The following is a 72,089-nucleotide window of genomic DNA, read 5'->3' on the forward strand; positions in this document are numbered from 1 at the left end:
TGTGGTCAGAAAGAATCTGAACAATAGGTCATACTACCTCATCGATGTTCGAGAGCACAAAGACTCATGCAAATCAGAGGAGGAGACTCGCCGGCCGTGGAATATAGCTCATCTTCGGCCTTACTATACCTAAGCCACAGGCTCCTACTATGTATATATTTTTGACAATGTGCATATTATGATCAATAAATAAACCGTCATCCTTGCTAAAGCGGGGCCTTTTCCATTTCGTCCTATATGTCTTCTTGGTTACATGGGGGCTCATGCTTGAGTTTTCCGTTAAACCGGCTTATAAAGCCACAACATAGCTTGGGAGCTTCACACCCTAGGGACCAAATAGAGTCTGTTGCCACGCACAGCTCAAACATAGGTACCCATTGAGCACAGCTCACAATGTTACTTGGGGGCTCTTTGTGCACAGCAACAAAGAGTTTGAAAGGACCCTTGTACTAGGCTATCAAGCCAGGCTTGGAAGCCAAGTGTATTCACCTAAAACCTCGGGTTAACCTGCCTTCATCAAGTAAGCCACTCCATCCAGGTAATCCTGGTATGACCCGCCAAACTTTTGACAAGTCAATCTTATACAGACCCTGAACTTGTCAAAGTTAAAACGATGATTGGTTAATTGGAGGCCCATCTTAAAAGGCTTTGTCAAATGGTTTAACTCAGCGGCCTGGCAGCCCATGAAAAGCCTCGAATTTGGGCCTGGCATCCCTTAAAAAGCCTCGACTACAAGTTTTTATTTGATTTTGTTTTTTGCAAGTTTTCTTTCCTTTGATAAGGTTTTAAGATAAACCGGCGTCTATTGACCCGGCCTGACTATAAGTCATTACATCAACCCGGTGTTTCTTAACCCGGCGCAGCTTTCAACTATCAGTTGTTAGCACAAAATAAATTATGAACCGATGTTTCTTAGCCCGGTCTGGCATTGACTATAAGTCGCCAGGATGATCATCCGGTGTTTACCATAACCCGGCATGGCTTATTATATACCAGCACAGCATGGTGGGAGTTATCAACACTCCAGATTTGGGTTATTACCCTTACTACAAAAACGATTGGTAAATCAACAATGTGACTTAAGTCACAGGTATGATGTATTTTCATATTTCATTATCTTTACAGCCTTTGTTATAAACTCTGGCTTCATATTGGGCATCATAACCCGTCCGGCGGTAAACCGCTAGGACAAGTTTTCAGTTTATTACATGCAGAAAACAGGATTGCATAACACTGATAAAGATCATAAGCAGACATTGCATATTATGACAAAGTGGCAGTCTCAGGAAAGTGATTATGCACGACGGCATAGCAGACCAAGTGTTTCAAGCTGTGCATGATGGCATAGCAGAGCAAGTATTTTAAGCTAGCCTATTACAAGGCATTTTAACTGCCCAAAAGGATAATTGTTTTTCCTACAGAGGATGGTGCACACATGATAAACCGGCTTCCGGATTATGATTCCTCTTCAGCTTGATGTGAAGATTGCAGATCGTCCTACGCCGGTTCAACCTCCGCCTCCCAACCCACTGGCTGGAAGTCAATGGTGGCCCAGTCAATTCCACACAAATCACGGAAGACAGCTTCATCACTTATAAGATCTGATGGTTCAAGGTCAGGAGCATAAGTATGCTTACGAGTTGGTGGGATTAGATTTTGGGCTTCATAAAACGACGCAGCAATCCGTCTGTTGTCTGCATCATAGATGGACCGGTGATAAAACAGATCTGTCTCTTCGGCCAGTTTGCTAGCAAGTGGGCGCATTTCCTTTGTCAAAGCTTTAAGGGCATCCTCGTCAAAATCAGACCATCTTCTTTTTGAATCGGATAACCATTTCCAATATCCTCTGGATCAAGGTCAGCTATCCAAGCCTTAGCCCGAGTTAGTGCAGATAAAGCGACAGCCCTTGCAGTAGATCTCTTCATTTCTTCTAGCTGGGCCGGTGTCATGGAGAGCTTGGCCAATGTATCTTTGATTAAGGTTGATGCCGGTTTGTTGTATGAAGTAGTGCAGATAACTCGTTGAGCGCCAATATATAGCTGCTCAATTAAGGTATAAGCAGCCTTCAACTTCTTGTGCATATCTGAGCCAAGATGGGCGACGCGGCTACCTACAATGGTTACAATATTGTTGTTAAACCAGCAGTTTCAAGGCTGATGAAGTATGATTCATTACAAAGCTACTTACCAAAGATAGAAGAAGTCATATCATTGATTTGCCGCTTTAAACCAGTCAGCTCTTCTGCCACCGGTTTAAGGGCCGCTTCAGCATCCTCAGCCCGTTTTAACAGAGTGGCCTTCTCAGTCTCCCAGTCTGCCCGCTCGCCTTTGAAGCCATCCTTCAATTGCTCCATGGCGGTTAAAGCGCCTTTCAACTCATCTTTGGCCTTGGAAGTTTCTACTTGCTGGGACTTGATATTTTCTTGAAGATCGGCGATTTGGGAATCCTTGTTGCTCAAGTCAGCCTGCAAAAGACAGATAATGAAGTTGTTAATACTTTCTCAAAGTCCCAAGCACATAACAAGTTATACACTTGGCACTTGGGGGCTAATGCGGATTGCTTTTTCTTAGAAGTTCTTTCAAGTCCCAAGGCTCAATACAAGTATTAATCTTGGCACTTGGGGGCTAATGCTTAATTGATCAGATAAACCGGATGTGAAGGAATTAAACAAGGGTAAGCTTTACAATAGGAAGTACCGGTTCATCTTCAAGAGATAAACCGGCCCTTGGGGGCTACTAGAGTTAAGGATTGGAGCAGATTCTAAGGGAAAAGGGCTTATCCAAAGGAATAAATATTTACCTCATATCGCTCTTTCATCAGGTTTACCAAACCGACTGCATAGTCACGACTTATGTATAGCCGCTTCAAATATCCAGAATGGATGTCTTGAGCATTGAGATGAGCATAACTTGACAAATCAGATTTCCACTTGCCCTTCTCTATAGCGGCAAATTCTTCTTTTGCACCGTGCTTTGATAAAGCAACAGGATTGGCAGGAGTGGTATGGCCAAAGCCAGTAATTACAACATCATCTGTTGTGCCTTCAGCTGTTTTATTTGGGCTCAGTGGTTTATCAGAGGCCTTTGCTGGGCTTGGTGGATTGGCAGCGGGGCTTGGTGGATCAGCGTGTGGGCTTGGTGGATTTGCCTCTGGTGGATCAGCAAAGGTATCCTGGCCCTGAGGTGCCGGGTCATCTAGATCAATATCAGCAATTTGATCAACAGCCTCTGGGGCCCTCTCTGGTTCAGTGGCCGGATTATCATCAGTTGGTGTAGTCAGCTTAGCTTTTTTGCTAAGTCTGGCTTTGGCACTGCAAGTAAAACATAGGTTAGTATAATAAACCGGTGCAAGAAAGCAAAACTAAGTTTATTATGCTTACCCAGGGACGGTCTTGAGAGGAGGCATCTGGGTAGTCGATGAATCGCCGAAGGAGGAATTGGAAGTACCCTGATAATTTGAATCAGATGGATTAAGAGGGTATCGGAAGTAACCTGCCTTGGGATAAGATGTATTAGAAGTACAAGAGACCTCTGGACGGCGTTTTCGAACCGGGGTGTCCAGTAAACTAGAGGAGGTAACTTGTTGGCAACTGTGACAAGTTGTGTGATGAGCTTCATGTTGCTGTGTCTTCAAAGAAAAGTGCGGATCCAAATAAGTGAGAGGATGTGAACATTTTACTTTCCGGACTGCACGACAGAGTTTTTGTACTGGCACATGATCTGAATCGGAAGAAAGAGAAATTACCTCTACATGATCAGCGCGGCTGTCTTCCGCATCATCCTGATAATGATCATTGTCAATAAGGTGCATGAAAAATGAACCAAGGGAATCAAGTTCTACCACTGATTCCGAGTCATCAACATCTTCGGCCGGATTAGGGGACTCGGCGGTTCTTTTCTTTGCTAGCTTCTTTGAAGCCTTACTCTTAACACGAGGCGCTTGTCGGATTTCGGGTTCCGGTAGACCCTCTAGATTTGAACACTGGGGTGCGCGCGGAGATTTCGCCCACTACCTACCTGCACCTCACCGCCTTGCTAGGATCTAAGCTATGAGAGGAACAACACAAGAGACACAGGGTTTATACTGGTTCAGGCCACCATTGTGGTGTAATACCCTACTCCAGTGTGTGGTGTGGTGGATTGCCTCTTGGGATGATGATGAACAATACAAGGAAGAACAGCCTCGCGAGGGTCTGTTCTTGGCTGGTGCGACGAACTACTAGGGGGAGTTCAGTCGCTCTTTCCTACTGGTTTCAAGATGATCATCCTCTTCCCTACCTTGTGGGTGGCTAGTCCTATTTATAGGCAAAGGCCCTGGGCCTCTTCCCAAATATTGAGCGGGAAGGGCGCCAACAATTGGCCATTTTGAAGGGGAACATCTAGTACACTTATCTTGACTAAAATTGGTCCTCGCATGTCAAAGGCTCTGGTGATGACGCCGGCTTGGGCTCCACAATGAACTCCTTCCTGCCGTTGCGTCGGTCTTGGTCTTGTTGCACCGAAACGGACGCCTTTGTTTGATGCTCTCGCCTGCGCTTGCTCCCTTTGCACCAAAGAGGAAAGGAGGATACTGCGCGGGCTGGCGCCTGCCTGGCGCCCTTGGTCGTCAAGGCTTGCGTCATGGGCACCTCGTGAGGTACCCCGCCTTGATCTCTCCGCCTCCTCGCGAGCTAGCCTGACGAGGCCGTGCCTGAGGAAGCTCCCTGTCGTCCACCCCACGAGGCTTGGCCCCTCGCGAGGGTCTTGAGCTCGTGCTGATGAAGATGGGTCATGCTGGGCCGCCCCTTGAGCCACGCCGCAGGCCGCAGGCAGGCAAGTCCGGGGACCCCCATTCCCAGAACACCGACAGTAGCCCCCGGGCCCAAGGCGTGCCCGGACTTGGCTGAGCAGAGAAGCGAAGAGGCAAGTGCGAAGCGCCACAGGCCCTAACAGCCTGCGGCCTTGGGCGCCACGTGGCGGTTGATTGGACGTGGGCGGCTCCGCTCCCCCACGACGCCTCGGCAACTGCATGAACTGACAAGTCCCTGCATACAAAGCGGGTCATGATTACCTGTGATCATGGAGGCTGGCGGTTGGCCTCCTCTGGCTATAAGTATGAGGCGGCGCTTGCCCTTCTGGTCCATCCCCTCTTGCTTCTCCTTCTTCTTCATGGCTCCGCCAAAGAGGTTCTCGTCCGCGGAGAAAGGAAAGTCCCGCCAGGTGGGGCCTGACCCTCCCCTGCCCAAGCGCGGTCGAGGCCGTCCCCGCAAACACCCTGCGACTCCCACAGTGGCTCCCCGCGGCCGTGGAGGTGATCTCCCGCATGGTGAAGGGTGGCAGGCCGCCGCTGGGGGGCGCGCTATGGCTGCGCAACCCCCTAGGCCGCGCTCCCACTCGGCAGAGGTTCTGCCGGAGTTCATTGTGTGGTCGGCGGAACCGGCGAGCACCCGGCTCCAACTTCCTCGCTCCCTCCTAGGTGAGCTTCCGGCTGACGCCCCGGGCGGCCTCTGGCTTCAGGCGGACGGTTGCTGCAGCCGAGCCTCATGGGCTTCGCTAGAGGTCTCTGCAGCTGGGAGCCTGGCCCTGACCCGCGGCTGGAAAACGTTTGCCCGCATGCGTGGTCTGAGCCGGCGGTGCACCCTGCACTTCAAATTCGACGGCGATGCCACCCTCTATGTGAGGGTGTTCGAGGAAGATGGTCGCCGCGCTGGGTGCTGCCCTGAGAATGATGACCGCGGCTGTGGGTCCAGTCCCAGCGACGATGAAGACGACAGCGCGCGCGTGGCCGGCAGCGCTTGGGGTTCATCGAGCTTCAACGGCTCTTCTTCGGGCAGCGGCTCCTCCAGCGGTGGCCGCGATCAGCCTCCGCGCCGCCGCGCCTGCCTGGAGGGAGGTAGCGGGTCTGCCCGCCGTCGCTCCTCGGTGAAGCGTGAGATGGAGTCCTCCTGAGCTCTGGAGGCAGTTCGAGTCTCCCCCGTGAGTTGGTGTCGGGCAAGTCGCGCCTGTTTCGTTCTTTTTCCCTTTTCCTGCACAAAGAGACAGTAGTGTAGGGCCCCGCGGGGCGTGCTTGGACTATTGATGTTAGTTATTGTACTGCTTCCGATATTTCGGTATTGCGCTTTTGTGCCGCACGCCTGCGCATAGAAATTACTTAGCTCGGGGGGGGGGGGGGGCTGTCGTGACCTTTGCTTCCAAGGCCGAGGCCCCGTCGAACGCTTCGAGTCCTGCGAGGGTTAGTCTGAAGAGGTATCTCCCGGCCTCAGCTATGGAGGCGACCGACCCAGGTCCCGTGTTTGTGTCGCGGTGCCCGTGGGGCATGGACTGGAGGGGTGCTCCTGTAGTGGACCCGGGTAGGGAAGCCTCGAACGATAAGGGCGGAAAACACTCATGAGGGTGCCCGCGTTGCTCCTCGCGAGACTTGCGTGAGAGAAATCGGGGCAGGAGAGGGAAAAAGGCAAAGAGTCACAAGCCAAAGACGACAACAACTTCAATAAAACCTCGAATGGGGATGAACAAGCCAACTGCAGAAAGCAAATGAGAAAAGCCGCGTCCGGCACCTAATCTACTCTTTGACGTCTTCTCACCAGCGCGGAGCTAAGTGCTGCCACTGGGCGTGGGAGGGAGCCCCAGGGCCTGAGGCCGGCGCTCCTGAGACTCTGGGGCGTGTACAGCCCCAACTCATTATTACGTGAGAGTGTCATGGGCGGCGAGCTTTACAGGCATTGGCCTTCTTCACAGGCTCCGGGCCTTTCTCGGGAAGATAAACTTCATAGGTGTTTGCCTTATTCACAGGCACCGGGCCTTTTCCAAAATGCGACAGCTTCACAGGCGTTCACCCTCTTCACAAGCTCTAGGCCTTTTCCAAAATGGAACAGCTTCACAGGTGTTCGCCCTCTTCACAGGCTCTGGGCCTTTTCCAAAACGCAACAGCTTCACAGGCGTTTGCCCTCTTCACAGGCTCTGGGCCTTTTCCAAAATGCAACAGCTTCACAGGTGTTCGCCCTCTTCATAGGCTCTGGGCCTTTTCCAAAACGCAACAGCTTCACAAGCGTTCGCCCTCTTCACAGGCTCTGGGCCTTTTCAAGGGTAAAACCTCCGGAGGTGCTGGATGTTCCATGCATTCTGGACGGGTACCCCCTCCTGAGTCACCAAGCGCGCGGAGCCGGGCCTGGAAACATGAACAACCTTGAACGGGCCCTCCCACATGGGAGAGAGCTTATGCAGTCCCTCCCTAGAGAGAACCCGCCTGAGCATGAGGTCTCCTACCTCGAGAGTCCTGGGGAGGATGTTGCGGCAGTGGTATCGCCACAGCGCTTGTTGGTATCTTGCCACTCGGAGCGTAGCTTCCCGATGACGCTCCTCCCCCAGCACGAGGTCCGTCCCCCGCATGGCGTCCTGCTGCGCCTCGTCGAACGCCAGGACCCGTGCGGAACGACATCTGACCTCGTGAGGGAGGACCGCTTCAGCTCCATAGACCAGGAAGAACGGGGTCTCGCCAGTTGGCTTGGTCGCGGTCATGCGGATGGACCACAACACTGACTGATGCTCGTCGTACCAACCTCGGCCGCAGGCCTCCAACTTCTTCTTGAATGTCCTGGTCTTGAGGCCTCTCGGGAACTCCGCGTTGGCCCGCTCTGCCTGACCGTTGCTCTGGGGGTGCGCCACTGAAGTGTAGCATATCTGCGTTCCAAGGTTAGCACAGTATGTTTTGAAGAGGTTACTGGTGAACTACGAACCGTTGTCGGTGATGATGTGGTTCAGCACCCCGAACCGGCTCACGATGCCCTTGATGAACTTGACCGCAGAACCTGCGGGGATGGTGCGGACGGCTTCCACTTTAGCCCACTTAGTGAACTTGTCCACGGCGACATAGAGGTAGTGATAGCCCCCTGGCGCCCGAGGAAATGGGCCCAGGATATCCAGCCCCCAGACTGTGAATGGCCATGAGAGGGGTATAGTTTGCAGACCTCCCGCCGGCTGATGGATCTGCTTGGCATGGAATTGGCAGGCCTCGCAAGCCTTCACCAGTTCGACGGCATCATTGAGCACAGTGGGCCAATAGAATCCACTGCAGAACACCTTGCCAACGAGGGTCCGCGATGATGAATGATGCCCACAGTCTCCACCGTGTATATCCGCCAGCAGTTCCTTCCCTTGCTCCCTGGAGATGCAGCGCAGGGACACATCATTCGGTCGCCTCCGGTAGAGCTCTCCATCCCTGATGCAGTATGTTGTGGCCTGTCGTGCCATGCGCTCCGCTTCCTCCTCCTTCTCTAGCAAGGTCCCTTGCGTCAAATAGCTCTGGAGCTCCGTGATCCAGCACCCTCCTGAGGCTCCATCGTCAAGAGCAGACGCGCCCCTGAGGCCGGGCCGAAGACCGGGGCTCCCGAGGCTGGCGGCTGGGGGAGCTCCTCCCGAGGCTGCATCATGCTTGACAGCGATGGCGTGGCCGAGGGCTTGAAGAGCCGCTCCTCGAACACGCCAGGCTCCTGAGGTAGCCGCCTGGATGCTCGTTTGGCGATGTCGTTGGCCTCCTGATTGGTTCCACGGGGCACATGCTGCAACTCTAGCCCCCAGAGCTGCTTCTCCATCCTGCGGACCTTCGCAAGGTAGGCTTCCATGTGCTCGTCCCTCGGCTCGTATACTTTGTTGGAGAAGTTGATGAGGAGTTGTGAATCGCCCTTGATGGTAAGGCGCTTCACTCCTAGGGCGGCCGCGGCCTTCAGGCCTGCTATTAGGCCTTCATATTCTGCTATGTTGTTGGAGACCTTTTCTCCGTGCTGGAAACAGAGCTGCACGGCGTAGTAGAGCTTGTCTTGAGTAGGAGATATAAGCACCGCACCAGCCCCCGCGTCGTGCCTGGAGAACTCCCCATCAAAGTACATGACCCAACCGTCCGTCGCCTCACTTCCCGGGGAGAGGGATCGATCCTCATCAGCCTTGAGGCCCGGCACCTCCATCCACTCTGCCATGAAATCTGCCAAGGCGCCCCCCTTGGTGACTCTGGTTGTGCTGAATTCGAGCTGAAACGCTTGCAGTTCAATGTTCCACTCGGCGACTCTTCTAGCTGAGTTAGGGCTCCTGAGCACCCTTTCCAAAGGGTACGCTGAGACAACATTGATGGGGTGGCCCTGAAAATAATGCCGCAGCTTGCGCAAGGCCACCAATAGCGCGGGGAGTTTCTGAGGCATGGGGTACCACGCCCTTGCGTCCTGAAACACTGTGCTGACGAAGTACATAGGATGTTCAACAAGGTTGGGAATGCTGGTGTCAAAGGCGCCCTCCGGAGACCGTGGCGCCTCTTGAGACAGGGGAGCCTCCAGCGGCTGGTCGCTAGGGGGAGGGGTCTCCGCTGTCCCGAGTGCGCTCCCCTGCGGCGGCTGATCCTTCTTGGCTGTGGTAGTGGTCCCTATGGGTCTTCCTTGTTCACGCTTCGCCTCGACCCGGGCAGATGCCGTGTTTTTGGTCCGACGCTCCTCCCTAACCGCCACCAGGGCTGCGCTGGCGGAGTAGGGAGTGGCTGCAAGGTAGAGCACCAGGGGTTCCTGAGGGCGCGGGGCCACCATTACCGGAGGGCTGGTTAGGTACCTCTTGAGATCTTGGAACGCCTTGTGGGCCTCTTCAGTCCATTCAAAGGGTCCCTTTTTCTTCATCAGCTGGAAGAAAGGCAGCACTCGCTCCCCCAACTTGGAGATGAAGCGTCCTAGTGCTGTCACACGCCCAGTGAGCTTCTGCATTTCTCTGAGGGTCTTTGGTGGGCTCATGTCCTCGACCGCCTTGACCTTTTCTGGGTTAGCTTCGATGCCTTGGTGGGACACAAGGAAGCCCAAGAGCTTGCCTGGGGGGACCCCAAACACACACTTCTCTGGGTTGAGCCGCAGGCTCACAGTGTTGAGGCTTGCGAAGGTTTCCTCCAGGTCTTGTATCAGGGTCTCGGCCTCACAAGACTTCACCACAATATCATCGACGTAAGCCTCAACGTTCTTCCCGAGCTGCGGGCCCAAGGTGATGTGCATCAGCCGCTGAAAGGTTGCCCCTGCATTGTGCAGCCCGAACGGCATGCATGTGTAGCAGTACACCCCATACGGGGTTAGAAAAGCCGTTTTTCCACATCTTCTACCACCATCTTGATCTGGTGATACCTAGAGAAGGCATCCAAGAAACAGAACAGGTCACACTCGGCGGTGGAGTCGACGATCTGATCGATGCGGGGGAGCGGAAACGGACCTTGCGGGCAGGCTTTGTTGAGGTTGGTGAAATCGACACACATACGTTCCTTCCCCCCTTTCTTTGGCACGACGACTGGGTTGGCCAACCAATCCGGGTACCGGACCTCGCGAATGACCCCTGCAGCTTCCAACTTGCGGGTCTCTTGGACGATGAAAGCCTGCTTTTCTGTGGACTGCCGCCTTGCTTTCTGCTTCACGGGGTGGACATTGGGGCACACATTGAGGTGGTGCTCGATTACGCCTCTAGGGATCCCCGCCAGCTGATCGGGCTCCCATGCGAATACCTTCTTGTTCGCGCGCAGGAACTTGACCAGGGCCTCCTCCTGCTCGGGCTCGAGGTTGGCGCCTATGGTGAAGGTGGTGTCAGTGGATCCGTCCTCGTCAACCAGCATCTGCTTGGTTTCTGCCTTGTCTTGGGTGAACAACTGCTTCTTCTTGGCCGGCGCAGCCCCCTTGGGCTCAGGGGCGTCCGAGTCGGCAGGCTGCGCCGCCGCCGCCGCCTTGAAGGTGAGCTTGAGCACTTGCAACGCATCCCCGGTGTCTCCGCACACGGTGAGGACGCCGCTGCTCCCAGGCATTTTCATGAGGTTGTACGCCGGGTGAGTCGCGGCCATGAATCGGGCCAGCGCTGGGTAGACGAGGATGGCCTTGTATGGGAGGACGATGGGGGCGATGTCGAAGTTGATTAGCTCCCTGCGTAAGTTGTCATAGGTGCCAAAGGTTACCGGGAGACGGATCTGCCCCAGGGAGCTGGAGGACCTGCCCCCGACGCCCAAGAAGGATCGGCTGGGCCGAAGCCGCTTCGGTGGTATGTGGAGGAGGCTGAAGGCTTCAATCGAGAGCATGCTAAGGCCCGAGCCGCCATCGATGAGCCTCTTGGTGACAGTCACCTGGCACATGGTGGGGGTGCATAGCATCGGGAGCGCGCCCGAGCAGGCTGAGTTGGAGGGGTGGTCCTCCGAGCTGAAGGCCAGATCAGCCTTGGGCGCCGACTGACCTGAAGGAGCCCCCTGCCGCGTGGAGGCAGTGCCGACCTGGCGGACGAATGGCTTGACGTGGCGGCCCAAAGGTGGCGCCTTTGAGCCGCCCAGGAGGGCCGCAATGACCGGGGGCGCCGGTGCAGCGTGCTGGGCGAGGAAGAGGTTGCGCAGCTCTTCCCAAGGGGCCACAGAAGCCGCTGGTAACTTGTTCAGCCACCGCACCTGTCTCAAGGCTGGGGCCAAGGCTCGGAGCCTCCTGGCCCCCGCGCTAGCGCTAACGACCGGAGCGGGCGGCGCGCCGCTCATCGCAGGGCGAGTCACGGTGTCAGCGGAGAGCGGGTCGGCGGAAGGAAAAGCTCCGGCGCACCCCTACCTGGCGCGCCAAATGTCGGATTTCGGGTTCCGGCAGACCTTCTAGATTCGAACAGTGGGGTGCGCGTGGAGATTTCGCCCACTACCTACCTACACCTCACCGCCTCGCTAGGATCTAAGCTATGAGAGGAACAACACAAGAGACACAGGGTTTATACTGGTTCAGGCCACCATTGTGGTGTAATACCCTACTCCAGTGTGTGGTGTGGTGGATTGCCTCTTGGGCTGATGATGAACAATACAAGGAAGAACAGCCTCGCGAGGGTCTGTTCTTGGCTAGTGCGACGAACTGCTAGGGGGAGTTCAGTCGCTCTTTCCTACTGGTTTCAAGATGATCATCCTCTTCCCTACCTTGTGGGTGGCTAGTCCTATTTATAGGCAAAGGCCCTGGGCCTCTTCCCAAATATTGAGCGGGAAGGGCGCCAACAATTGGCCATTTTGAAGGGGAACATCTAGTACACTTATCCTGACTAAAGTTGGTCCTCGCCTGTCAAAGGCTCTGGTGGTGACGCCGGCTTGGGCTCCACAATGACCTCCTTCCTGTCGTTGTGTCGGTCTTGGTCTTGTTGCACCGAAACGGACGCCTTTGCTTGATGCTCTCGCCTAAGCTTGCTCCCTTTGCACCAAAGAGGAAAGGAGGACACTGCGCGGGCTGGCACCCACCTGGTGCCCTTGGTCGTCATGGCTTGCGTCATGGGCACCTCGTGAGGTACCCCGCCTTGATCTCTCCGCCTCCTCGCGAGCCAGCCTGACGAGGCCGTGCCTGAGGAAGCTCCCTATCATCCACCCCGAGACGCTTGGCCCCTCGCGAGGGTCTTGAGCTCGTGCTGATGAAGATGGGCCGTGCTGGGACGCCCCTTGAGCCACGCCGTAGGCCGTAGGCAGGCAAGTCTGGGGACCCCCGTTCCCAGAACACCGACAGCGCTCTCACCGGTTTGTCTTGTGGTTTTGCCGGCTTGTCTTGAGATTTCCTCTTCCATAACAGATCATTGCTCTGAAAAGATAAGTAGAAGGTCATCAGAAAGTGTTAATAGGGGGTGAATTAAAAACAGAAAGATACAATTCTTACAGATGGCGGTTTATTGGAGGCATAAAAGGGACGCAGCCAGTCTTGCTGCACTCAGATATCATTTCATCCAACATCTTTTTGACAGCTTCAGTAATCTCTTCATCAGCTAGCCGAATATCAATATGAGGTTGAGGGTCTTTCAATTCTCCTGTGTACTCGCTCATTAAACCGGGGCACCGGCTTAAGGGCAAGATACTCCACGAAACCCAGCAACAGACAAGGTCAATACCGGTTAAATCGTTTACCATAAAAGCCCGAATCTTAGAAATTTGTGGTGCATATTTCGATCGTTCCCTGGCAGTAAGCCGTTGAGGAAATGGATGTTCACTACTGAGCTGGTGAGCACAATAACCCGGCAGAGGATTTTCATCATCAGGAGTGGTATTCCGGCAGTAAAACCACGTTTCATTCCAGTCCTTGGGGTGGCTGTGATGTTTGGCATGAGGAAAAATGACTTCTTTCCTTTTTTGAATTGACACCCCGCCAAGTTCAGTGTTGGGGCCGTCGGTAAATTCAGTATGGCGGTTCAAGTGGAAGAAGTCTCTGAAAAATTCAATGGTCGGTTCTTCTTGCAGATAAACCTCACAAAACACTTGGAAATTGCAAATGTTGGACACAAAGTTCGGTCCAATATCTTGAGGGCGGAGTTGGAAGCTGGCAAGTACATCCTAGAAATTTTTTGATCCAGGAGGGCTAAACCCTCGGTCCAGATGATGTACAAACACAACTACTTCTCCATCTTGAGGTTCAGGAGGATTTTCAGCACCCGGGACTCTCCAACGGATGGTTTCTTGCTTTGCTAAAGCGCCAGTCACAACATACCCAGTAAGCTTCTCTTCCGTAACCTGGGAGGGAACCCAATTGCAAGAAAAGAACTGTTTGGCATTTTTGATGACAAGCTGTAAAATAAGTTCAAACGCCGGATTATGGTTCAAGATTGATATGCATAAACCGGCGCCAGACCGGGGGAAGGAATCAACCATAGAAGATGTACATGTTAAACCGGATACTGATGCTCAGGTAAAATTGGCGGTTTAAGAGAGGGATAACGGTACCTAGTGGATTATCAACTTTGAATGGTTAAACCGCCTACAGTGCTATGGAAGAAACAGATCTGAAAATTACTAAGTGTTGTAGAAACAAGTTTCACAGGCTAAAGTTATAATTATGGATCTAGCGCAGTTCAGGAAAAAGAAAAATCTCAAAGCCCTAAAATGACGACAGTAGAATAGAAAAGGTCCAGATGGGATCTGTTTATGGACGAAGGGATGCTATGGTGAGGAAAAATAAATTATAGTTTCGACCGCGCGGGGAAGATGTCAAGTTCAAGAAACGATAGGGCAGTAAGGGAAAGCAATGAACACCGACGAATAATGATGAACACCGACGAAGGCATGAAACCCTAATGCAGATCTAGGGTTGAAGAATGAGGGCTTGCCGGCTTCACAGGAGTGGCAGAAAAGTGTCATGGTTCTCTGGTACGTTCAGGTCGATGCAGCAGCCAAGGGTGATGCAGCGCTTTAAGGTCGAGGGCGGCGACGGAGATTTAGGGCTCGGGCGTCGCAAGGAGGAAGAAGAGGTGAAGAAACACGAAAGGGGAAGGAAAAAGGACCTCTGGTCCTATTTATAAGGCGAATGGATAAGTAGGTAGGCGCGGGAATCGAGGAGCCCAAAACAGAGAATGGAATACAGTTGTCATCTCTGTTTTCAGAGATTAATTAATAAAAGAAGTATTTACAGGTTTTTATACAGAGATGATGTCATGACGATTCGCTGCAATCTTAGAAGATGACGTCATGGCGGTTTATCAAGTTCATATGGAGGAGATGTCGTGGCAGTTTACTAGGATCATATGAGGATGTTCAAGGGGTTTTTTCTAAGTGTTGAAGATTGACATGAACAGGTTCAAATCAATCTGGGCCCTAATGTTGGGGATATAACTACTAAGTATAAACCGCCCAGGAGGGGCCGGTTTATGCTCATCCATATTGAAGCACATGAAGACAAGGAGCATGGCGCTCTACCATTGAAGCTTAGATGCCCAGAGTCCAAAGGCGGTTTAGAGACCATAAACGTAAACCATCATGAGATGTGTAAACGTGTGTTGTAAGTTAGGGAAGGTAGAAACAGAGCCAGACACGTGTATGAGCCGGCATCGGTGTTCTGTAAACCACCAGGCGTCAACCTGTGTATATAAAGGGACGACCCGGCGGCGGTTCAGGGACAAGAAACAATAACTCGAGAGACAGGTAAAGCGGATTCGCTCCTAGCTCATTGAGATCCCATCAATTCCACCACAACTGGATCGTAGGCTTTTACCTTCACTGCAAGGGGCCGAACCAGTATAAACTCCCCGTGTCCTTTGTCCGGTTTAACCCCTTTTTGCTAATCTCGTTGCGATGGCTCCACGACTAAGTCCTCTCACTAGGACATCTGACGTGTTAATTCCACGACAGCAGCTGAGTTGTCAATTCAACCACACCTGGATAACTTAGTATCTGCAGCAAAGTATTTAGTAGCAAAGTAGTATGGAAGTAACAATAACAGTAGCAAAAGTAATAGTAGCAGATTTGTAGTAACTGCAACAGCAGCAATGGTAAAGTAAATAAGCAAAGCACAATATGTGAAAAGCTCATAGGCATTGGATCAGTGATGGATAATTATGTTGGATGTGATTCCTCATGTAATAGTTATAACATAGGGTGACACAGAACTAGCTCCAGTTCATCAATGTAATGTAGGCATGTATTCTGAATGTAGTCATACGTGCTTATGGAAAAGAACTTGCATGACATCTTTTGTCCTACCCTCCCATGGCAGCGGGGTCCTAATGGAAACTAAAGGACATTAAGGCATCCTTTTAATAGAGTACCGGACATGAACTCCTCAAACTATGTTCATCACCGAGAAGTATCCCGATTATTGTCACTTCGGGGTTGTCAGATCATAACACATAATAGGTGACTATAGACTTGCAAGATAGGATCAAGAACTCAACTATATTCATGAAAACATAATAGGTTCAGATCTGAAATCATGACACTCGGGCCCTAGCGACAAGCATTAAGCGTAGCAAAGTCATAGCAACATCAATCTCAGAACATAGTGGATACTAGGGATCAAACCCTAACAAAACTAACTTGATTACATGGTAAATCTCATCCAACCGATCACCGTCCAGCAAGCCTATGATGGAATTACTCACACACGGCGGTGAGCATCATGAAATTGGTGATGGGGGATGGTTGATGCTGACGGCGGCGACGAATCCCCCTCTTTGGAGCCCCGAACGGATTCCAGATCAGCCATCCCAAGATAGTTTAGGGCTTGGCGGCGGCTCCGTATCGTAAAACGCGATGAATCTTTCTCTCTGATTTTTTCTCCATGAAAGGAAATATATGGAGTTGGAGTTGAGGTCGGTGGAGGTCCAGGGGGCCCACGAGGCAGGGGCGCGCCCTGGGGGGCGCGCCCCCCACCCTCGTGGACAGGGTGTGGGCCCCCTGGTGCTGATTCTTTCGCCAGTATTTTTTATTAATTCTGAAAAGTTGCTCCGTGGATTTTCAGGTCATTCCGAGAACTTTTATTTCTGCACAAAAATAGTACCATGGCAGTTCTGCTGAAAACAGCGTCAGTCCGGGTTAGTTCCATTCAAATCATGCAAGTTAGAGTCCAAAACAAGGGCAAAAGTGTATGGAAAAGTAGATAAGACAGAGACGTATCAACTCCCCCAAGCTTAAACCTTTGCTTGTCCTCAAGCAATTCAGTTGACAAACTGTAAGTGATAAAGAAAAACTTTTACAAACTCTGTTTGCTCTTGTTGTTGCAAATATGTAAAGCCAGCATTTAGTTTTCAGCAAAGATTACAAACTAACCATATTCACAATAATACTTAGGTCTCATGTTTACTCATATCAATGGCATAATCAAATAGCGAGCAATAATAATAAAACTCGGATGACAACACTTTCTCAAAACAATCATAATATGATATAACAAGATGGTATCTCGCTAGCCCTTTCTGAGACCACAAAACATAAATGCAGAGCACCTTTAAAGATCAAGGACGGACTAAACATTGTAATTCATGGTAAAAGAGATCCAGTCATAGTCATGCCCAATATAAACTAATAGAAATGCATGCAAATGACAGCGGTGCTCTCCAGCGGGTGCTTTTTAATAAGAGGGTGATCTCAACATAAAAGTAAATAGATAGGCCCTTCACAGAGGGAAGCAGGGATTTGTAGAGGTGCCAGAGCTCGATTTTGAAATAGAGATAAATAATATTTTGAGCGGTACACTTTCACTGTCAACATAACACCTAAGAGATCTTGATATCTTCCATGCTACACACATTATAGGCGGTTCCCAAACATAATGGTAAAGGTTGTACTCCCCCACCACCAACAAGCATCAATCCATGGCTTGCCCGAAACAACGGGTGCCTCCAACTAACAACAATCCTGGGGGAGTTTTGTTTTCAATTATTTTGATTTGATTTGTGCATGGGACTGGGCATCCCGGTGACCAGCCATTTTCTCGTGAATGAGGAGCGGAGTCCACTCCTCTTGAGAATAGTCGGCCTAACATGGAAGATACAGACAGCCCTAGTTGATACATGAGTTGTTCGAGCATACAAAACAGAATTTCATTTGAAGGTTTGGAGTTTGGCACATACAAATTTACTTGGAACGGCAGGTAGATACCGCATATAGGAAGGTATAGTGGACTCATATGGAATAACTTTGGGGTTTATGGAGTTTAGATGCACAATCAGTATTCCCGCTTAGTACAGGTGAAGGCTAACAAGAGACTGGGAAGCGACCAACTAGAGAGCGACAACAGTCATGAACATGCATTAAAATTAATCAACCCTGAGTGCAAGCATGAGTAGGATATAATCCACCGTGAACATAAATATCCTGAAGGCTATGTTGATTTTGTTTCAACTACATGCGTGAACATGTGCCAAGTCAAGTCACTCGAATCATTCAAAGGAGGATACCACCCTATCATACCCCATCACAGCCATTTTAATAGCATGTTGGCACGCAAGGTAAACCATTATAAGCTCCTAGCTAATTAAGCATGGCATAAGCAACTATAATCTCTAATTGTCATTACAAACATGTTTATTCATAATAGGCTGAATCAGGAACGATGAACTAATCATATTTACAAAAACAAGAGAGGTCGAGTTCATACCAGCTTTTCTCATCTCAATCAGTCCACCATATATCGTCATTATTTCCTTTCACTTGCATGACCGAACGGTGTGTATAATAATAATAGTCCATGTGCATTGGACTAAGCTAGAATCTGCAAGCATTCAATTCAAGGGAGAAGACAAGGTAATATAGGATCTTGGTTAAATCAACAATAATGCATATAAGAGCCACTCAACATTTTCATTATGGTCTTCTCCTCTCAACCCCCAAAGAAAAGAAAAGAAATAAAACTATTTACACGGGAAAGCTCCCAACAAGCAAAAGAAGAACGAGGAATATTTTTGGGTTTTATTTTAATTACTACTACAAGCATGGAAAGTAAACTAACTATTTTTTTTGTTTTTCTTAAGGTTATTCAAACACACAAGAAGAATACTAGAAAAAGAAATTAAACTAGCAAGGATATGGAGGGCCGGCGCCTCGGCCAGAGGAGAAGAGACGACGGCGGCTCCCTCTGAGTGGGGCAGCGACCCTTCGGGCCTCACATCGTGCGCGGCGGGACATAACTATAGTCCATCCATCTGCCGAGGGAGCGACCAATGGGTCCATGCACGCCGAAAAACATGGAGGAAACGAAGCGTCTTGGCGGCGTGAGAGGGTGTGGGCCTCCTCGGAGCTGTCGGACATTGATGGAGGCAGGTTGAACGCACAGCTTTGTGTGGGCCTTGCCGCGCCGGAGCCCCTGGAGCGGAAGGGGCACGGAGGATCCCCACCGAAGCGGTAGATGACGCCGGGGTGGGCGATGTGACCGCGCGGCGCCAGGCGGACAAAGAAGTGCAGATGGCATCACGCTCCCAGTGCGAGGGCTCGTCAAGAGGGGTGCACCCGGCAATCACACTCTGAAGCCGATGAGGTGCCCAGCCATCGCCTGTCGGCGGCCGGAGGCCAACCGAAGGAGCAGACGGAACGGATCTTGGACCGGGGTGACTCGAGGTCGGAGAAGACGAGAGACCCAAAAAAGTTGGAGAGACACCTGGTGGGAGGAAGGGCGCGGGAGGAGCGAGGTGGTGTGGCATAGGAGCAGTGCTGGGAGAGGCACCGGGGGAGACCGGCAGCGGGGCGCCGCCGCGCCGGGCGAGCGCGTCGCAGGAGCGTCGAGCTCCAACGGTCATATTTCTTTGAGTTCTTCGTACTTGATTTGTTAATATCTCTACTTAAACATGATGCTCAACTCCATATATTATTTCCCAATGATCTATGGTTATCCTATGATGTTTGAGTAGATTCGTTTTGTCCTATGGGTTAATCGTGATCTTGGTTGGTATGATTGTATATTTTATTTATGGTGTTGTCCTACGGTGGCCTCCGTCTCGCGCAAACGTGAGGGCCCCCCGTTGTAGGGTGTTGCAATACGTTGATGATTTGCCTATGGTGGGTTGCGAGAGTGACAGAAGCTTAAACCCGAGTAGGTGGGTTGTTGCGTATGGGATAAAGAGGACTTGATACTTAATGCTATGGCTGGGTGTCACGACCTTAATAATCTTTAGTAGTCGCGGATGCTTGCTAAGGGTCCAATCATAAGTGCATATGATGCAAGTAGAGAAAGTATGTTAGCTCATGCCTCTCCCTCATATAGAATTACAAGAATGATTACCGGTACTTGTTATCGATTGCCTAGGGACAAATGACTTTCTTGTTGACAAAAGCTATCTGCTTTTATTATCTTGCATTTTACTCATAGTTTTATTCTTGCAAAATAGTTTCATACTTGTTTTAGGTAAAGCAAACGTCAAGTGTTCGTAGACTTGTATCGGTGGTCGATAGAACTTGAGGGAATATTTGTTCTGCCTTTAGCTCCTCGTTGGGTTCGACACTCTTATTTATCAAAGAAGGCTACAAACGATCCCCTATACTTGTGGGTTATCATGGAGCTTTGGGCAAGGAGAGCGAAAATGGCAGCAAGATGAGCAAGAACTCGGGTTTGAGCTACGGGATGATATTTCTAGAGGAAGACGAAGTGGATGGGTGCTGGAATAAGTGGAGGGGACACACGTGGGGCCCACAAGACAGGGGGCGCACCAGGGGGGTAGAGCGCGCCCTCCACCCTTGTGGCCAGCTGGTGCATCCCTCTGGTGTGTTCTTAGTGCCAGAAATTCTGAAATGTTCTATAAAAATCATACTAAATTTTCAGGGCATTTGGAGAACTTTTATTTTTGGGGAATTTTTTATTCCAAGGATAATTCAGAAAACAGACATAAAATACTATTTATTTTCTTTATTTGATCTAAATAACAAAAGGTAAAAGGAGAGTACAGAAAGTTGTGCTTCCTAAATTCATCCATCTCATGCTCATCAGAAGGAATCCACTAACAAGGTTGATCAAGTCTTGTTAACAAACTTCTTCTGAATAACATGAAACCGGAGAATTTTCAAATAACACTAGGTTACCTCAATGGGGGTATGCATGTCCCCAACAATAAGAATATCATATTTATTTTTGACAGTAGGAAGAGGGAATTCAAAACCTCCAATAGTAATAGTTGAAAAATTTCCAATAGAATTGATACTATGAACTTGGGGTTGTTTCCCCAGAAAGTGTACCATATGCTCATTACCATTAACATGAAAACTGATATTGCCTTTGTTGCAATCAATGACAGCCCCTGCAATATTAAAAAAATGGTCTGCCAAGGATGATCGACATACTGTCGTCCTCAGGAATATCAAGAATAACAAAGTCCGCTAAGATAGTAACGTTTGCAACCACAACAGGCACATCCTCACAAATACTGATGGGTATAGCAGTTGATTTATCAGCCATTTTCAAAGAGATTTCAGTAGGTGTCAACTTATTCAAATCAAGTCTACGATACAAAGAGAAAGGCATAACACTAACACCGGCTCAAGGATCACATAAAGCAGTTTTAACATAGTTTCTTTTAATAGAGCATGGTATAGCTGGTACTCCTCGATCTCCAAGTTTCTTTGGTATTCCACCCTTAAAAGTATAATTAGCAAGCATGGGGGAAATTTTAGCTTCCAGTATATTTCTTTTATTTGTAACAATATCTTCATATACTTAGCATAAGGAGGCATTTTAAGCATATCAGTCAAACGCATACGCAAAAAGATAGGTCTAATCATTTGAGTAAAGTGCTCAAAATCCTCATCATCCTTTTTCATGGATGGCTTAGGAGGAAAAGTCCTGGGTTTCTGAACCCATGGTTCTCTTTCTTTACCGTGCTTCCTAGCAATAAAATATCTCTTATCGCAATGTTGATTCTTTGATTGTGGGTTATCAAGATCAACAACAGGTTCAATCTCTACATCATTATCATTACTAGGTTGAGCATCAATATGAACATCATCATTAACATTATCAATAGGTTCATGTTCATCACCAGATTGTGTCTCAGCATCAGAAATAGAAATATCATTGGGATTCTCAGGTGTGTCTATAACAGGTTCACTAGAAGCATGCAAAGTCCTATCAGTGTTCTTTTTCTTTTTATTAGCGGTACTAGGTGCATCAGTATTAGTTCTCTGGGAATCTTGCTCAATTCTCTTAGGATGGCCCTTAGGGTACAAAGGTTCCTGGGTCATTTTGCCACCTCTAGTCATAACCCTAACAGCATTATCATTGTTCTTATTATTTAAATCATTGAGCAAATCATCGTGTGCCTTAAGTACTTGTTCTAATTGAGTCGTAACCATGGAAGCATGTTTACTAATAAGCTTAATATCACTTTTAACTTTAGACATATAATCACTCAAGTGTTCAACCATATAAGCATTTTGTTTCAATTGTCTACCAACATAAGCATTAAAGTTTTCTTATTTAAGAATAAAATTATCAAACTCATCCAAGCAATGACTAGCAGACTTATTATGAGAAATATCACCTTCATCAAATCTATAGAGAGAATTTACCTTTACTACCTATGTCGGGTTATCAAGACCATGTATTTCTTTAATAGGCGATAAATTCTTAACATCTTCAGCTTTAATACATTTTTCTTTCATAGATTTCTTTGCCTCTTGCATATCTTCAGGACTGAGAAATAGAATACCCCTTTTCTTCGGAGTTGGCTTAGGAGTTGGTTCAGGAAGTGTCCAATCATTATCATTACTCAATATATTATTCAATAGCAACTCAGCTTGCTCGACAGTTCTTTCCTTGAAAACACAACCAACACAACTATCTAGGTGGTCTCTGGAAGCATCGGTTAGTCCACTATAAAAGATATTAAGTATTTCATTTTTCTTGAGAGGATGATCAGGCAAGGCATTAAGTAATTGGAGAAGCCTCCCCCAAGCTTGTGGGAGACTCTCTTCTTCAATTTGCACAAAGTTAAATATTTCCCGTAAGGCAGCTTGTTTCTTATGAGCAGGAAAATAATTTGTAGAGAAGTAGTAAATCATATCCTGGGGACTATGCACACAACTAGGAGCAAGAGTATTAAACCAAATCTTAGCATCACCCTTTAACGAGAAAGGAAACAATTTAAGAATATAGTAATAGCGAATTTTTTTCCTCATGAGCAAATAAGGTGGCTATATCATTCAATTTAGTAAGATGTGCCACAACCGTTTCAGATTCATAACCATGGAAAGGATCAGATTCAACCAAAGTAATTAACTCAGGATCGACAGAGAATTCATAATCCTTATCAGTAACACAGATAGGTGAAGTACCAAACACAGGATCATATTGCATTCTAGCATTCAAAGACTTTTCTTTCAGCTTAGCTACCAGATTCTTAAGATCATATCTATCATTGCATGCAAAAAAGTCTCTAGCAGTTTCTTCATCCATAATATAACCCTTAGGTACAGCAGGAAATTCATATCTAGGGGGAGAATCTTCATCATCAGATTCAACAATATCATCATTTTTAGTAATTTCATTCTCTCTCACCCTAGCAAGTTGTTCATCAAGAAATTCACCTAGTAGCACGGTATTATCAAGCAGAGAAGTAGTATCATCATAAGCATCATGCATAGCAGAAGTGGCATCATCAATAACATGCGACATATCAGAATCAATAACAGGTGTAGGTGTCGCAAGTTTACTCAAAGAAAAAGGTGAATCAAGTGCAGAGCTAGATGTCAGTTCCTTACCTCCCCTCGTAGTTGAGGGGAAAATCTTGGTTCTTCGATCTTTCAAATTCCTCATAGTGATCAACAGATATAAATCCCAAGTGACTCAAAGAATAGAGCTATGCTCCCCGGCAACGACGCGAGAAAAAGGTCTTCATAACCCACAAGTGTAGGGGATCGCAACAGTTTTCGAGGGTAGAGTATTCTGTTGGAAATATGCCCTAGAGGCAATAATAAAAGGATTATTATTATATTTCTTTGTTCATGATAATTGTCTTTTATTCATGCTATAATTGTATTATCCGGAAATCGTAATACACGTGTGAATACTTAGACCACAACATGTCCCTAGTGAGCCTCTAGTTGACTAGCTCGTTGATCAACGGATAGTCATGATTTCCTGACTATGGACATTGGATGTCATTGATAACGGGATCACATCATTAGGAGAATGATGTGATGGACAACACCCAATCCTAAGCATAGCACAAAGATCGTGTAGTTCATTTGCTAGAGCTTTTCCAATGTCAAGTATCTTTTCCTTAGACCATGAGATCATGTAACTCCCGGATACCGTAGGAGTGCTTTGGGTGTACCAAACGTCACAACGTAACTGGGTGACTATAAAGGTGCACTACAGGTATCTTCGAAAGTGTCTGTTGGGTTGACATGGATCAAGACTGGGATTTGTCACTCCGTATGACGGAGAGGTATCTCTGGGCCCACTCGGTAATGCATCATCATAATGAGCTCAAAGTGACCAAGTGTCTGGTCACGGGATCATGCATTACGGTACGAGTAAAGTGACTTGCCAGTAACAAGATTGAACGAGGTATTGGGATACCGACGATCAAATCTCGGGCAAGTAATGTACCGATTGACAAAGGGAATTGTATACGGGGTTGCTTAAATCCTCGACATTGTGGTTCATTCGATGAGATCATCGAGGAGTATGTGGGAGCCAACATGGGTATCCATATCCTTCTGTTGGTTATTGACCGGAGAGCCGTCTCGGTCATGTCTGCATGTCTCCCGAACCCGTAGGGTCTACACACTTAAGGTTCAGTGACGCTAGGGTTGTATGAATATGAGTATGCAGCAAACCAAAAGTTGTTCGGAGTCCTGGATGAGATCCCGGACGTCACGAGGAGTTCCGGAATGGTCCGGAGGTAAAGAATTATATATAGGAAGTGCAGTTTCGGCCATCGGGAAAGTTTCGGGGGTCACAGGTATTGTACCGGGACCACCGAAAGGGTCCCGGGGGTCCACCGGGTGGGGCCACCTATCCCGGAGGGCCCCGTGGGCTGAGGTGGGAGGGGAACCAGCCCCTAGTGGGCTGGTGTGCCCCCCCTTGGGCCCCCTGCGCCTAGGGTTGGAAACCCTAGGGTGGGGGGCGCCTCCACTTGCCTTGGGGGGCACTCCACCCCCCTGGCCGCCGCCCCCCTTGGGAGATCCCATCTCCAGGGCCGCCCCCCCCTAGGGGGCCTATATAAAGGGGGCGGGAGGGCAGCCGTACCCCTGAAGTCTTGGCACCTCCCTCTCCCCTATTACACCTCTCCCTCTCGCAGAATCTCGGCGAAGCTCTGCCGGAACCCTGCTGCATCCACCACCACGCCGTCGTGCTGCTGGATCTTCATCAACCTCTCCCCCCCCTTGCTGGATCAAGAAGGACGAGACGTCACACTGACCGTACGTGTGTTGAACGCGGAGGTGCCGTCCGTTCGGCGCTAGGACCTCCGGTGATTTGGATCACGATGAGTACGACTCCCTCAACCCCGTTCTCTTGAACGCTTCCGCTCGCGATCTACAAGGGTATGTAGATGCACTCCTCTCTCTTGTTGCTAGATGAACTCATAGATTGATCTTCGTGAACATAGGAAAATTTTATTTTATGCAACGTTCCCCAGCAGTGGTATCAGAGCTAGGTCTATGCGTAGTTCTCTATTGCACGAGTAGAACACAAATCTGTTGTGGGCGTAGATGTTGTCAACTTTCTTTCCACTACTAGTCTTATTTTGCTTCAGCGGTATTGTGGGATGAAGCGGCCCGGACCGACCTTACACGTACGCTTACGTGAGACAGGTTCCACCGACTGACATGTACTAGTTGCATAAGGTGGCTAGAGGGTGTCTGTCTCTCCCACTTTAGTTGGAGCGGATTCGATGAAAAGGGTCCTTATGAAGGGTAAATAGAAGTTGACAAATCACATTGTGGTTATTCGTAGGTAAGAAAACGTTCTTGCTAGAACCCTATTGCAGCCACATAAAAGATGCAAACAACAATTAGAGGACGTCTAACTTTAGTTGTGATGAATGATGAATGACAAATTGTGATGTATGAGATCATGTTCTTGTAATAGGAATCATGACTTGCATGTCGATGAGTATGACAACCGGCAGGAGCCATAGGAGTTGTCTTAATTATTGTATGACCTGCGTGTCAATGATTTAACGCCATGTAATTACTTTACTTTATTGCTAAACCATTAGCCATAGTAGTAGAAGTAATAGTTGGCGAGCAACTTCATGGAGACACGACGATGGAGATCATGATGATGGAGATCATGGTGTCATGCCGGTGACGAAGATGATCATGGAGCCCTGAAGATGGAGATCAAAGGAGCTATATGATATTGGCCATATCATGTCACTACTATATAATTGCATGTCATGTTTATTATGTTTATGCATCTTGTTTACTTAGAATGATGGTAGTAAATAAGATGATCCCTTATAATAATTTCAAGAAAGTGTTCCCCCTAACTGTGTGCCGTTGCTAAAGTTCGTCGTTTCGAAGCACCACGTGATGATCGGTTGTGATAGATTCTTATGTTCACATACAACGGGTGTAAGACAGTTTTACAAATGCATAAACACTTAGGTTAACTTGACGAGCCTAGCATGTACAGACATGGCCTCGGAACACAAGAGACCGAAAGGTCGAACATGAGTCGTATGGAGGATACGATCAACATGGAGATGTTCACCGATGATTACTAGTTCGTCTCACGTGATGATCGGACACGGCCTAGTCGACTCGGATCATGTAACACTTAGATGACTAGAGGGATTTCAAATCTGAGTGGGAGTTCGTTAAATAATTTGATTAGATGAACTTAATTATCATGAACTTAGTCTAAAATCTTTGCAAAATATGTCTTGTAGATCAAATGGCCAACGCTCATGTCAACATGAACTTCAACGCGTTCCTAGAGAAAACCAAGCTGAAAGATGATGGCAGCAACTATACGGACTGGGTCCGGAACCGGACGATCATCCTCATAGCTGCCAAGAAAGCATATGTCCTAGAAGGACCGCTAGGTGAAGCACCCATCCCAGAGAACCAAGACGTTATGAACGCTTGGCAGTCACATGCTGATGATTACTCCCTCGTTCAGTGCCGCATGCTTTACAGCTTAGAACCGGGGCTCCAAAAGCGTTTTGAGCAACAAGGAGCATATGAGATGTTCGAGGAGCTGAAAATGGTTTTCCAAGCTCATGCCCGGGTCGAGAGATATGAAGTCTCCAACAAGTTCTATAGTTGTAAGATGGAGGAAAATAGTTCTGTCAGTGAGCACATACTCAAAATGTCTGGGTTGCACAACCGCCTGTCCCAACTGGACATTAACCTCCCAGATGAGGCGGTCATTGACAGAATCCTTCAGTCACTCCCACCGAGCTACAAGAGCTTTGTGATGAACTACAATATGCAGGGGATGGTGAAAACTATTCCTGAAGTATTTTCAATGCTGAAGTCAGCAGAGGTAGAAATTAAGAAAGAACATCAAGTGTTGATGGTCAATAAAACTTTCAAGAAGGGCAAGGGTAAGAAGAACTTCAAGAAGGACGGCAAGGATGTTGCCGCGCCCGGTAAACCACTTGCCGGGAAGAAGTCAAAGAATGGACCCAAGCCTGAGACTGAGTGCTTTTATTGCAAAGGGAAGGGTCACCAGAAGCGGAACTGCCCCAAATACTTAGCGAACAAGAAGGCCGACAACACTAAAGGTATATTTGATATACATGTAATTGATGTGTACCTTACCAGTACTCGTAGTAACTCCTGGGTATTTCATACCGGTGCCTTGATCATATTTGTAACTCACAGCAGGAGCTGCAGAATAAGCGGAGACTGGCAAAGGACAAGTGACGATGCGCATCGGGAATGGTTCCAAGGTCGATGTGATCGCCGTCGGCATGCTACCTCTACATTTACCTACGGGATTAGTTTTAAACCTCAATAATTGTTATTTAGTGCCAAGTTTGAGGATGAACATTGTAACTGGATCTCATTTAATGCGAGATGGCTACTCATTTAAATCTGAGAATAATGGTTGTTCTATTTATATGAGAGATATGTTTTATGGTCATGCCCCGATGGTCAATGGTTTATTCTTATTGAATCTCGAACGTAATGTTACACATATTCATAGTGTGAATACCAAAAGATGTAAAGTTGATAACAATATTCCCACATACTTGTGGCACTGCCGCCTTGGTCACATTGGTCTCAAGCGCATGAAGAAGCTCCATGCTGATGGACTTTTAGAGTCTCTCGATTATGAATCATTTGACACATGTGAACCATGCCTCATGGGCAAAATAACCAAGACTCCGTTCTCCGGAACAATGGAGCGAGCAACCAACTTATTGGAAATCATACATACTGATGTGTGTGGTCCAATGAGCGTTAAGGCTCGCGGAGGATATTGTTATCTTCTCACTCTCACTGATGACTTAAGTAGATATGGGTATGTCTACTTGATGAAACACAAGTCTGAAACCTTTGAAAAGTTCAAGGAATTTCAGAATGAAGTAGAGAATCAACGCGATAGAAAGATAAAATTCTTACGATCAGATCGTGGAGGAGAATATTTAAGTCACGAATTTGGTACGCACTTAAGAAAATGTGGAATCGTTTCACAACTCACGCCGCCTCGAACACCTCAGCGTAACAGTGTGTCCGAACATCGTAATCGCACTCTATTGGATATGGTGCGATCTATGATGTCTCTTACCGATTTACCGCTATCATTTTGGGGATACGCTCTAGAGACAGCTACATTCACTTTAAATAGGGCACCGTCTAAATCCGTTGAGACGACACCGTATGAATTATGGTTTGGGAAGAAACCTAAGCTGTCGTTTCTAAAAGTTTGGGGATGCGATGCTTATGTCAAGAAACTTCAACCTGAAAAGCTCGAACCCAAGTCGGAAAAATGCGTCTTCATAGGATACCCTAAGGAAACCATTGGATATACCTTCTACCTTAGATCCGAAGGCAAGATCTTTGTTGCCAAGAATGGATCCTTTCTGGAAAAAGAGTTTCTCTCGAAAGGAGTAAGTGGGAGGAAAGTAGAACTCGGTGAAGTACTACCTCTTGTACCGGAAAGTAGTGCAACTCAGGAAAATGTTCCTGTGGTGCCTACACCGACTGGAGAGGAAATTAATGATGATGATCAAGGTACTTTGGATCAAGTTGCTACTGAACTTCGTAGGTCCACAAGGACACATTCCACACTAGAGTAGTATGGCAACCCTGTCTTGGAAATAATGTTGTTAGACAACGGTGAACCTTCGAACTATGAAGAAGCGATGGCAGGCCCAGATTCCAACAAATGGCTTGAAGCCATGCAATCTGAGATAGAATCCATGTATGAAAACAAAGTATGGACTTTGACAAACTTGCCCGCTGATCGGCGAGCAATAGAAAACAAATGGATCTTTAAGAAGAAGACGGACGCGGATGGTAATATTATCATCTATAAAGCTTGACTTGTCGCTAAGGGTTATCGGCAAGTTCAAGGGGTTGACTATGATGAGACTTTCTCTCCCGTAGCGAAGCTGAAGTCTGTCCGAATCATGTTAGCAATTGCCGCATACTATGATTATGAGATATGGCAGATGGACGTCAAAATGGCATTCCTTAATGGCTATCTTAAGGAAGAACTGTATATGATGCAGTCGGAGGGTTTTGTTGATCCTAGGAATGCTAACAAGGTATGCAAGATCCATCGATCCATTTATGGGCTGGTGCAAGCATCTCGGAGTTGGAACATTCGCTTTGATGAGATGATCAAAGCGTTTGGGTTTATGCAGACTTATGGAGAAGCCTGCGTTTACAAGAAAGTGAGTGGGAGCTCTGTAGCATTTCTCATATTATATGTAGATGACATACTGTTGATGGGAAATGATATAGAACTTTTGGACAACATTAAGGCCTACTTGAATAAGTGTTTTTCAATGAAGGACCTTGGAGAAGCTGCTTACATATTAGGCATCAAGATCTATAGGGATAGATCGAGACGCCTCATAGGTCTTTCACAAAGCACATACCTTGATAAGATTTTGAAGAAGTTCAAAATGGAGCAGTCCAAGAAAGGGTTCTTGCCTGTATTGCAAGGTGTGAGATTGAGCTCGGCTCAGTGCCCGACCACAGCAAAAGATAAAGAAGAGATGAGTGTCATCCCCTATGCCTCAGCCATAGGATCTATTATGTATTCCATGCTGTGTACCAGACCTGATGTAAACCTTGCCGTAAGTTTGGTAGGAAGGTACCAAAGTAATCCCGGCAAGGAACACTTGACAGCGGTCAAGAATACCCTGAAGTACCTGAAAAGGACAAAGGACATGTTTCTCGTTTATGGAGGTGACGAAGAGCTCGTCATAAAGGGTTACGTCGACGCTAGCTTCGACACAGATCTGGATGACTCTAAGTCACAAACTGGATACGTGTATATGTTGAATCGTGGAGCAGTAAGCTGGTGCAGTTGCAAGCAGAGCGTCGTGGCGGGATCTACATGTGAAGCGGAGTACATGGCAGCCTCGGAGGCAGCACATGAAGCAATATGGATGAACGAGTTCATCACCGACCTAGTAGTCATACCCAATGCGTCGGGGCCAATCACTCTCTTCTGTGACAACACTGGAGCTATTGCCCTGGCCAAGGAGCCCAGGTTTCACAAGAAGACCAGGCACATCAAGCGTCGTTTCAACTCCATCCGTGAAAATGTTCAAGATGGAGACATAGATATTTGCAAAGTACATACGGATCTGAATGTCGCAGATCCGTTGACTAAACCTCTTCCGCGAGCAAAACATGATCAACACCAGAACTCTATGGGTGTTCGATTCATCACAATGTAACTAGATTATTGACTCTAGTGCAAGTGGGAGACTGTTTGAAATATGCCCTAGAGGCAATAATAAAAGGATTATTATTATATTTCTTTGTTCATGATAATTGTCTTTTATTCATGCTATAATTGTATTATCCGGAAATCGTAATACACGTGTGAATACTTAGACCACAACATGTCCCTAGTGAGCCTCTAGTTGACTAGCTCGTTGATCAACAGATAGTCATGGTTTCCTGACTATGGACATTGGATCACATCATTAGGAGAATGATGTGATGGACAAGACCCAATCCTAAGCATAGCACAAAGATCGTGTAGTTCGTTTGCTAGAGCTTTTCCAATGTCAAGTATCTTTTCCTTAGACCATGAGATCGTGTAACTCCCGGATACCGTAGGAGTGCTTTGGGTGTACCAAACGTCACAACGTAACTGGGTGACTATAAAGGTGCACTACAGGTATCTCCGAAAGTGTCTGTTGGGTTGACACGGATCGAGATTGGGATTTGTCACTCCGTATGACGGAGAGGTATCTCTGGGCCCACTTGGTAATGCATCATCATAATGAGCTCAAAGTGACCAAGTGTCTGGTCACGGGATCATGCATTACGGTACGAGTAAAGTGACTTGCCGGTAACGAGATTGAACGAGGTATTGGGATACCGACGATCGAATCTCGGGCAAGTAACGTACCGATTGACAAAGGGAATTGTATACGGGGTTGCTTAAATCCTCGACATCGTGGTTCATCCGATGAGATCATCGAGGAGTATGTGGGAGCCAACATGGGTATACAGATCCCGCTGTTGGTTATTGACCGGAGAGCCATCTCAGTCATGTCTGCATGTCTCCCAAACCCGTAGGGTCTACACACTTAAGGTTCGATGACGCTAGGGTTGTATGAATATGAGTATGCAGCAAACCGAAAGTTGTTCGGATTCCTGGATGAGATCCCGGACGTCACGAGGAGTTCCGGAATGTTCCAGAGGTAAAGAATTATATATAGGAAGTGTAGTTTCGGCCATCGGGAGAGTTTCGGGGGTCACCGGTATTGTACCGGGACCACCGGAAGGGTCCCGGGGGTCCACCGGGTGGGGCCACCTATCCCGGAGGGCCCCGTGGGCTGAAGTGGGAGGGGAACCAGCCCCTAGTGGGCTGGTGCACCCCCCTACGCCTAGGGTTGGAAACCCTAGGGTGGGGGGGCGCCTCCACTTGCCTTGGAGGGCAGCCGCACCCCTGAAGTCTTGGCGCCTCCCTCTCCCCTGCTACATCTCTCCCTCTCGCAGAAGCTCGGTGAAGCTGTGTCAGAACCCTGCTGCATCCACCACCACGCCGTCGTGCTACTGGATCTTCATCAACCTCTCCTCCCCCCCTTGCTGGATCAAGAAGGAGGAGACATCACGCTGACCGTATGTGTGTTGAACGCGGAGGTGACGTCCGTTCGGCGCTAGGATCTTCGGTGATTTGGATCACGACGAGTACGACTCCCTCAACCCCGTTCTCTTGAACGCTTCCGCTCGCGATCTACAAGGGTATGTAGATGCACTCCTCTCTCTCATTGCTAGATGAACTCATAGATTGATCTTGGTGAACGTAGGAAAATTTTATTTTATGCAACGTTCCCCAACATATTCAACCCAAATTTATTGATTTGACACAAGGGGAGCCAAAGAATATTCTTGAGTATTAGTAGTTGAGTTGTCAATTCAACCACACCTGAAAGACTTAATATCTATAGCAAAGTATTTAGTAGCAAAGTAGTATGGAAGTAACGGTAACGGTGGCAAAAGTAACAGTAGCATTTTTGTAGCAATCATAACAGTGGCAACGGAATGTAAGTAAGCAAAGATCAATATGAAACGATCTGGTAAGAGATGGATCAATGATGGATAATTATGTCGGATGGCATTCATCATGCAACAGTTATAACATAGGGTCACATAGAACTAGCTCCAATTTATCAATATAATGTAGGCATGTATTCTGAATATAGCCATACGTGCTTATGGAAAATAACTTGCATGACATCTTTTGTCCTATCCTCCCATGGCAGCGGGGTCCTAATGGAAACTAAGAAAATATTAATGCCTCCTTTTAATAGAGTACCGGACCAAAGCATTAGCACTTAGTGAATACATGAACTCCTCAAACTACGGCCATCACCAGGAAGTGTCCCGACTATTGTCACTCCGGGGTTGCCGGATCATAACACGTGGTAGGTGACTATAACTTGCAAGATAGGATCAAGAACACTCATATATTCATGAGAACATAATAGGTTCAGATCTGAAATCATGGCACTCCGTCCCTAGTGACAAGCATCAAGCATGGCAAAGTCATAGCAACATCAATCTTAGAACATAATGGATACTAGGGATCAAACCCTAATAAAACTAACTCGATTACATGGTAAATCTCACCCAACCCACCAACACTCCACTTTTTGCTCTGTCCATGGAGCGTATGAATTTCCTTAAATGCTGCTCTTGTTGCTAATGGAGAAAGATTGGAGTGAAGTTTAGTATGCTTTCTACTAGGCGGTTTCCAAATTCATGCCCAAGTAATCATCACTTCTTGGGTCGTAATTACTATCTTGCTAGGTCGGTACGTCAGCTGGAGAAGAATGCTTGCTTTGGATAACGGATCCTTCTAATCCAGTCTATCTAATGTCTTTTTCAGGAGCCAGAGGAAATGCATCTCAAGTACACCAATCTCTTGGTATATCCAGACAATAGGTAGGAACATAAATTGAAATATTCTGGAGCTACAAAGATAATTGTTAAATCGTTAGCACCACATAAAAATATTCCCCCTACTCTAGATTGGGGAGTAGGGCCAGGGGGAAGTTCTAGATACTTTTCCGTACTTTGTATCTGGCGTACTTCACCTAATTTCCTTCATAGTCTTAGGCTTCGGTGGCATTTATCATGCACTTCTGGGACCCGAGACTCTTGAGGAATCTTTTCCATTCTTTGGTTATGTCTGGAAAGATAGAAATAAAATGACTACAATTTTGGGTATTCACTTAATTTTGTTAGGTCTAGGTGCTTTTCTTCTAGTACTCAAGGCTCTTTATTTTGGCGGTGTATATGATACCTTGGCTCTATTTTTTATTACTTAATTTAAGAATAAAAAAATTATTCTAATGAATTTTATTCTTCTTCTTTGGATTCAAAATAGAAGAATAAAAGAATAAGTAGAAGAATTAAGTTAAGTCAATCCAAAAAGAAAAGGAGGTCATTTTCAAATTTAAAATTTAAAATACTTTAATTAATTTTTAGTCCTTTTAATTGACATAGATACAAATACTCTACTAGGATGATGCACAAGAAAAGGTCAGGATAGCTCAGCTTTCGCTGATCAGCGCCAGTCTTTCCTGCTGTGAATTTCCCAGGTCGGGAGGGGCCCTTTCCTTCTACCTTACTGAACCCATTCACCAATGATTGGATTACTCAAAGCTAAAGACCATTTCCTTCCTTTTAGGTGGTATAGGTGGCTGGGATACTATGCCCTTCTTTTTAGAGGCTCAAAGACGAGGGTTTGTTCCTGGAAACCCTTCATTCTTTATCTTGGCGTAGATTGGTGTGATGGGACAGATGGATTATTTTCAGTCTTTCATAATATGGTTAACCACCATGTTAACTAATCGATTACGAAAAATTGGAAAAGAGAATAGGGAGCCACATATACAGTCTTCTCTTCTATCCCGAATCCCAGTACTCTCGCTTGATTTACTAGACTTGAAAAATAGCAGGCTATCATCAACAAAAAGAAGATGGTTCACTACCGGGGTAGTGGGAACCACCACAATACCTTGTAACTGTCCAGCAAGCCTACAATGGGATTACTCAAGCACGGTGGTGAGCATCATGAACTTGGTGATGGAGGATGGTTGATGATGACGATGGCGACGGATTCCCCTCTCCGGAGCCCCGAACGGACTCCAGATCTACCCTCCCGAGGAAGAACAGGGTTTGACTACGGCTCCGTATTGTAAAACGCAATGAATCCTTCTCTCTGATTTTTTTCTCCCCGAACGTGAATATATGGAGTTGGAGTTGAGGTCGGTGACGGTCCAGGGGGGCCACAAGACAGGGGGCGCCCCCACCCTTGTGGCTAGGGTGTGGGTCCCCTTCGGTTGATTCTTTCGCCAATATTTTTTATTTATTCCAAAAGTTATCTTCATGAAGTTTCAGGTCATTCCGAGAACTTTTATTTCTGCACAAAAATAACAGCATGGTAGTTCTGCTAAAAACAGCGTCGGTCAAGGTTAGTTCCATTCAAATCATGCAAATTAGAGTCCAAAACAAGGGCAAAAGAGTTTGGAAAAGTAGATGCGTTGGAGACGTATAACTCACCAGGCCGCTTACCCTGGAGGGAGTGTTTGGTAGTGGTTGAGGTTAAAGTGCGTGTGGCACATATGTAATTAGGTGTGTTTGACACTGCTTTGGAATTGATAAAAATTCGGAAGAGCTATCTGCGCCAACTAAATCTACACATGAATCTAGTAAGTGGTTAGAACTTTTTAACCTTTTGAACACAAATAACTGTAGCTTGTCAGGAAAATAAAGATTTTTTATTTCCGCCCCACTGGAACTATGCGGTTCTGATGTAAAAAAAGAGTCCGTAGATGAATTTTTTCATGGTTCATGGGACCAACAACATTTGAAGAGCATTTCAGCTGTATGATTAGGCTTGTCTTATTCTTCTGCCATAACCCTCATGTTACATGAACGAACATGCTCTGTTAGTTTTTCCCAGGTTCATTTAAACTTACCGCAACAGTAATACTACTTGCTTATTGTACTAATAACTTCTGCATGGGGAGCTTGCAAGTATTGTACACTTGCACGGGCTGGAACTTTGGTTCATGGAGAAAAGTTGCATGATTAGCCGAGGTATGTCTGAACCAATCCTAACTATCCACCCCGCTCCCCGCCCCCTCTTCTACTATGAGTGCTATTAGCATGAGTTGTGTATGTAGGATTGTATATTATCGCTCAATTATTCGCATAGCTAAACATGTTGCTGCAAACTACAAGGAACATGATCTTTTTTGCCACATTAGGTCAATTTTGAAACCATGAAGATCAATAAACTTCTCTAAATCCCCTTTTTGGGCCTTGCCTTCTTTTATATATCTATCTCTTTAGTTGACACATCCTTCTAAGCTTGTCACATTTGGATATTTCTCGCAAATGATGATATGGTTACAATTTATGTAGAAAACTACGGCTTTCAAAATAGTGTTTTTGGCGTAAGAGGACACTTAGGGTTGCCACCTTATATTTTAGCATGTTCATCTAACATGCACTCTTTCATTTCTTTATAGTGCCATGTGGTTCATTCTCCTATGGTGATGGAACTCATGGTCATACATGTGCCTTTGGCAACCACTAGAAAAACATGCCACGATCGGTCTCTCAAATTTCAGTTATCATAATTACTGGGTGTTGTTTTTAGCTGGTGTATAAATTCGGCAATGACCTATGTTGTAGATCTCAAGTTTGGCATGTAGATTTAAGACTTTAATCCTACAGCTTGTGGTGTTTTCTTATATTGGTCCTAGTTGTTTGGTTCAAAAATGGAATTGGGTATGTAATGCAGTGGATATTCTTCAATGTTTTTGATATAGCTATTTCTGATTTGATAGATTTGTTGTCATTCCACCTCAGAAGAAAGTATGAGGACATTGTTTATTTGTGGATGATCCTCCCTCCCTCAAATCCCTAATACATGGCGCTCACACTTTCCAAAAATGAAGTTTGGCCAACTAAGCGCGAGTTATATTTCACAGAAATATATCACCAGATTAGTATTTGAACAAAGTTTCCCATGGTATAGCAAAAAAAATTAGTGAGTTAAATCACGCAAATCAGGGAATAGACGTAGTACTTCTATATAACAACAGATTCATGAAGTGCACTGTGCACGGCTAGCAATTGAGTTATTCTGCATGTAAAGGGAATTGCTAAAAACTGATGCTACTTAAGCCTTGCATTCCATGTCTAAATTGTTCCCCTCTCGACATGCAGAAAACCATAAGGTGAGTTAATGATAGTGCTTGTCATGTTTAGGGCTTGTTTTTGTGAGTCTTATTGGTGTACACGACCATACGTGTTGGTATTGTGCAGTTCAGAAAATATATGGAAATTCATGCTCTGTGTAGTGAATCAATTCATGGTTAACAAGAAAATCAATCTAAGCACCAACACAAATGCAAAAGTAACTGTATAAATAATTACAGTGATGGATGGTTTCTGATTAGGACGAGGGGAATTGTGTTGCTGCTAAAACGTCCCTCTTTACTTTGTTAAAATACTTCAAGCTATTATTGTATCCATTCTCACCATAACCATACACTAAATTAGTGCATGTAGGGAATTGGATTGAAATGTCGGCTGCACAAAGCATAAAAGAGGACCGAGGGCTTATAAGGTCCTAAAGGAGTATGTCACATACTATAGATGTTGAACCATTGAATATTTTTGCCCCCGTTGCAACGCACTATATGTCGCCATTGCTTCAAGAGTTAATAACGAACACGGTGGCGTATCAATCGCATTCCTAATCATACAGCTGAAACATGGTAATGCACAACATTCAATTGTATGTTACTACGTGGCAATGGCTCAGGAGACATCAGATCTGCCTTCTTGGCTCAGAGGGTGTCACGTGCGGCGCACGCCTCCTCCCCTTGATGGCGGTAGCGGATCGACACGAACATGGGGTGGTGGGGGTTAGGGCAGAGAGCAGGGCGGTTGGCGCGAGACTCCTTGTTAGCGGTTCGTGGGCAAGTATGGTGTGATGAAGAGAGGGCGCCATGGCCAAGGTGAGGTGGGCATCATCCAGTTTTAAAAGTGAGGGCTCAAGCGACAAATGTCCCGCTATGGCGGAAACCAAGCAGGAAAGGGAGGGTCTGGTAGGAAAAGGGAAGGGTGTGTCATGGGGCGGGTTTTTGTGTTGGGCCCGCGTATTGGAGATAACATGATGGATAGTCCGAACAACCAAATTTATTCCCCGCATATGGTTTGGATTTGGGAGAGCCCGGATTGTCCAAACGATTGAATTTTGGGGAGCCTATTGGGCGCCCGTTTGATATCCGAACACGCCCGAACGCATGAGGGAGAAATAAACTTCGACCTTGAAGCCGACCTTAATCATTTGTTTGATTTGTGTTTATATATATTGTAGCCCGTAGCAACGCACGGGCGTTCTACTAGTTAATTTAGATTTGATCTTTAGAGATTGATCGTGATTGATTCTTTCACATAAAGACATTACTAAAAATTTGCGTCAGCATGAAAAATTCTGATCCGTTTAGATTCTTTTCGTTTGTGAGAGGTGACGCAGAAAAAATCGGTGGGCTGGTGGGAGGGGAGAAGGAAAAAAGAAAACAAAAGTGGGAGGCGAAAAAACCCGTGAAAGCTATCCTATCAAGTGAGATATTAGGAGTAGAGATGTGTCCTTACAGTAGTGTTGATCCGATCCTATGCTAGGATCAAACTACCAATTCTCAGTTGTTCTGTACTTAAAAGTGTGATACAAATTGTTGACTGAATATAGCGAGCTAAGTTAGTAATGCAATCTTAGTGTGCAAGCATTTGAACAGATCTCTACATCTCTGCATGATACAAGTCCACTTCCACTTGTGTAACCACGTGCTCGATCGGCTTGAAAATAACACGAAGAGTTAAAGTTATTTGGAATATTGGTGATCCTCATATCCCGTGACAATTGGGTTCCCGTTCCTCATACAGTCATACGTACTATGGAAATTAATTAACTTCCCTAATTAATTGGCAATTGGCACAACACATACCTTTCTAGTAGTAATTAACTTCCCTAATCAGCTGATCCTCATATCCCGTCACAATTGGGTTCCTCACTTCTCAATTGCCACAACGCCGTGAGGAGGGGCACATCATGCACGGATGCACATGTTGCATACCAAACGCTGAGGCCGCTCGCCGCCTGGAATCACAACGGTGAGCACCGGCGCTTGCGCTGCCCCGCCAGTCCGCAACTCTCCGCGGCGACCGGCAAGTGCACCAGGAGTCTAGGACGCCTCTTCCACTTCTGTTTGTATGCTCTATCTTATTTCTCTTCCAATTTTCTTTTCTCTTGTTAAGAGGTATTCAGATCTCGTTTCTCTTAACAAAAAGCTTGTTTCACTTGTTAGGTCTTAAGTTTGGTAATGGTAGAATGGATAAATTTGTCAAAGGGCTGCAACCATACATCTGTTTAAGATAAAATATGAATTATCCTAAAGGGGCTGCTACAATAAATATGTTTGAACTATTGAAATGTTAACGCCCACACGTGTGGATGTTTGCATCTCGCCCACACGCGTGGATCCGCGTCCGTTCGTAAGCACACGAATCTTGGCATGCTTCTAGTGTCACGTAGGACTGGCCTGGTGTGTGGGCGTTCACCCGGTCGCCCACACGGCCGTTTCACCACATGGGAGGGGCTGGTGTGTGGGCGAGATGCAGTTCGCCCACACGCCACTTTGCACGCACGCACAAGGGCTACTGTGTGGGCATTTGACATCTCGCTCACACGCGCGTCTCCTCTCCCACACCCAAGCTGCTAGTTGTCATGTGTTTTGCAGTGCACATGGCAACTGCCCCTAGTGTGCTTTATAAGAAAGTGGCAACTCTCTTTTTTACCCGAGTTGCCATGTGTTTTTTGTAGGGTACACGGCAACTACCTAGTGTGCACGTAAGCAGATGGCAACTCTCTTTTTACCGAGTTGCCGTGTGTTTTTGCATGGTACATAGCAACTGTCATAATGTGCACGTACATGGCAATTGCCCTAACGCGCACATAAGCAGATGGCAACTCTTTCTTTTACATGGCAACTGCCCTAGCATGCTTGTGAGCACATGGCAACTCTCTCAACTTCCCATGTATGCTTGTGACCATACATGGCAACTGCAGTTGAGCAACCATGGCAACTGCAGTTGTCCGACATGGCAACCGTAGTTCAGCGACATGGCGACTGCATTTAAACGAACATGGACGAGGGTCTGGACCATGGCAACTGCGGGCGCGCGGTGACTGACACGCGTGGCGTGTGGGACCAGGAGGTACGAGGCCTGACATACGTGCATGTGGGCGTTATCAACTTCGCCCACACGCACGCGTGTGAGAGGGATCGGAAGGAAAAAAGAGGTGTATGGGCATTACTTGTTTTGCCCACACGTAGGTGTGTGGGTTGTTCCTCTTATACACCACACAAAATGTGTGGGCGGACTCCCTAACGCCCACACGTGTGGCACTTATCGACATCCTTGAACTAAAGTACTCCCTCCGTCCGGAAATACTTGTCATCAAAATAAATAAAATAAGATGTATCTAGACATATTCTAGTTCTAGGTACATTCCATTTTATCCATTTTGATGACAAGTATTTTCGGATGGAGGGAGTACAATCTTTTATGTTCCTGTTTAATCTGTTTATATAAAAAAAGTAAAAGTATGATTTAGATCATACTTCCTGCTCATATATTTCCCGGAGAGGAAGAGAATATGCTCATACATTTCCCAAAGAAAAGAAAAGGCATGCAATATTCATGATTTACGTACATAAAACATATGGAACTAGCAACCTAGCAACTACACTACTCGTCATCGGATACTATGTCGATGACGTTCGTGCCGGAGCCACCGGCCTCGTGGTCATTGGAGGCCGGGCGAAACACCAGCGCCTCCTCCTCGTCCTCCTTGGACGCGCAGGCCTCCTCAAGCTTCGTGTCCACCTCGTGGAGGAAGCAACGGTTTTCCTTCATCTCGGACTGGGTAGAGTCGAGGATGGGCATGCTACTCCACCGCCTTCTCCTCTTGGCCAATCTTGAACTCCACGCATGCGTCCTCCATCCCGCTGGCTTGCTCCGGCGTCGGTGACTCCTCCTCCTTCTCAGACGACGGCTTCTCCTCCTTCTTCTCGTCTGAGGGTGGCTCCTCCTTCTCCTCCTCCTCCTCACCCCTTCCATAGTCGTCGCCTCCTCCAACGCCTCCACCTCCTCGTGCTCCGGCGCCTCCTCTCCCGGACTATCAGAAGGCAATCCGACCACAATGCATGCGGCGCGACGTGCGGCACAGGCCTCCTTCATGACGCGCATCTCCGCCCAGTGCTCCGGGGTCAGCAACTTGTAGTAAGCTGATCTTGCTACGGACCATGGCGGCAGTCGAACGGTGATGACGTCAGATTTGAAGTGGAATATGTAGAGGAGGGGCAGCAGCGGCGTGGATGGGAGGGGAAGAATAGGATGGGGCTAGGGTTGTGTCGCCATCTGGCTTAAATAGTCGAACTTGGTCCCTTGGGTGGCATGTCGGAGCAATGACAGGAATGCGTCCTCACCTAAACCGGAGGAGGCGCACGTCGGACCGATGAGTTTTAGCATGGGCCCATCCATCAATTCGACTGGCGGACGCGTCCGGGCATCCCATGTCTGCTCCACATATGGGCTGGGGTATGGAGGGCGCCGGTCAGACCAACGTTGAGTCAATTATACATGATCCGGTTGGGTGACCTATTTTATCCGGAGACTTGGACCCAGACCCGCCCGCCTCATATGCTCGGGCGGGCCGTCCGGTCACTGATCGGTCACGAAACTTCAACCCAGACGGACTCATTAAATGGGCCTGAAATGTCTGCACTGACCGGCACCCCTCATATCCAGCCCAAATATGGGGCGGATATGGGGGCGCCAAGGCGCGCCCGCCACGTCAGACCCGATAGCCCGACCTCACCACAAATTGCACCAAATCCACCAAACTCTTCCTCCTCCTCCCGCTGTCCTCCAACCTTTCCCGTGCCTGAGTCGTCGCAGTCCATCACGCTTGCTCCCATCCGCACCACCGGTCCTGATCCACTGCCATAGATGTCGTCCAGCCCATCCCTGACCGCCACAACGGCGACACGGTCCGCCTCGTCTGTCGGCATCACTTCCTCGGCTCCGTGGAGAACGTCGCCCGGAAGATCTGGCGACGCCAGCAGCAGGAGAGGGAGGCGGCGGCGGCGCAGGGAGGTGCGGACATGGTCGAGTAGTTGTCTCCCCCGCCACGCCCGGAACCCGCACCCATTCTGTCCGATCAAAGTTGCATACGACATGTTCAATGTTTTCCATAGACCACCGGTTCATTTCACACATAATGAATACTTGCAAAAAACCATGATCATCTAGGAGGCGTTCTTGTCGAACATGATCAATGACAATGAAGATTCGACTGAAATGGAGTATGAATTGGAGGGCACCACCATGTTTGAAGTTGGGACAACTTCCGATCCCAGTCCGAGCAAGAAGAAGAAGAGCAAGACAGCGAAGGCAAGAGGTCCGGCATTCTCAAGATTTGAGGACATCTTGTTGCTCAAAGCTTGGTTGGCCACAACAATGGATTCAATATGCGGGACCGAGCAAAAGGGGAACAAGTATTGGGAGAAGATTTGGAAGGAGTATCACGAACAAAAGGAGTGTGTGGAGTCGCATCCTATTGTGACCACTCGCGACATGGCATCTCTCCAACATGGATGGGGGGTCATTCAAGGGGAAATGAACAAGTACATCGGCTACTACTCACAAGTGACCAAACACCCTCAAAGTGGGATGGGAGTGGCAACTCACGTAAGCTCAATTGCTTCATCTTGTCGTCATTTGCATATGCTTCTTGTGTTTGCATTCTCGTGCTCATACATATGTTGTTTGCTAGTAGGTGGCCACTTTGTATCACGAGATGGAGAAGAAGACGTTTGCTTTTAGCCATTGTTGGCTCATATTGAATGGCAGGCCAAAGTGGACACAACCTGTGGCCGATCTCAAGTCCGCCAAGAAGAGGAATGATGGCTCAAGCTCCCACCAATCAATTGGGTTGGACGATGGAGAGGGCGACGTCGTCGTCACGAATGGAAGAGCCACCATACCAAAGGATAACCGACAAGTCATGGGGGAAAAGTGGGAGAAGGCACGGGCCTCCCGCGACAGCGCGGCTAGAAAAATGTCGTCCACATGGACGCGCATTTTTTGGGCAAGGGAGAGCAAGAAAGGTGAGGGGTACAAGCTCATGTTGGATGCGCAAAAGGAGAGGATGGAGTGGGACCGGAAGAGGGGGGAGAAGAAACTGGAAATTGAGAGGGAGAAGATTGAGTTAGAGAAGCAAGAGGCGGTGATCAAATGAGAACTCAAGAAGGCTAAGACATTTGGCGAGATTGAGCTTGAGAAGGAGAGGTTGCAACTCGCACGGGACGCGGAGGACGCGAAGATCATGTTGACAGATGAAACACTTGTTGACATACAAAGAAGTGACTTGCAAACAAGAAGAAGAAGATCAATGACCGTAGAGAGTACGAGGCGGCGAGGGGATGCAGCGCCCGCGATCATGCGGTCAGGATGCAGGTGGAGGAGGCAGTCCGAATGCAGGCGGAGCAGGCAGCCCGGATGCAGGCAAAGCAAGACGAGCAAGACACATTCCGCCTGGGCTCGGAGCAGGCGCCATGGATGGTGCCCGGCTAGTGATCCGAAGTCATCCATCACGCTTGGACATTGATTTTATTTTCTCATGTCCGGTTTGCTGAACTATAATTTGCTTTGCTTTGTTTTGAACTGTTGAATTTGGACAATTTGTATCATACGATCGACGTGTATAGATTGCATGGATTTGAGAGTCGGCATTTGAGGTATATGAATATGTGACGCAACATATGAGGGGCCGGCCGGCGCTGTCTGTGCATGCGTAAGGACGCGCCCGCGGACATATAGGAGGCCTAATTTGCCAAGTCCCGGTGTAGAGGCTCTAAGGACTAGCAAAGCTTCTTCATCATTGTACGTATATATGCAGAACACACGTACAGAGATCTACGCGAAGAACATATTCGGTTTAATTGGATATTTCGATATGCAACACTTTAATTTGCACTATTACGCAAATAGTAGAATGTATCAGCAATACCAACTACTCCCTCCGTTTCCAAATACTATTTGTCTGTGTAGGCATTTTAAATAGACACAACATACAGATACATGTAGACATAGTTTAAAGTGTAGATTCACTCATTTTGCTCCGTATGTAGTCATTTATTGAAATCTCTAAAAAGAAAAATATTTAGAAATGAAGGAAATAAAAAAAATATCAGCAATTATGTAGCTGCAGCTGAAATTCTGATCCTCGCGAGAAAAAAAGGAAATGTATGCACGCATGCGCGCACGCACGCAATGCATGCAGTTGCACGCCGTCCTACCTGGACTAGTACTTATAATCTCTTCAAGTCCCCGTCACCCAGATCTCTTGGATCAGTGTCGGGGCCCCACGTCCCAAAACAATCGATCTACCTGGCTCCGAGGTGGATCCATGCATGCATGTCGTCAAACCGGGCATGCACCCTCTTGACGCGACGCCCGTCCGTCCGGTAAAACGAGGAAGAATCACCGTCTGTCAAAAAGAAGAAACAAGAATCACCTTACCTTTTTACCGAGACGAGAAAGCAGGGTTAGTGGGCATAATTTGGACGGGTACGAGGTGCGTATTGAAAGTTGAACTCATCAAAGCGAACGCAGACACGTACAGTCGGGGAGTCCACGATGACGTCAGCCTCCATGCGCGCGCGCGTCCCAGGAAGGAAACGGTCTCTTTTGAAACGGTAGTTCCACCCGCGCCTCGCCCGGTACGTACGTGGAGTCTCTGTTCCACCTCCAACCCGTCCCGTTGGGTTGGTTTTCCTTGTCTCCCAATCCATCTAAAATACTCCACATGCATGTGCTCCCCCTCTCCGGTCCACGCATGCATGCCCATTGGCTGACAAATCAAAGCAAAGCTGCCTAGAATTCGCCCTTAACTCGTTCATTCGTTCGTCGCACAAAGGCCGGATCGATCTGCAATTCTGCATATTATCCACGCAAACTGATGAACGAAAATACTACTAGTAGACGATTGTAAAAGTGATCAACGTAAGATCAAACGTTCACTACTAGTAGTTTATAGTGTCTTGGTCTGTGTGTTGGTTTCTCTCGCGTCTTGCGAGGGCACCATTGAACCGGACTACTACTCCCACGTACCATATGGCTCCATCGGTAGCTGCTCCGTACGCGTCTACTGCTAATTTTCCACCTTTTCAAACCTCTGATCCCGCCCGCGACCAGTTGCTCATAGCCACCAGGCGAACGATTTCGCGCGCGTGCCGCCGGTCTCCATCGCCGTGGAGAGCTCGTAGCTCCCGCTCTCTAGCCTTATATAAACCCAAGCTCCCCGATCGGGCATTTCACCAACAGACATTTCGATCCATCCATCAGTTTGATCAGTTCGTCCAGCTGCTGTCGTGAGCTAGCCAGCCGTCTCGATCGTTCCGGACCTAGCTAGCTAGCTCCTGCACACCCGTACGTACGGCCGGTAGCAGTACAGATCTCCATCGATCCACGCACGCACACGTACGCAGCTGAGCTTGCTCGACCTAGCTCGATCAATGGCCTCAACCGGAGTTTCGCGTAGGTCGTCCATCATGGCGTCCCGGCTGAGCGCGTCAGCGGAGGCCGTGCGGGCGAGCGAGGGGAGGAAGCAGCGACATGCCGTGGTGGCGCGGCGGGTGGAGTACGACGAGGAGTCTCTGGCCGGTGAACCCCAATACGACGTGTTCATCAACCACCGCGGCGTGGACACGAAGCGGACTGTGGCGCGCCTGCTCTACGACCGCCTCGCGCAGAGCGGCATCCGCGGCTTCCTGGACAACATGTCGATGCGGCCGGGTGACCGGCTCAAGGAGACGATCAGCGCCGGAATCCGCGAATGCAGCGTCGCCGTGGCCATCTTCTCCCCGAGCTACTTCGACTCGGAGTACTGCCTCTGGGAGCTCGCCACGCTCGTAGAGTCACGCAAGACCATCATCCCAATCTTCTACAACATCAAGCCCTCCGACCTCGTGCTCCCCGAGGCCCTCGCCGCCTCCGACGACTACCTCCCGCAAGACGTCGAGCGCTACAAGTACGCGCTCCGCGAGGCCAAGAACACCGTCGGCCTCACCTACGACTCGGCCACAGGGTACGTCACTCATGGATCCATATACGCATGCATGCATCATTTTCTTCCTCTTCGATATAAGTATAATTCAATCTGTGTCGTGAATGTCCACGCGCAAATGCATGCACGCAACCAATTGAGAGCTAACTGTATGCAATGCCAATCTCTCTGCAGGGACATAGCCGAGCTGGTGTCAGCGGCAACCGACGCGGTGCTGTACCACATAGAAAAAATGGAGAGAGTGCAGAGGAGGGAAACGATCGTTTCAAGGCTCTAATTTTGAACGGAAAATCAACGGCTACTATTCAGCGAAGTACCCGGCTCCACGTCAGGAATAACAAATAGTCGAAGGGGCAGATTAACAGTCAAATAATTAAACATGCAGAGGATTCATTCGTTCGTTTTTTTCTTTTCTTTTGAGGGGACATTCGTTTTTCTTTGGTTGATTCTTTTTCGGTAAATTAGGTTTATGGGTGCATGCCTTAGCCGCCAATGTGTAGTAAAATAAAGCTATACGGCTGGCCATGCAGGCACCGCAACTTCAGATTTTTCAAATAATGACGGGCATATGTACATGTACTGCACAAAGTCAAATAATATAGTTCGATCACATATTCCACAATTGCTTCTGTTTACAAAATTTGTGAGGCCTTGGATCTTCATCAATGGTGATCTTTTAACCATGCCCAAACAGCTTATGTTGATCCTGCAGCCTCCGCCCTACGAGCTGACAATGGCATTGTTTCTTTTTTGAATATGTAATGCATATTGTTCTCCGCCCACTAAAAAGAAACAAGATCCTCCGCCATTTCTAGAGTGCCACAATTCTTTTGGCAAGGAGCAGATCAGTGTCGTCATCTGTGAATGCATCAGCCTTGTGCCCACCAACTCCTCGAGCTACTGCGCCTCGCGTAGAACTGCTCCTGGGAGCCTACCATGCTCGTCGAGATATGTACTAATGCATAAAGTGAATTAAATTTGAGATTGATCACATACTGCTTGTAGTATTCCATAATTTATTTTGTTTATGAAATTTGAGGTGTTGGATCTTAACCAATGGTGGTCTCTTCTTAACGATGCTCAAAATAGGCTTTTGCGCCGCTTTATAAATAAACTAACGATGCATACAACCAACATCCAAGTTCTGAAATAGCTTTCGTGGATCGTCCAACTTCCACCCTACGGGCCAAGAATGATGTTGTTTCTTTAAAAAAAAAGTTCTCTGGCCTCTCTTGAGTGCCAACCTGTTTTTTTGTTTGTGTGTGTGTGTGTGGGGGGGGGGGGGGGGGGGGGGGGCGAATACAACCAACGACAATGTAGATGTCCTTCTGTTGGTATTTTGATATTATGTTATTTTTTTTACCTTTTACATGAACCTTGAAGAGGATGGTTTCTTCAAATGGAAGTCGAGAGAAACCTTATTTTGGAAAACGTAAAGAACAAAACTTTTTAACTAAAATATCTTGGCTCACATTCCCCTCTATCATTTAACACCCTGGACGATCACATCCTAGAGCATTTTACCCTCCAACTGGTTTGTTAAAAATCTTCCATAGAAGGTTCTATAAAGTATAACCAAAATCATACATGTACTTCGTCGATGAAGAATATGTTGCCTTTTTTCACATGTCATAAATGGTCACATTTGGTAGCTAAACTATCGTTCACGTCATTACTTACATGTAAATGGTATTTATATTTTTAGAAGTGTCAGTAGCGACTTTTTATTCCATAAACTGACTCTTAAATTACTCCAAAACGTAATTGTTTAGAGGGTTAAGTAAGTCCGAAAAAAGTTTGAATTAATTTCTTGAGGGAAAAAAGTTTATGGGAGCAATGTGGATTTATTTTATCCTTCAAGAAAAAAAAACACCACTGTACATTTTTGAAGTGTGATACTGCAATCGGCCTGCCCGGAAAATTATAAGGACCTAATGTGTGTGACTCATTGCTCAGTGGTGTTGATTTCACACATCACGATCTGTTCCCCACTTTCCGCAAGCGGCGGATGAATACTTTTTCATGTCTTATTTTTTTCTTTGATGTTTACAGTGGTAGCTGTACGGCACGTGAAGAGTAAACCACATGGATTCAAACTATTTAGTCAAGGCACCGCGTACTGTGCAAAATTTCACTTGGCATGGATCGATTTCATATTTGAGGGGTGCAGAATGTGAAGATTTTGAATTTCCAACTGCAGAAACGTAATATATACTCAAATTCTTGGCAACTAAGTATATATTTTTATGATCATTTTTTTAGATAGCTAACCTTGGCTCAGTGGTTGGGTATGCGGTTGTGCAGTCTAACGATCCGAGTTTAATTCATAGAATTGACATGGTACTCATACTAAAATGGATGTATGCATCACTAGTTGGTGCAAAGGTCGGAAAGTGGAAATCTCTCCCATTTTTAAGGTCACTCCCGCATCAGGCGACTCGGGCAAGCCGCTACCCTAGCTGGTGCCAAGCCCCGATCTACTCCTTCTCTCCTCCCGTCCCAGCCGCGTGACATCGTCGGGCTAAGCCTGAGGGCAGATGGCGGTGGCGGGGGTCTCTCCTTCTCTCCCGCGACTTGGGGTGGGGCGGGCCCCCCGGCATGTGGAGGCACCGCTAGTCCGGTCCTGCGGCATGGCAGCGGCGGGCGTCTCTGCGGCCGGTCGGATCTCGGATTGGCGGCTGTGGCATGGAGGGCCTGGTGGGTGGATAGGCTGTACGTGTGGTCTGGCCTCAGGCCAGATTGCTTCTGGCCGGTGCGGCCTGCTCCATGCGCGGCGGCGGTGATCGGTGATGGTCCCGTGCAAACGAGGCTGGATGGAGGTTCCTCGAGCGGATCTGGGTGAAAACCCTAGTCTTGGCTCGTTGCCAAGGCCGGCGATGGCGGCATTTTTTGTGTCGTCCCCTTCTAGAAGGCATCATCGTGGAGAAGCTCTAGACCCCTATCCGCCACCTACGGGGAAACTTTAGATCGGTCGATCGGATAAGAGCGGCGCTCTTGTATCGTATCCCTCTTGGGGGCGTCATTCTTGGGGGTATACATAGGCTTGAGGGATGAGTGAACGACATCTGCGGTGGAGCGGCCTTCCATGTGACGCATGGACGACGTGGAGCCTCGGTAGCATGGCGCGACAGTGCCTTGGCGACGGATGTGTGATGTTGGGTGTGCGTAGGAAGGAGGTGTTGTCTAGCGTCGTGGTGGCGTCGATAGTAGACCTGGCAAGGTCGATGCGTTAGTATATGCTTTGAAGATGGATTGATGGAAGAAGGCGGCGACGACCTATGAGAGTGCGTCGGATCGGTTTGTGCCCCATACCTGGCATGTGGTTTGGTTGGGGCCTCCAGTTTTAGATGTTAGGCTTAGGTGAGTGGTCTGGGTATTCGGCTCACACTTTCTGCACCCCTTCATCATTGGATAGAAGTAGCAACAGATGTTACCAAGATGATGGCTTCAGACATATTGATGTATTACTTTGTAAGGTCTAAATAATTAATAAAATAGTTGCATGCATCTTCCAGATACAGAGGCAAGGGGTCATACTCCTTTTAAATAAAAGAGAGAAGGTAATAGTTCCACCGAGTGATTTTCTGATGGATTCTCGAGGGCCAATTTACTTGACACCATAGGAGTTGACCTTTTCTATAAAAAAATTTAAACACACCTTCCAAGAATCTAATGTTTCAAAGATATTTTTGTAATCTAGCTTTGTAGGTATTAGTATTAGATAAAGTTGGTGATGGCCTATTTCACCTCACATCTTCCCCAAATATAATTTGTTTGCAACAAATGGGATCACCTCCTTGATTATGATCTTGCTGTTAGAATGGAGGCTCATGACGAGCTCAGCTTTAAATTAACAAAGTCATCAATCATACATGATTAAAAATACCATCAATCTATAGAGAAAAGAAAACATAAGCGGGAGATAGAAAGTGCTCAACAAACAAACTCCAAGGAAACGGTGGGAGGGGGTAAAACACTTGCAACGACGTGGCCATTGTCCTCCATTATGACCTACACCTAAAAGGAAACTTGGGTCATGGGGAAGACACCACCATGAACGCATCGTGCCCGTGCCTGCACTCAGAAGACCAAACCATGGACGCAACAACCATCTGTCCCCGCCACAGCAAAGGCCAGCTGCCCCCAAACCTGGATCGAAAGTCGTCTCACAGACAGCGGGCAATGCGGTTCACCCTGCAACCAAGATGGACCATGGAGCACATCCCTTCGAGGGTCGTCCTAAAACCCTAACCTATCTACTAGCCGGAACTAAGGCACCGGGATTTCTCTCACCGCCACCGGCCGTCAAAGAGGCAGGCAGAGGGGAGGCAAATTCATAGGCTCGCCGGGGGAGATCAAGGGGAAGAAGGCTTTGCCCTAGTCGCCTTGCAAGAGGGGAAAGAAAGACAACACATGTGTGGAGAGAAGTTTGACTCAGAGCAAAGCTTGAACTGGAATTAGTTTGGAATGTCGAATTACAAAACTTAGAACAACCTTATACTTTCTTTAGACTTGACCAAAATTAAGACTCTTAACTTTGAATCTTAACAGAATTTTTTGATTCGTTTCTCTTACCTGCATAATTCAACCATGATTTTGCTTCTTCTTCTTGCGTAGGAAGACAATTCAGTGATCTTATCTATGGTACTTTTTTAGAATATAAAAAAACTAAAGACTGCTGATTGCCAGTCCTTAAGCCGGAGCTTTGAATAGTCCATTCACCGGCTTGTTGACACTGTTCCCATCTTTCTACTGGAATGGGGACATTATCGGCAATGGACCATGTAAATTCCACCCGGCCCTGCTATCTCCAAGTTTTCGAACCAGAGCACGCGCCTTGTCCCCGCGGCAAAGGCTCGAGCGTCGAGCCCCATCGGAGCCACAGAGGAGAACCCATGGTTTAAAAAAAGACAGAAACGCAGATTCTACTGGCGACCAGAATCTGGAATCCTGGAACTTGGCAGGCACGGAATCCTCCGTCGCTGTCGTCCCGGCGGCACGCAGGAGAGCCCGGCCCGCCGCGTCCCTTTCACCCGCCGGCGAACTGCCGCTGCCCCTCTCCCGGCTTAACCCAGCGGCGACCCGCTCCTGCGCGCGCGCGTTTAATTCGTGCTCCACATGACACGGACGCCTTCCTTCCCGGCCCCGCGCGCGCCCGGGTCAGCGCGGGCGCCGTCGCCAAACGCCACATGCCTCTCTCTCCCGGTGTTTCGCCGCGACCTGGAACCGCAGTCAAACCGCGCATGTTGCATTCAGCTCCTGTCCTGTCTCGATGCAAATTTCAGTTCGAGATGTGTTTGTTATACCGGTACAGACTGTGACTTGCCGGACGCATGTCGTCTTTAAATGTGGTCAGCGATCAACTTCCTTGCCGAGACGTGGTCACCGATCAACCGGCCGGCGGATCGTGCCCGGGCTAGGTAGTCGTGGCTCGCTCCTGGAACTTGTACGGCAGCTTCTGTTGCTGGGCACAGTGTGCCTGTTTTACATGTTCAAAGGATGTATGCAGGTGTTGGGTACTCTAGGGAGAAAAATAACACATTATTAGTGTTTGAAATGCGGTAGAAAATCATGACTCTAGTTGATATAAGGAAAAAGAGGATCAATCTTGACTGGCAAGGTAAGACGGCATGCAAAGTCCAGAACAATGTAGCATTGCTCGACTAAAACAAGTGCTTGAAACTGAAGTAAGTGTGTGCAACAGTCCTACCTAGTACAAAGGCTAGAACACGCTGCTAAGATTTGTGATTTTTGTTATCTACACGACCAAGAACACGCTGCTAAGATTTGTGAAAACACGCACTAATACAAAAAAAGAAAACGAAGATAAAAGACTCGTTCGCAACAATAAAAGTACTCCCTCCTACGAGACAGGAACACTGATCCATCATTTTCGAGCTCCAGTGTCTGACAACGATGGGTTTACTTGTATACGAGAAGAAGACGAAGACGAGCCCATCATGCATGCCTCGAGCAAAGCTTTCCATTCCATGTGTCGCAACGACTCCCGTGTCTCGTTTCTCTGTCTGCTCCCGGCAGATCCAGAGAAAGAGAGAGGTCAACTCCTCCTACCCTACTACTCCTACATTTCCGATTTCTGATACTTACTCGGATGCTGCGCGCGTTGGAGCGTTTCCCCGTCCAACAAGCAACTGCGCAACTTGACGCCGGAAGAACCTTCTGTGCTGCTTCTGCCTGGCGCCGTCTCTGTTGTTTCTATTTTTCCACGCAGCGGGAGAAATCGCGGGGACCTGCCGGCCGGCTGCGCAGTCTCGCCTGACTAATCAAACGAACGGTCCAGGCGTAGGCAGCACCGTCACTGTGAATGCATGGGGGAGTACTAGTAGGGAGACCATTCGCTCGATGTCATGCACGAGCAGCCAGACTGCTGCCCGGATCGAGCTATTCCTGTTCGTGGATGAGAATGCAGCAGCCCCGGCGTTGGGGGTCAACTGACTAGGCGAGTCCGGGTTGATGGTCCGGTCAGAGGCTCGGAAACTCAGAATTTTGACAGGATCAAAGGTCAGCATATAACTGTACGGCAGAGGAGAAATAGAGGGATACTCAAGTAGTACTATTCAATTTCGACTGGAGCTTCTTTCTGTTCCATGCGTGATCGGCCGATGGCTAAGGCTGTTCGTGGTGTTAGCGACTGGTGTTAAATGTTGGCGAGGCAGTGAAGCATATATTGATATATAGTCAACCAACCGCCACCATTTTCTGAAGTTTGGATTTGCGAAGCTCTCTAGCTAGACGGCGACGGTTTTTGAATCTAGAATTCACTGGTCCGGATCCAGATCCGGTGGTCAGAGATTCAAAACACTGCGGCAGGGAAGGGATGGCAGTAGTAGATTATAGTAATCTCCATCTCTACTTGGTTTCTTTGGTGGACCAGGAAGAAAAGGACTGGTGTGATTCAAAACTTCGAATTCTTGACTGTACCAGGAAAGTAAGGTCGTCAAATCAAACTAATCATATGTTACAGAGCTCGATGAACTTGTTGGGAAACCTCTTCGGATAAAAGGGAAGATCAAGTTACAGCTTCCAACATACTCCCTCCGTCCGAAAATACTTGTCGAAGGAATGAATGTATCTAGACGCAATTTAGTTCTAGATACACCCATTTTCATCCATTTTTTCGACAAGTATTTCCGGACGGAGGGAGTACTTAGTCACACGCACACGCGTCAGGAAGAACGTTAAGCAGGCACAGGTTGAACCGGAGCTCCATCGGTCCGCCTTCTTTCCACGGTTTGTTCGTAAAACTTTGGCAGGTAGGCTTGTGATGTTCCTTGTCCAGAGGATATTGTCTTTGGAGGCCGAGCTCCATGGAGCTCGGTTTTGAAAATTTTGAATTTTGTTGAATTTCATATTTTCTACATTTCAAAAAATTCTGAAAAAAATACACATATACATGAAGGCATAACACACATGTGTGTTAATTTTGAGGGCAAAATAAGTTGAAATGAGGGCTGTGCAAAAAAAAACAAATCTAAGACTTTTTAACACATGATACTATTCATACTCACAGACCATGAATTTGTCTTTTTTGTACATGTCACATTTCAACATTTTTCTTTCTGAAATTTTACACACATAGACATAACATACTTGTTTACTTGCACAATTGTTTTCAAAAAAAATTGGAACCGAAAAGTTTGAATTTTGATTTGTTTTCAAAAAAAGGCCTCCATGGCTCTCGGGAGCCAAACGTCCGCTCTCTTTGTCCAGTAGCTTCTTTTTTAGGAATTCTTTGCCCAATACCTAATTAAGCGTGCAAAAATGCTACCCGCTCCGTTCACAAATATAATATGTTTTAGGTATTTTATTAATATGAACTATATACAGACTGAAATAAGTCAAGAAACACTCTAAAAAAATGTCTATATACATATGATTCACAAAGAGTTAAAACATCCTATATTTGTGAAAAGAAAGAGTATTTGGAAGGAAACTTAGGCTCTTCATATTTTAAGATACAACCAATTTTGATAAATTTGGAAAGAACAAACTAAATTTCAATGCTACAAGTTCATTAATGATGAGATGAGATTACTACCTCACAGCGCCCGTGCGTCGCTCCATGACCCAGGACATGTGGCGTGCCAGGCCGGAGGCACGGTCCGCCAGAAAGAGGGATGTACCCATCTCTATTTTTCTATTCTCATAGTAAGTACCAAAAAATGTTTTTGAATGTATGAAGCACGCGTATGAGTTGATATCTAATCCTTTTCTTGCCCACCCAGCCATAAAAGAAAAAAATCGTTACGCGAACAACAGAACTACCAAACCGAACAATGTTAATGTATCTACAGTGGATGAAGGAACGAGAGGGAACGACCCTGGCTGCTTGGGGCCTGGCATTGCCCTGGACCAACTAGGTTCTTGGGCTGTGACGACTATAGGTGATGATAGGATTTTGTTATTATGTTTGCCGCAGAGTTACTGCTGAAATTTGAGATGGGCCTTAAGCCCATATAGCAATTTTAGAAAAATCTCTAAGGTCCCATGTGGGTTATTGGCACTAGGTGGAGGTGGGAAGTTTAGTCCCACCCCAGAAGTGGAAAAGGAGTTGGACCTCCTTATAATGGTGGCTCTTCTACATGCTATTGGAGCTTGAGAAGAGAAGAGGCCCTCGCGCGCTCCTCCTCCGCCGCACGCCTCGCCGCGGGTTGCGGGAATGAGCCGAGCCGAGCTCACACCTATGCGCTTATCTTATTTTTGTTCGGGAACGTTGCAGAAAATAAAAAATTTCTACGCTTCACCAAGATCAATCTATGGATTTCATCTAGCAACGAGAGAGAGAAGTGCATCTACATACCCTTGTAGATCGCGAGCGGAAGCGTTCAAGAGAACGGGGTTGAGGGAGTCGTACTCGTCGTGATCAAAATCACCGATGATCCTAGTGTTGAACGGACAGCACCTCCGCGTTCAACACACGTACGATTGGGGAAGACGTCTCCTCCTTCTTGATCCAGCAAGGGGGAAGGAGAGGTTGATGGAGATCCAGCAGCACGACGGCGTGGTGGTGGATGCAGCAGCGATCTCGGCAGGGCTTCGCCAAGCTCTACGAGAGGGAGAGGTGTTGCAGAGGGAGAGGGAGGCGCCAAGAGCATGGGTGCGCAGCCCTCCCCCCCTCTCTTTATATAGGGCCCCTAGGGGGGGGCGCCGTCCCTAGGAGATGCAATCTCCAAGGGGGGCGGCGGCCAGGGGGGGAACTTGCCCCCCAAGCCAGGTGGAGGCGCCCCCACCCCTAGGGTTTCCAACCCTAGGCGCAGGGGGGGCCAAGGGGGGGGGCGCACCAGCCCACCAGGGGCTGGTTCCCCTCCCACTTCAGCCCATGGGGCCCTCCGGGATAGGTGGCCCCACCCGGTGGACCCCCGGGACCCTTCCTTCCGGTGGTCCCGGTACAATACCAGTGACCCCCAAAACTTTCCCGATGACCGAAACCTGACTTCCTATATATAATTCCTCACCTCCGGACCATTCCGAAACTCCTCGTGACGCCGGGGATCTCATCCGGGACTCCGAACAACTTTCGGGTTACTGCATACTAATATCTCGACAACCCTAGCATCACCGAACCTTAAGTGTGTAGACCCTACGGGTTCGGGAGACACGCAGACATGACCGAGATGACTCTTCGGTCAATAACCAACAGCGGGATCTGGATACCCATGTTGGCTCCCACATGCTCCTCGATGATCTCATCGAATGAACCACGATGTCGAGGATTCAAGTAACCCCGTATATAATTCCCTTTGTCAATCGGTACGTTACTTGCCCGAGATTCGATCGTCGGTATCCCAATACCTCGTTCAATCTCGTTACCGGCAAGTCACTTTACTCGTACCGTAATGCATGATCCCATGACCAAACCCTTGGTCACTTTGAGCTCATTATGATGATGCATTACCGAGTGGGCCCAGAGATACCTCTCCGTCATACGGAGTGACAAATCCCAGTCTCGATCCGTGTCAACCCAACAGACATTTTCGGGGATACCCGTAGTATACCTTTATAGTCACCCAGTTACGTTGTGACGTTTGGTACACCCAAAGCACTCCTACGGTATCCGGGAGTTACACGATCTCATGGTCTAAGGAAAAGATACTTGACATTGGAAAAGCTCTAGCAAACGAACTATACGATCTTGTGCTATGCTTAGGATTGGGTCTTGTCCATCACATCATTCTCCTAATGATGTGATCTCGTTATCAACGACATCCAATGTCCATAGTCAGGAAACCATGACTATCAGTTGATCAACGAGCTAGTTAACTAGAGGCTCACTAGGGACATGTTGTGGTCTATGTATTCACACATGTATTACGATTTCTGGATAACACAATTATAGCATGAATAAAAGACAATTATCATGAACAAGGAAATATAATAATCATTTTATTATTGCCTCTAGGGCATATTTCCAACAGTCTTCCACTTGCACTAGAGTCAATAATCTAGTTACATTGTGATGAATCGAACACCCATAGAGTTCTGGTGTTGATCATGTTTTGCTCGCGGAAGAGGTTTAGTCAACGGATCTGCGATATTCAGATCCGTATGCACTTTGCAAATATCTATGTCTCCATCTTGAACATTTTCACGAATGGAGTTGAAGCGACGCTTCATGTGCCTGGTCTTCTTATGAAACCTGGGCTCCTTGGCAAGGGCAATAGCTCTAGTGTTGTCACAGAAGAGAGTGATCGGCCCCAACGCATTGGGTATGACTCCTAGGTCAGTGATGAACTCCTTCATCCATATTGCTTCATGCGTTGCCTCCGAGGCTGCCATGTACTCCGCTTCACATGTAGATCCCGCCACACGCTTTGCTTGCAGCTGCACCAGCTTACTGCCCCTCCATTCAAAATATACACGTATCAGGTTTGTGACTTAGAGTCATCCAGATCTGTGTCGAAGCTAGCGCCGATGTAACCCTTTACGATGAGCTCTTCATCACCTCCATAAACGAGAAACATATCCTTAGTCCTCTTCAGGTACTTCAAGATATTCTTGACCGCTGTCCAGTGTTCCTTGCCGGGATTACTTTGGTACCTTCCTACCAAACTTACAGCAAGGTTTACATCAGGTCTGGTACACAGCATGGCATACATAATAGACCCTATGGCCGAGGCATAGGGGGTGACACTCATCTCTTCTGTATCTTCTGCCATGGTCGGTCATTGAGCCGAGCTCAATCTCACAACTTGCAATACATGCAAGAACCCTTTCTTGGACTGATCCATATTGAACCTCTTCAATGTCTTATCAAGGTATGTGCTTTGTGAAAGACCTATGAGCCATCTCGATCTATCCCTATAGATATTAATGCCTAATATGTAAGCAACTTCTCCAAGGTCCTTCATTGAAAAACACTTATTCAAGTAGGCCTTAATGCTGTCCAAAAGTTCTATATCATTTCCCATCAGAAGTATGTCATCTACATATAATATGAGAAATGCTACAGAGCTCCCACTCACTTTCTTGTAAACGCAAGCTTCTCCATAAGTCTGCATAAACCCAAACGCTTTGATCATCTCATCAAAGCGAATGTTCCAACTCCGAGATGCTTGCACCAGCCCATAAATGGATCGCTGGAGCTTGCATACCTTGTTAGCATTCTCAGGATCGACAAAACCTCCCGGCTGCATCATATATAGTTCTTCCTTAAGATAGCCGTTAAGGAATGCTGTTTTGACGTCCATCTGCCATATCTCATAATCATAGTATGCGCCAATTGCTAACATGATTCGGACGGACTTCAGCTTCGCTACGGGAGAGAAAGTCTCATCGTAGTCAACCCCTTGAACTTGCCGATAACCCTTAGCGACAAGTTGAGCTTTATAGATGGTAACATTACCATCCGCGTCCGTCTTCTTCTTAAAGATCCATTTGTTTTCTATCGCTCGCCGATCATCGGGCAAGTCTGTCAAAGTCCATACTTTGTTTTCATACATGGATCCTATCTCGGATTGCATGGCTTCAAGCCATTTGTTGGAATCTGGGGCCGCCATCACTTCTTCATAGTTTGAAGGTTCACCGTTGTCTAACAACATGATTTCCAGGACAGGGTTGCCATACCACTCTGGTGTGGAACGTGTCCTTGTGGACCTACGAAGTTCAGTAGCAACTTGATCTGAAGTACCTTGATCATTATCATTAATTTCCTCTCCAGTCGGTGTAGGCACCACAGGAACATTTTCCTGAGCTACACTACTTTCTGGTTCAAGAGGTAGTACTTCATCGAGTTCTACTTTCTTCCCACTTACTTCTTTCGAGAGAAACTCTTTCTCCAGAAAGGACCCGTTCTTGGCAACAAAGATCTTGCTTTCGGATCTAAGGTAGAAGGTATACCCAATGGTTTCCTTAGGGTATCCTATGAAGACGCATTTTTCCGACTTGGGTTCGAGCTTTTCAGGTTGAAGTTTCTTGACATAAGCATCGCATCCCCAAACTTTTAGAAACGACAGCTTAGGTTTCTTCCCAAACCATAATTCATACAGTGTCGTCTCGATGGATTTAGACGGTGCCCTATTTAAAGTGAATGTAGCTGTCTCTAGAGCGTATCCCCAAAATGATAGCGGTAAATCGGTAAGGGACATCATAGATCGCACCATATCCAATAGAGTGCGATTACGATGTTCGGACACACCGTTACGCTGAGGTGTTCCAGGCGGCGTGAGTTGTGAAACAATTCCACATTTCCTTAAGTGTGTGCCAAATTCGTGACTTAAATATTCTCCGAAATGATCTGATCGTAAGAACTTTATTTTTCGGTCACGTTGATTCTCTACCTCATTCTGAAATTCCTTGAACTTTTCAAAGGTCTCAGGCTTGTGTTTCATCAAGTAGACATACCCATATCTACTGAAGTTGTCTGTGAGAGTGAGAACATAACGATATCCTCCGCGAGCCTCAACGCTCATTGGACCGCACACATCAGTATGTATGATTTCCAATAAGTTGGTTGCTCGCTCCATTGTTCCGGAGAACAGAGTCTTAGTCATTTTTCCCATGAGGCATGGTAATGATTCATAATCGAGAGACTCTAAAAGTCCATCAGCATGGAGCTTCTTCATGCGCTTGACACCAATGTGACCAAGGCGGCAGTGCCACAAGTATGTGGGACTATCGTTATCAACCTTACATCTTTTGGTATTCACACTATGAATATGTGTAACATTACGTTCGAGATTCATCAAGAATAAACCATTGACCAGCGGGGCATGACCATAAAACATATCTCTCATATAAATAGAACAACCATTATTCTCAGATTTAAAAGAGTAGCCATCTCGCATTAAACGAGATCCAGATACAATGTTCATGCTCAAAACTGGCACTAAATAATAATTATTGAGGTTTAAAACTAATCCCGTAGGTAAATGTAGAGGTAGCGTGCCGACGGCGATCACATCAACCTTGGAACCATTCCCGACTCGCATCGTCACCTCGTCCTTCGCCAGTCTCCGCTTATTCCACAGCTCCTTCTTTGAGTTACAAATATGAGCAACGACACCGATATCAAATACCCAGGAGCTACTACGAGTACTGGTAAGGTACACATCAATTACATGTATATCACATATACCTTTAGTGTTGCCGGCCTTCTTGTCTGCTAAGTATTTGGGGCAGTTCCGCTTACAGTGACCCTTCCCTTTGCAATAAAAGCACTCAGTCTCAGGCTTGGGTCCATTCTTTGGCTTCTTCCCGGCAACTGGCTTACCGGGCGCGGCAACTTCCTTGTCGTCCTTCTTGAAGTTCTTCTTACCCTTGCCTTTCTTGAACTTAGTGGTTTTATTGACCATCAACCCATGATGTTCCTTTTTGATTTCCACCTCCGCTGACTTCAGCATTGAAACTACTTCAGGAATTGTTTTCACCATCCCCTGCATATTGTAGTTCATCACAAAGCTCTTGTAGCTAGGTGGGAGCGACTGAAGGATTCTGTCAATGACCGCCTCATCCGGGAGGTTAATGTCCAGCTGGGACAAGCGGTTGTGCAACCCAGACATTTTGAGTATGTGCTCACTGACATAACTATTTTCCTCCATCTTACAACTATAGAACTTGTCAGAGACTTCATATCTCTCGACCCGGGCATGAGCTTGGAAAACCATTTTCAGCTCCTCGAACATCTCATATGCTCCGTGTTGCTCAAAACGCTTTTGGAGCCCTGGTTCTAAGCTGTAAAGCATGCCGCACTGAACGAGGGAGTAATCATCAACACGTGACTGCCAAGCGTTCATAACGTCTTGGTTCTCTGGGATGGGTGCTTCACCTAGCGGTCCTTCTAGGACATATGCTTTCTTGGCAGCTATGAGGATGATCCTCAGGTTCCGGACCCAGTCCGTATAGTTGCTGCCATCATCTTTCAGCTTGGTTTTCTCTAGGAATGAGTTGAACTTGAGGTTGACATGAGCGTTAGCCATTTGATCTACAAGACATTTTTGCAAAGGTTTTTAGACTAAGTTCATGTTAATTAATTTCATCTAATCAAATTATTTAATGAACTCCCACTCAGATTAGACATCCCTCTAGTCATCTAAGTGTTACATGATCCGAGTCGACTAGGCCGTGTCCGATCATCACGTGAAATGGACTAGTCATCATTGGTGAACATCTCCATGTTGATCGTATCTTCCATACGACTCGTGTTCGACCTTTCGGTCTCTTGTGTTCCGAGGCCATGTCTGTACATGCTAGGCTCGTCAAGTTAACCTAAGTGTTTATGCATGTGTAAATCTATCTTACACCCGTTGTATGTGAACGTTAGAATCTATCACACCCAATCATCACGTGGTGCTTCGAAACAACGAACTTTTGCAATGGTGCACAGTTAGGGGGAACACTTTCTTGAAATTATTATGAGGGATCATCTTATTTAATACCGTCGTTCTAAGTAAACAAGATGCAAAATCATGATAAACATCACATGCAATCAAATAGTGACATGATACCACTGTTGGGGCACGTTGCAGAAAACAAAAAATTTCTACGCTTCACCAAGATCAATCTATGGAGTTCATCTAGCAACGAGAGAGAGGAGTGCATCTACATACCCTTGTAGATCGCGAGCATAAGCGTTCAAGAGAACGGGGTTGAGGGAGTCGTACTCGTCGTGATCCAAATCACCGATGATCCTAGTGCTGAATGGACAGCACCTGCGCGTTCAACACACATACGGTTGGGGAAGATGTCTACTCCTTCTTGATCCAGCAAGGGGGAAGGAGAGGTTGATGAAGATCCAGCAGCACGACGGCGTGGTGGTGGATGCACCAGCGATCTCGGCAGGGCCTCGCCAAGCTCTACGAGAGAGAGAGAGGTGTTGCAGAGGGAGAGGGAGGCGCCAAGAGCATGGGTGTGCAGCCCTCCCTCCCCCTCTCTATATATAGGGCCCCTAGGGGGGCGCCGGCCCTAGGAGATGCAATCTCCAAGGGGGGCAGCGGCCAGGGGGGAAACTTGCCCCCCAAGCCAGGTGGAGGCGCCCCCACCCCTAGGGTTTCCAACCCTAGGCGCAGGGGGGCCAAGGGGGGGGGGGCGCACCAGCCCACCAGGGGCTGGTTCCCCTCCCACTTCAGCCCATGGGGCCCTCCGGGATAGGTGGCCCCACCCGGTGGACCCCCGGGACCCTTCCGGTGGTCCCGGTACAATACCGGTGACCCCCGAAACTTTCCCGATGGCCGAAACCTGACTTCCTATATATAATTCTTCACCTCCGGACCATTCCGGAACTCCTCGTGACATCCGGGATCTCATCCGGGACTCCGAACAACTTTCGGGTTACTTCATAATAATATCTCTACAACCCTAGCGTCACCGAACCTTAAGTGTGTAGACCCTACGAGTTCGGGAGACACGTAGACATGACCGAGACGACTCTTCGATCAATACCAACAACGGGATCTGGATACCCATGTTGGCTCCCACATGCTCCTCAATGATCTCATCAGATGAACCACGATGTCGAGGATTCAAGTAACCCCGCATCAATTCCCTTTGTCAATCGGTACGTTACTTGCCCGAGATTCGATCGTCGGTATCCCAATACCTCGTTCAATCTCGTTACCGGCAAGTCACTTTACTCATACCGTAATGCATGATCCCATGACCAAACCCTTGGTCACTTTGAGCTCATTATGATGATGCATTATCGAGTGGGCCCAGAGATACCTCTCCGTCATATGGAGTGACAAATCCCAGTCTCGATCCCTGTCAACCCAACAGACACTTTCGGGGATACCCGTAGTATACCTTTATAGTCACCCAGTTACGTTGTGACGTCTGGTACACCCAAAGCACTCCTACGGTATCCGGGAGTTACACGATCTCATGGTCTACGGAAAAGATACTTGACATTGGAAAAGCTCTAGCAAACGAACTATACGATCTTATGCTATGCTTAGGATTGGGTCTTGTCCATCACATCATTCTCCTAATGATGTGATCCCGTTATCAACGACATCCAATGTCCATAGTCAGGAAACCATGACTATCAGTTGATCAACGAGCTAGTCAACTAGAGGCTCACTAGGGACATGTTGTGTTCTATGTATTCACACATGTATTACGATTTCCGGATAACACAATTATAGCATGAATAAAAGACAATTATCATCAACAAGGAAATATAATAATCATTTTATTATTGCCTCTAGGGCATATTTCCAACAATTTTTGCCAGTCACTAACGGAGAGTTTCTGACAGCAGAGCCACGATCTGAGATGTCGGATTTTGGGCTGTCACGGACTCGGACGTGGGTCAAGCCCTCGTCTCTCCACGCGGCTGCATCTATATAAGTGTGCGGTGTCCCCTAACCCTAGCCGCCACGATCAGATCACATCTGCTCCTTGCGAACTGTCGTTCCTTTGCTACTGCTGCCGTTGTTGACTCCATCCCATCCGTCGCGTACACGGTCGACGGGAGAGCAGATCTCCGAAACCCCATCACTCTGGTTCATGTACGGGAGAGAGACGAATAGGTTTTTGGGAAGCGACTACGCGACTGCTCGCCTCCGATCCACTACTTCCTCTACGTCTGTGTCGTCTCCGTCATCACCATGTCCAGCGACGCCGAACGTGCCGCCGCCGAGAAGACCGAGGCCGAGAAGAAGGCCGCCGAGGACGCTGCTGCTGCTGTTGCCACCACCGTGGCGGCTTCTGCATGGCTGACTGGAGGGTATAACGCGTTTATCCCTCTCGTGATAATTTATGTATTAGCAGTGCTAGCATCATGTGTAGATTTTTTTGGGGAACGTAGTATTTTCAAAAATTTCCTACGCACACGCAAGATCATGGTGATGCATAGCAATGAGAGGGCAGAGTGTCGTCTACGTACCCTCGTAGACCGAAAGCGGAAGCATTAGAACAACGCGGGTTATCTAGTCGTACGTCTTCATGGCCCGACCGATCAAGCACCGAAACTACGGCACCTCCGAGTTCTAGCACACGTTCAGCTCGATGACGTCCCTCGAACTCCGATCCAGCCGAGTGTCGAGGGAGAGTTCCGTCAGCACGACGGCGTGGTGACGATCTTGATGTTCTACCGTCGCAGGGCTTCGCCTAAGTACCACTACAATATTATCGAGGAGGACTATGGTAGAGGGGGGCACCGCACACGGCTTAGAGATCAAGAGATCAATTGTTGTGTCTTGAGGTGCCCCCTACCCCCGTATATAAAGGAGCTAGGGGGAGAGGGTCAGCCAGCCAGGAGGGGCGCGCCAGGAGGAGTCCTCCTCCCACCGGGAGTAGGACTCCCCCCTTCCTTGTTGGAGTAGGAGAGGAGAGGGAAGGAGAGAGAGGGGGGAAGGAAAGGGGGGGGCTCTTTGTCCAATTTGGACTTGGGGGGGGGGGAGGGGCGTGCGGTTGCCCCTTGGCCGCCTCTCCTCTTCCACCACTTGGGCCCATGAGGCCCATTAACCTCCGGGGGGGTTCCGATAACCGCCGGTACTCCGGTATATATTCGATAACCCCCGAAACCATTCCGGTGTCCGAATATAGTCGTCCAATATATCAATCTTCATGTCTCGACCATTTCGAGACTCCTCTTCATGTCCGTGATCACATCCGGGACTCCGAACAACCTTCGGTACATCAAAACTCATAAACTCATAATATAACTGTCATCGAAACCTTAAGCGTGGGGACCCTACGGGTTCGAGAACTATGTAGACATGACCGAGACATGTTTCCGGTCAATAACCAATAGCAGAACCTGGATGCTCATATTGGCTCCTACATATTCTACGAAGATCTTTATCGGTCAAACTGCATAACAACATACGTTGTTCCCTTTGTCATCGGTATGTTACTTGCCTGAGATTCGATCGTCGGTATCCAATACCTAGTTCAATCTCGTTGCCGGCAAGTCTCTTTACTCGTTACGTAATGCATCATTCCGTAACTAACTCATTAGCTACATTTCTTGCAAGGCTTATAGTGATGTGCATTACCGAGAGGGCCCAGAGATACCTCTCGGACAATCGGAGTGACAAATCCTAATTTCGAAATACGTCAACTCAACAAGTACCTTCGGAGACACCTGTAGAGCACCTTTATAATCACCCAGTTACGTTATGACGTTTGGTAGCACACAAATTGTTCCTCCGGTAAGTGGGAGTTACATAATCTCATAGTCATAGGAACATGTATAAGTCATGAAGAAAGCAATGGCAACATACTAAACGATCAAGTGTTAAGCTAACGGAATGGGTCAAGTCAATCACATCATTCTCCTAATGATGTGATCCCGTTAATAAAATGACAACTCATGTCTATGGTTAGGAAACTTAACCATCTTTGATTTACGAGCTAGTCAAGTAGAGGCATACTAGTGACACTATGTTTGTCTATGTATTCACACATGTATTATGTTTCCAGGTAATACAATTCTAGCATGAATAATAAACATTTATCATGAAATAAGGAAATAAATAATAGCTTTATTATTGCCTCTAGGGCATATTTCCTTCAGTCTCCCACTTGCACTAGAGTCAATAATCTAGTTCACATCGCCATGTGATTTAACACCAATATTCACATCTGTATGTGATTAATACCCATAGTTCACATCGTCATGTGATCAACACCCAAAGGGTTTACTAGAGTCAATAATCTAGTTCACATCGCTATGTGATTAACACCCAAAGAGTACTAAGGTATGATCATGTTTTGCTTGTGAGAGAATTTTAGTCAACGGGTCTGTCACATTTAGAGCCGTATGTATTTTGCAAATATTCAATGTCTACAATGCTCTGCACGGAGCTACTCTAGCTAATTGCTCCCACTTTCAATATGTATCCAGATTAAGACTTAGAGCCATCTGGATCAGTGCCAAAACTTGTATCACCGTAACCCTTTACGATGAACCTTTTGTCACCTCCATAATCGAGAAACATATCCTTATTCCACTAAGGATAATTTTGACCAATGTCCAGTGATCTACTCCTAGATCACTATTGTACTCCCTTGCCAAATCAGGGCAGAGTATACAATAGGTCTGGTCCATAGCATGGCATACTTTTATAGAACCTATGACTGAAGTATAGGGAATGACTTTTCATTCTCTTTCTATTTTTCTGCCATGGTCGGGTTTTGAGTCTTACTCAACTTCACACCTTGCAACACAGGAAAGAACTCCTTCTTTAACTGTTCCATTTTGAACTACTTCAAAATCTTATCAAGGTATGTACTCATTGAAAAAATATATATCATCAAGCGTCTTGATCTATCTCTATAGATCTCGATGCTCAATGTGTAAGCAGCTTTACCGAGGTCTTTTATGAAAAACTCTTATTCAAGTATCCTTTTATGCTATCCAGAATTTCTATATCATTTCCAATCAACAATATGTCATCTACATATAGTATTTAGAAATGCTACAGAGCTCCCACTCACTTTCTTGTAAATACAGGCTTCTCCAAAAGTCTGTATAAAACCATATGCTTTGATCAACTCATCAAAGCGTATATTCTAACTCCGAGATGCTTGCACCAGTCCATAGATGGATAATTGGAGCTTGCACACTTTGTTAGCACCTTTAGGATTGACAAAATGGTTGCATCATATAAAACTCTTCTTTAATAAATCCATTAAGGAATCCAGTTTTGTCATCCATTTTCCAGATTTCATAAAATGTGGCAATTGCTAACATGATTCGGACAGACTTAAGCATCGATACGGGTGATAAAATCTCATCGTATTCAACACATTGAACTTGCCGAAAAACCTTTTGCGACAAGTCAAGCTTTGTAGATAGTAACACTACTACCAGCGTCGGTCTTCCTCTTGAAGATCCATTTATTTTCAATGGTCTGCCGATCATCTGGCAGGTCAACCAAAGACCACACTTTGTTCTCATACATGGATCCCATCTCAGATTTCATGGCCTCAAGCCATTTTGCAGAATCTGGGCTCATCATCGCTTCCTCATAGTTCGTAGGCTCGCCATGGTCAAGTAACATGACCTCCAAAATAGGATTGCCATACCACTCTGGTGCGGATCTTACTTGGTTGACCTACGAGGTTCGGTAGAAACTTGATCTGAAGTTTCATGATCAATATCATTATCTTCCTCACTAATTGGTGTAGTCGTCACAGGAACTGGTTTCTGTGATGAACTATTTTCCAATAAGGGAGCAGGTACAGTTACCTCATCAAGTTCTACTTTCCTCCCACTCACTTCTTTCGAGAGAAACTCCTTCTCTAGAAAGGATCCATTCTTAGCAACGAGTGTCTTGCCATGCTAGTTATCTAATCATGGATTAAATTAGTCTAAAAATTGCCTATTTCCTTAGCAATCCAAAAACCTATTATGTGTAGGAATTTTTCGGCAAGTGGCTTTGCCGTAGCACTGAAACCGGATAAGTTTACCGGTACGTATTTTAAGCATTGACAGACAAAGACCACTTTATGGATCACGGCTATGAACATGTTCTGGGTCACCGGTGTGTCCACGGGAATGAATGCTCCTGAACAGGAGAAGGCGTTCAGGGAGGAAACCACTGTGTTTCTCGGAGCAGTTCTTAGCATGATCGGAGATAAACTGGTCAACGCATATTTACATGTGCATGTCGCCAAGGACTTGTGGGAGGCGCTCGAATCTAAGTTCGGGGCCGCCGATGCAGGGAGCGAGATGTATATTATAGAGCAGTTCCATGATTACAAGATGGTTGAGAACCGTCCTGTACTGGAGCAGGCTCATGAGATAATATGCATTGTTAAGGAGCTTGAGCTTCTGAAGTGCGAGTTACCGGGCAAGTTTGTCACGGGCTGCATAATCACTAAGCTCCCCAATTCCTGGAGGAACTTTGCCACCACTCTGAAACATCAAAGGCGTGAATTCTCTGTGGAGGATGTCATTGGCCATCTGAGTGTTGAGCAGAATTCGAGGGCAAAGGACTCGCACGGAAAAGGGGCCGAAGGGACTTCTGTTGCCAACATGGTGAACCAGAGGAACTTCAACTCCCACAAGTTCAAGGGAAAGAATGGTGTCCAACAGAATACCGACTTCAAGAAGAAGGGTAAGAAGACCTTCAAGAAGAACAAGAAGGATGAGGGCTACTTTACTTGTGGTTTGGCTGAACATTGGGCCAACAAGTGCCCAAACAAGTTTAAGAAGTCAGGACAGGACTCCAAGTCCGTCAACATGATTGTGGGCAACAATGAAAATGGTGCATCTAGGTACGGTAATTTATTTACTATTTTTTTAGTATTTCATCCTACCGATTGGTGGGTGGATACAGGTGCAGGTGTTCATGTGTGTGCTGACATTTCATTATTCTCTTCTTACCAGGTCACAGGCCATGGGTATGTATTGATGGAGAATGGCGCGAGTGCTTCTGTTCATGGTGTTGGCACGGTCGATCTGAAGTTTTCTTCGGGAAGGATCATGCAGCTGAAGAACGTGCAGCATGTCCGCGCCATCAAGAAGAACCTTGTTAGTGGCTCCCTTCTATGTAGAGAAGGGTTTAAGTTGGTATTCGAGTCTAATAAATTGGTTGTTACTAAGTATGGACTAATTGTTGGAAAAGGTTATGAGAGCGGAGGGATGTTCCGCCTTTCCCTCGCAGATTTCTGTAATAAAGTCGTGAACCATATTCATTCGAGTGTTAATGAATCTGAAGTTTGGCATTCACGTCTTTGTCACATAAGTTTCGGTGTTATGACGCGGCTAGCTAAGTTGGATTTAATCCCGAGTTTCACTTTAGCTAAAGGTTCTAAGTGCCTGTCATGTGTGCAAGCTAAGCAACCTCGCCAGCCTCACAAGGCTGCGGAGGAGAGACACTTGGCACCGTTAGAACTCATACATTCTGATCTTTGTGAGATGAATGGCGTGTTGACTAAAGGTGGAAAGAAGTACTGCATGACATTGATAGATGATTCCACTAGATATTTCTATGTATATCTGTTAAATACTAAAGATGAGGCTCTACACTACTTTAAAATCTATAAGGCAGAAGTTGAGAATCAACTTGAAAAGAAAATTAAACGAGTCCGGTCAAATCGTGGTGGAGAGTACTTCTCGAGTGAGTTTGATTCCTTCTGTGAGGAACACGACATTATTCATGAGAGGACACCTCCCTATTCTCCCCAGTCAAACGGGGTTGCCGAGCGGAAAAACCATACTCTAACTGATCTGGTTAATGCCATGTTAGATACATCGGTTTTATCCAAGGCATGGTGGGGGGGAGGCTATATTGACGGCATGTCATGTCCTGAATAAAGTTCCGACAAAGGATAATGAGATCACTCCCCATGAGAAATGGGCAAAGAGAAGGACAACACTCTCATACTTGCGTACTTGGGGCTGTTTGGCGAAAGTCAACGTGCCGATCCCCAAAAAGCGTAAGCTTGGACCCAAGACTGTGGACTGCGTTAATTTGGGCTACGCTAAGAACAGCGTTGGCTATAGATTTCTAGTAGTGAAATCTGAGGTACCTGACCAGAAGGTCGGTACAATTATGGAGTCTAAGGATGCTACATTCTTTTAGGATATTTTTCCTATGAGAGATATGCAAAGCACTTCTAGACAGGAATCCGAGGAGAATCCTGAGCCTGCCATTCCTATGGAATATTATGAAGGAACACATGATGAAAATCCTGAGGAGGATGACAAGGAAACCCTTGGTAGGGGCAAGAGACAAAGGACTACAGAGACCTTTGGTGATGATTTCTTCGTGTACCTCGTGGATGATACTCCCACTTCTATTTCAGAAGTGTATGCCTCTCCAGAAGCTGACTACTGGAAGGATGCGGTCCGTAGCGAGATGGATTCTATCATGGCTAATGAGACATGGGAGATCACTGAGCGTCCCTATGGTTGCAAACCATTGGGATGTAAGTGGGTGTTCAAGAAAAAGCTTAGGCCCGATGGTACAATTGAAAAGTACAAGGCTAGGCTTGTGGCCAAGGGCTATGACCAGAAAGAAGAGGAAGATTTCTTTGATACTTATTCACCTGTGTCTAGACTGGCCACCATTCGAGTATTACTCTCGTTGGCGGCCTCGCATGGTCTTCTCGTCCATCAAATGGATGTTAAGACGGCTTTTCTGAATGGAGAGCTAAACGAGGAAATCTACATGCAACAGCCATATGGCTTTGTGATAGATGGTCAGGAAAGAAAGGTGTGTAGGTTGCTGAAATCTTTATATGGCCTGAAGCAAGCACCTAAGCAATGGCATGATAAGTTTAATACAACTCTGACATCTGTTGGCTTCGTTGTTAATGAAGCTGACAAATGTGTATACTATCGCCATGGTGGGGGCGAAGGAGTTATATTGTGCTTGTATGTTAATGACATACTGATATTCGGAACCAACCTCAAAGTCATTGAGGAGGTTAAGTCGTTTCTGTCTCAGAACTTTGAGATGAAGGACCTCGGTGTGGCTGATGTTATCTTGAACATCAAGCTATTGAGAGATAATGAGGGTGGGATCACACTTCTGCAATCCCATTATGTTGAGAAGGTGTTGAGCCCTTTTGGATATTCGGACTGCACACCATCTCAAACACCATATGATCCGAGCGTGTTGATTCGAAAGTCCAAAGGCATGGCTAAAGATCAATTGAGATACTCTCAAATCATTGGTTCACTGATGTACCTAGCGAGTGCAATGAGGCCTGACATCGCGTTTGCTGTGAGCAAACTGAGCCAGTTTGTTTCCAAACCGGGTGATGTACATTGGCATGCTGTTGAAAGAGTTATGCGCTATCTGAAAGGTACTATGAACTATGGACTTCACTATACCGGAGACCCGTCGGTACTTGAAGGGTATAGTGATGCGAATTGGATCTCTGATGCTGATGAGATGAAGGCCACAACTAGGTATATGTTTACTCTTGGAGGTGGCGCTGTTTCCTGGAAGTCTTGCAAGCAAATGATCTTAACGAGATCAACAATGGAAGCAGAATTAACAGCATTAGACACTTCTGGTGTTGAAGCAGGATGGCTTCGAGATCTTTTGATGGACTTGCCATTGGTTGATAAACCCGTTCCGGCTATCCTTATGAACTGTGATAATCAGACTGTCATCACCAAGGTGAAGAGTTCAAAGGACAACATGAAGTCCAACAAACACATAACAATGAGATTAAAAGCTGTCAGAAAATTAAGAAACTCTGGAGTGATAGCGTTGGACTATGTCCATACGGCTAAAAATCTGGCAGATCCCTTTATGAAAGGGCTATCGCGTGTAGTGATAGATAGTGCATCGAGGGAGATGGGTATGAGACCCACATGAGTTGCCATGGTGGTAACCCAACCTATGTGATCGGAGATCCCGTGAAGTAGGACCTGGGAAAACAAGCCAGTGGTGAACTAAGGAGAGTAACTATACTAACCCACTCCGTTGGAGATGCAATACTCTCAATACTGTATGGTAGGATGACTATTGTCTTAATGTGTTCCGAGGCTTATGTAAGCAAGATGCTATCCTACAGAGCAATCTTTGGAGGAACACACCTATATGAGCCTGATCGCTAGTCACAGTCTATGAGATTGGGGTGATCTCTAGCAAGCTCATGAATAGGCCAGGAGTGTGACTTATATGCTCCACCCGAGGGGTCAGCCTTCGGCAGCCTAGTACTAGTAAGACATGTGGTGAAGCTTCTTTACGCCAAACTGACAATTCAAGGCATAGTCCATTGTTCAATTGTGAAGGAGTGTAGCTACTTGCTCTAGGTGAAGCTCAACCTTAATAGGTCTTCACTAAAACACTAGTATATCGAAACATCAATTGGAACAGAGGACACAATGGGCCCTCGAGATCTGGTGGGGGATTGCTGAAATTTGAGATGGGCCTTAAGCCCATATAGCAATTTCAGAAAAATCTCTAAGGGCCCATGTGGGTTATTGGCACTAGGTGGAGGTGGGAAGTTTAGTCCCACCCCGGAAGTGGACTCCATACCGTCCGCCGTGTACACGGTCGATGGGAGAGCAGGTCTCCGAAACCCCGTCACTCTGGTTCCTGTACGGGAGAGAGATGAATAGGTTTTTGGGAAGTGACTACGCGACTGCTCGCCTCCGATCCACTACTTCCTCTATGTCTGCGTCGTCTCCGTCATCACCATGTCCAGCGACGCCGAATGTGCCGCCACCGAGAAGACCGAGGCCGACAAGAAGGCCGCCGAGGACGCTTTTGCTGTTGCTGCCACCGCCGCGGCGGCTTCTGCATGGCCTACTGGAGGGTATAACGCGTTTATCCCTCTCCTGATAATTTCTGTATTAGCAGTGCTAGCATCATGTGTAGATTTGTCTACTGTTTGCATAGTACGTGCTAGTTTAGACCAGTACCAGTATGTTGTTAGTTCTGTCAATGCCATGCTAGTTATCTACTTATGGATTAAATTAGTCGAAAAATTGCCTATTTACTTAGCAGTTACATCGTTTATGGTGGGTCCTCGTGATGCTCTGGGCGAAAGCCTTGCTCAATATGTGTCGGTGCCGGTGTGGCAATGCCCTCAAGCGTCATTCCTCACTCGATGGCATTATCGAGCATCCTTGATTCACCTCTACCTCTTGTGGTCTAGTCCTGGCTAGCTTGCCTCCCTTTGGGGTGTCCTTGCGAGAGGGCAAAAACCTAAATCTGAATCTTTCAAAAGAAAGCCTAGATTTGGCTTGCTAAGATGATGGTTGTGTGAACGACATCACCCCCCTTTGGATGTGTTCTTCACTGTGGTAGGATCCGGGTTGGTTTGCATATTGTTGGTATCCACTTTGGCTCTAGCAAGTGTTGGGGAACGTTGCAGAAAAAAAAATTCTACGCTTCACCAAGATCAATCTATGGAGTTCATCTAGCAACGAGAGAGAGGAGTGCATCTACATACCCTTGTAGATCGCGCGCGGAAGCGTTCAAGAGAACGGGGTTGAGGGAGTCGTACTCGCCGTGATCCAAATCACCGAAGATCCTAGCGCCGAATGGCCGGCAGCTCCGCGTTCAACAGACGTACGGTTGGGAAGACGTCTCCTCCTTCTTGATCCAGCAAGGGGGAAGGAGAGGTTGATGAAGATCCAGCAGGACGACGACGTGGTGGTGGAAGCAGCAGCGATCTCGGCAGGGCTTCGCCAAGCTCTACGAGAGGGAGAGGTGTTGCAGAGGGAGAGGGAGGCGCCAGGAGCATGGGTGCGCAGCCCTCCCTCCCCCCTATTTATATAGGGCCCCTAGGGGGGGGCGGCCCTAGGAGATCCAATCTCCAAGGGGGGGGGAGCGGCGGCCAAGGGGGTGGCTTGCCCCCCAAGCCAGGTGGAGGCGCCCCCATCCCTAGGATTTCCAACCCTAGGCGTAGGGGGGCAAGGGGGGGCGCACCAGCCCACCAGGGGCTGGTTCCCCTCTCACTTCAGCCCATGGGACCCTCCGGGATAGATGGCCCCACCCGGTGGACCCCCGGGACCCTTCCGGTGGTCCCGGTACAATACCGCTTACCCCCGAAACGTTCCCGATGGCCGAAACCTGACTTCCTATATATAATTCTTCACCTCCGGACCATTCTGGAACTCCTCGTGACGTCCGGTATCTCATCCGGGACTCCGAACAACTTTCGGATTACTGCATAC

At 47.3% G+C, this 72,089-nt stretch overlaps 1 pseudogene; it reads left to right on the forward strand.

The window, feature by feature from the left end:
* Positions 1-44,519: 44,519 nt before the first annotated feature.
* On the forward strand, positions 44,520-48,398 carry LOC123039176 (TIR-only protein-like; annotated as a pseudogene).
* Positions 48,399-72,089: the final 23,691 nt, after the last annotated feature.

The sequence above is a fragment of the Triticum aestivum genome, chromosome 2B, assembly GCF_018294505.1.
Source record: "Triticum aestivum cultivar Chinese Spring chromosome 2B, IWGSC CS RefSeq v2.1, whole genome shotgun sequence".
In the NCBI taxonomy this organism is placed as follows: domain Eukaryota; kingdom Viridiplantae; phylum Streptophyta; class Magnoliopsida; order Poales; family Poaceae; genus Triticum; species Triticum aestivum.